Genomic DNA, 57096 nt, shown 5'->3' with positions numbered 1-57096 from the left:
GTTGTTCGTTTCCTTTTATTCCTTACTGCTCCTCGTTTGCACTGGATTCCGCGTTCTTGCTACTCAATGATATATGCATTCGAATGAAGAAAATTCAAGGATAATAGCATCGAAAAAAGGGGTAGTGGGGGGCAAGATGTCGAAATGTACGACTTGTATTGTTTAATTTTACAGGAGATGAAAGACAACAACGTCGTCTGCCAAAGTGATGGGAGCAAGGACGATAACTTCTGAGCCTGATGAGTTGTAAGTTTGTTTTTCTATAATTGGATTTTTCCATGAATCTACCCCATGAAAGGTATCCGATGGCACGAAACTTTAATAGCAGCAAGCAGCTATGACCGATGCCTGTAGACCCCGGTTCTCTTGCCACGCTAGTCGGCCATTTTACTCTCTTGTACCGGCACTCTTTCAAGTTACATTTTTCTTTCATGCATCCATTCACATATTTTTGGGGAAAGTCGGCAGGCAAGAACGTTAATAATAATAAACCACTGATGTGAAAGCAGAAATGTCAAATGAGACAAAAATTAAAAGGTCTCGTCCCGGTTAATAATTGAAAGCAGAAGTTTGCTGCAGTCTATAATAACCCATTGCACTTGGAGCCATCTTTGGGAGATAAAAAGAAGATGATCTATATGAATGGACCCAAACAATTGTGTGTGTGATTTTTTTTTTTGTCAGCAACCATACATTTGTATAACCCACTCTATCCTAATCTAGAGAGAAGGGAGCCTAAAGAGGCTATGGAAGGGACTAGTGGGTATACAGACCCAACTAGACCTTTGTATAACCTACTCTATTCTAATCTAGGGCATCCACTCTATTCTAATCTAGGGAGAGGGGAGCCTAAAGAGGCTGTGGAAGGGACTAGTAGATATACAGATCCAACCCGACCCCAGTACGTATCTTTAGGAATAATAATAGGCTTCAACTGGTGCATGATTAACCAAGTACTAATTGTCATTTAAACATGAACAAGTGTACTGCTAAACATAAATTTCCTAAAAAGGGAAAATAAATAATTGTGCCATTTCATTTTTCAAAACTAAATATATATATATATATATTAAAGAATTGTTCCTCTTCACACCCTTTTCATCCTTAACTGTCGGACCTAATATTCAAACCTGATAGTGGAGAGAAGTTCAAAATCCATTCCTTGGCCATTTGACCAACTCCAATGGTTCAAACTAAATAGTTAATCATATGTCTTTCAAAAAAAAAAAAAAGAAAAGAGGAACTAATCGAGTGGAGCATGGTATGGACCGGTCCAAACAGTCCTGCATTTATATTTGTTATGGAATAAGTATGAAATTGATGTGGCCAACAAAGTATTATCTATATCTGCATACTACAGGAAAGGAAGCAAATCGAGGGGAAAATTTTAAGGCGTGACTTTTTTATGGTGCTGGGGAGAATTTTTCAAATCAGAGATTAACTCCAAGTAGCATTTGTACATTTTTCATATTTAACTAAGTAGTTGGAAAACCAACAAAAGCTGAATATCTAACACATTCTTTTATTTGTTAATGCCACTCTCTTCGACGTTTTTCACATATGAATCTCATAAAAGTACCCATGTCATTTTCATTGGATTTAGTACAATCCCCCCCCCCCCCCCCTATAAAGCTGTAATTAAAAAAAAAAAGAAAGAACAAAACAGAAGTGTCACTAATAAATGAGGAAATACCATTAACATTTGTTCCAGCGAAATTTGTATGATTTAAAATATGTTTAAAAAAAATTGTAATAAAACAATATACAATTTTTAAAAAATGCAAAAATCGTAAGAAAACAGTTGCAGGACCATGGTTTTATGGGGGTGGGTGAGGGTCAAACCAGATTGGTCAAACAGTGCTGCCTGATGGGTCAATTTTAATGTGTTGTTCCATATTGTTGAGTCACATGTTATATGGGTTCGTACAATTTTGTATGTATAATGCAACAGTGCAATGCACCGTCTCTCCATAATTGGGCCTTTTAGTCATGTGACTTTTGAGAATATACAGTATTTGGAAATTCGTGGCCCACATGCCAACACATGGGCCACATCAACTGTGGTACTCTCCAGAATAGTCAATATCTACCTACGGTGACCCTTCAACTCTGCTATGTCCATCATGTCCCCTCCCGTAAATATTTGTGTTTGGGTAGCGTATTATTTATTTGAAATAATTATTGTCATATTTTTTATAATATGACATATATAAAATTAAAAAATAAATTAAAAATATAAAAAAAAAAATTTAAAATGTGTTTATAATATAAGTAAACTATTTCGTAGAATAAATCAATTATTCAAACACTTATTGATAAATTTAAAGTTCTCGCTTACTCCCCTCTGTACAAATCCCTTTTTGGTCCTGTTTTTCTACTCTAAAGATTAAGACAGATATCAAAAATCGCGATCTGAATCGTAAAACTTTTGGACCTGTTGGTCTATTCCAAAGATAGTTATCAAAATCGCAATCTAAATCGTAAAATCGTCAAAAACGATCTGAATCGTGCTTAAGATCGAAATTTTACTAGCAAAATTTGATTGAAGATCAAAATTGTGCTGACCAATAGGATAATGTGTTGGATCGTAGAATACCTGATTCTAATTGTCAAATTTCAAGCAATGGAAGGAAAACCGAGAAATACTTGAGATAATCTACACTATGTAGATCCTTACTATATATCATCAATGGAAATAGAAATGAGTTACTTTTGACCGTGTCAATTAAATTTTTAAATAGTCAATGGAAATAGAAACGGGTAACTTTTGACCGTATCAATTAAACATTTAAAGAGTGACATTTTATCAAATTATCCCCCCATGTTACTAAACTGCTGTTTAACAAGCAAACTAGGGCTACAAATTGGCCAAATTGCCTTAGTTATGGAGACATTAGACAAGACTCATGGCAAAAGTTTACGATTGCAAACCAAAATTAATTTCTTCGTTTATTTTTTTTTAAGAGAGCACAGCTTTCTTTTTTTTTTTTTTAAACAAAAAAAAAAAGGAGCTTTGAAAGGCACAATTTTTTAGGGTTCAAAAATCTAAAAAGATTTGTAGAGGTGTAAATTTGACCACCCGAAAAGGGCCAAAAAAAAGAAAAAAACTAGGACTTTGATGTGAAGCTGTTTATTGTTTAACGCGCCAACACCTGCACTAAGACGAGTCAATTAAACTTTCAATTCCTGTCTCCCGATCTTTCAACCGAAGCTTAAAAAATGAGTCAGTTATTTTAAGCAATAAATTTCAAGGAAATACGTACTATCAACTTTTTAATGAGGCAGAATCGATTTCAGAAGCAGCACAAAAAATGAGTATGCATGCAGATTGTAGGGTACGTACTATCATACAACAACTTACACTAACACAAAAATCATCATCCAGTACAAAAGCATTACAAAAGCCCCCGCTTCTAATCTATCTATCCACACCCCACGCCGCCTTCTTCAATTAACCTTTAAGCCTGCAAAGTACGGATCAAAACTTAGGCTCATCCATTTTCCAGCCAAAATATGAAGCAAACTAGTTGTGAATACCATATGTCACTCTACAGTTTCCAAGAATTAACAATTAAGCACAGGCTTGCCGACGCCTGGGAGGCACGACAAAGAGTAGCTCGAGATCGGGCGGCTGAAAAAACCCACTCTTCGGTGGCTGCGGCCTCTCGCCGCCACAATCATACCGCTTCTTCTTCGGCGCTGCTGGTGGCACAGACATCACTGCAATCTGATTTTCATGACGCCTAGGCGTCGAACACCCTTCATCTTCCGGCTCCATCAAAACATCCTCGCATCCCGCTTGCACTTCCACCGTATCCATCCACTTCCGAAGACACCCAGTGCAACTAGTACTAATACTAATAGTCGAGACCCGAGAGGGTAAATACACAGAAGAGGCTGGAAGTGAAGGGCTCTTTCTGGAAGGTGGTGGAAGACTGTGTGGTGGGGAAAGTAACAGCTGTGAGTCCACGTGTTGCATGGACTCGACGGATTGTCTGACGTGGAAGGACACGTGGTACGATTACGACCACCTGTCATGGAGTCGGCATTTAAATATGGCGCCATTAGATGCGCGGGAAACAAGGCGCACCGCCATACCCCTAACATTTAGCGCCGCTCAGAATTGGAAGACATGCATCTTTTGGATAAATTTCAGCAACAGAAGGCACGGAAATGGTGAATTTAGTTGAAATATCTCGTGTCATGCTTTTTGTTGCTTCACTACAGCTAAGGTCGAATGAGGTTATTTTGACCGTTGAGGGCCTCCCGCTGTCGCGGTTTCGAGTGTCATATGACTCGAATGTTTTTGAAGGGTTAGTGGTACGGTGGGCGAGTGTTGGAAATGTGGCTTCAGCAAGTCTGTGTCACGGTGGTATGCTCTGTATGTCTGTGAAGTGCTTGTCAAAAATCCTCAAAGAGTATTTATCTTGTGTCCTGTGATGAAGATTCTGCTTCTTGTGATTTTCTGGGCTCCTCCGATAATCAAAATGTGTGGTGATTGTGAAAAGGGCCATGGCTTGGTGTGCGATCTGGGCTGCAAAGTGGGACAGTTATCCATTTGCGAGGCTAGTAGCTCCTCTCTCCCGGAACCATTGACGGTGGATTGTTTTGTGACAGAGTTTACATGCTCTGTCAATTTACTTTCTTTGAATTAGTTTTCGTCAGGCTTATCAAAGAAACATTTGGAGGTGATTTTGGCCAATGATGAAGTGCCCAAAGATCCTACTTCAGAAAATTTCGACCCCAAGAACTTGTATGGAATTAACAAATGAGGTTTACATACAATACCCTCGTGAATGCTTTTTGCCAGGTAGGGAAGTTGTGTGAAGCCAGTAAGCTTTTCAAGGAAATGAAAACCATGGATGTTGCTCCTAATACTATATATATCCTACAATACATTGATTGATGGTTACAGCCAAGCGGGGAACAGTGAGACGGCGGGTCTTCTTTTTGAGGAGATGTCAGTAAATGGTATTAAGGCAGATATAATCACTTACAATGCATTGATTTTGGGACTATGTAAAGAGGGAAAGACAAGGAAAGCTGCATATCTGGTGAAAGAGCTGGATAGACAAAAATTTGATCCAAACTATTCTACCTTCTCTGCTCTTATAACTGGGCAATGTGTTAGAAAGAACCCTGACCGTGCTTTTCAACTGTACAGAAGCATGATAAGGACTGGTCGTCATCCAAATGAAGCAACTCTGGTGATGCTGATATCCACTTTCATTGAGAATGAGGGAAACGATGGAGATGCTGTGGTTTCGAGGGAGATGCTTGAGAGATCTACTTCCCCTAATCCAGGTACTTTATCAGAGCTTTGCAATGGACTTTGTCAAGATGGCAAAGAAGAAGTTCAAGTGGCAACCCGCTTGTGTAAAGAGGTAGAAGCTAGGCATCTCATGCCAGAAAGTTTTCAAAAGACTGGTAGAATCTTTAGCTCTAGACCGAAATCTTTGGACGACAAATGTGAGTCAAAAAATTGAAGCATAAAATCAATTGTGTGTTTGTGCTGTTCCTTGCTGAAGAGGAGCAAATGTCCTATCTGGCAGATATCCTACTCTTTTAGTTTGTCGACAAGGTCATGTGGTAGAGTGGTTTACTTTGCGGATCTCGCCCTAAAGTGTTTCAAATTCATCATGCCGTTTGTAAGAGGAATTTTATCTATGTATCGTCGGGACGGGGACGGGAACGGGTTTAGGCTTTGAGCACAGCTTTAAAGCACTAGTGCAAGTGCCGCAAGTCCTGCTTTGGTTTCTTGTAATCTATCTTTTGATCCCCACTGACCCAATCGCTTTGTATAATTCTCGTAACATCTTTTCTTTCCTATCACCTATAATTTATTTGTTTGTTTTGTTAGCCAGTTATAATTCCAGTATTTTGTTGATTGGGTATTCTTCTCTCTCTCTTTTTTTAGAGAATGATGGTTTCTTGCGTTGGCCCATCGATGGTCAGAACATCCCCCTTCCCCCGACCCCCGCTCGAGCTTTCTCTTGCTTGTGGATAGCATAGCACTTAGTGGTCCTCACTCCAAGAAATCTAGGATTTGAAATGGCGTCCAAAGCCAAAAAGTCAACGGCAGCTTCCAAGTACATGGGCCTACATACATCAGCAAAGCCCAAAACTGCGCAGATGGGCTGGGCCACGCAGACTACTCCTGCATTTTCGAGTAGTTATATGTCTTCTGATCTTCTTCCAGCTTGAGGCAGTAGATATATATCCAAAGACGTTCTCTGAGGATTTGGACTCTCTCCCCAATGACACAAGCAACAAAACATCTTAGTGTCTGTCCATATGAAAAGCGCCCTACTTACCTATAAACACCCGTAAACGCAACCACATATTTAATAGGGAAGGCATGTGTAACATAGCATGATTCAGGCAACCCACGTTTGCTTTCGCTGTCTCATACCTCGCTGTCCGTCTTGGCTTGTGGACTGAATTCCACCACGCAGCCATAAGACTGGAAATTTAATGGCCATCATCCGAGCTGCTAGCATGAATGCTAAAGCATTTCATTCAATGCCAGAAAGTTAAAAAACTGTTGATCTCTCACGTTTTTCTTGCGAAAAGTGAATGATAAAAAGTTTGATCCATGATCAGGTGCATGCATGAAAGTTAATGCTAATTCGAATTAGACTTGAACACTACCGGATGTATGATTGCTTGATGATCTGTCTCTGTTGTATGATTGCGATATGCTAGTACTTTATAGCAATCGAGTAGTCCTAACTCTTCTGCCGCAAAAATTGACACCTCTGCCATTTGGCAGCATGCAGATTCTGCAGTGCATGCACGCTATTGCTACCCAACAGTCCAAAAACAGTTCTTGATTTGCTGCCAGCATGTTTAAGCTATAGATCGATCAGTCGCTTGCTATTTTTCCCAAAGTGATCTTTTGAGCTCAGACTTCAGAGTTGGTTTTCGGTTTTCAATAATTTGATCCTCGAGAATATAATAATAACATTTGCCCAGAAGGGTCTATATTCAAAAGACAGGATACACATCACAATGGGAGCTGTCACTTTGTCATCATGATACCTGAAATCCAAATATCTCGCAGACAAAATCCAAATGTATAAAGTTTCACCTCCTCGATCCGAACACAACACAACTTTGTGTGCGCCCCCAAAGACATCTCCCCTTCGAGAAACAGAAGTTTACTCCAGCCCGAGCATTTGGGTCAGCCGGTCAAAGCTGCGTGAGAATTTAGTCAGCAAGCTAGCATTCACAAAAGCCTAAAAGACGAAAATGAATTGTACTTTGCCTTGCAACCATGCTTTCACTAACACCATAGCAAAGCAAGAGAATTCAATCAAGCATCATGCTTCTTGATTCCGATGAAAACCCAGTTGCATCATTCAGGCAAAACTTTCGCTTCTCGAAGCTCATGATCAGCTACAAATGCATAGGGAATCACGCCAACTGCCATCTTGACATGTGTTACTCAGATTTTTTCTTTTTTATTTGGGTTTCTCGACGACAGCTCCATTAGCAAGCCAGCTTCATCATCAATATCTTTGACCTACACGGGCTGGGTGAATACATCTCCATAAAAATTTCCAACAACAATAGGATGAATTGTATTGTCAAAGAATGTATTCTGTCAACTGCGGCACGTCTTCTAGTATACTACGAGCAATATTTATATGCACGTACATGCAGATTAGAGAAATCATCAGCGTGATCTTTTTCTCTCCCATTATGTCAATTCAATTGTCATCCTCTTATGGTCCTACGGTATAACTGTTGTGATGGATCGTGTGCCATGTGTATACTGCAACTCAACTGCTCCTCTATTCAAGGCAGACCTTTTCTACATAGGAGTAGTGCATATCTCTCTCTTAAAATTGATTGGCAAATTAGTTGGGATGGAAATAGAAGCATAATTGTGCTACTCTTGAGGAAATCAGGCACGTGGACCAATGAGAATAGCCCTAATGTCGTTCGAGTGGAAGGATCCGTCTTGCCGTCCGGAAATTTGAGGGTTGGGAATTAACATCCAAGTGTAGGGTGGCACGGCGGCAGCCACCCAAGGACCATAGTGGCGCCTATTCCTTCGACGGCCTAGTGCCATACAGTTTAGCTACTAAAATGAAGAAGCGCGCTCAATTTAGGTAGCCGTCATGGTGGAAAATATGAGTGATGGTCCTTGTTTGTGCCGTGTATTTTGACTAACGCTGTATCATATGTGTAAGAGCAGTGACAACTTAGCCTTGTTTGGATAGTGATTTTTTGTAAAATTTTTTTTAAAATATTTTTAATAAACATATTTTTCAATCAATTTTTTATTTCACATATATTAAAATATTACCGTATATATATATTTTGTTGTGTACAAAAATTCATAAAAATAGTAATCCAAACGGATCCTACACATTGACAATATATACTTGTTTGAATTTGAAATCTAAATTTTGTATATGTTCCATGCATCTAACCATGATATTATATACATTATTAGTGTACATAAGATTTACTCAAAAAATTAAGACAAAATGAATAGGTCTTTGCAATAAAAAAGAAAAACATCATAATCAGAATAGTTATGAGTTAGAGAAAGATACATACTAAATGCCATAGAATTTTATGTGCTCGTGCAATCGTGTGTTGTGAAAAGGCATGAAGCCTTAATTTAGTGGAGCAAATGTTAAGGGAACAAAATATACCTCAGCAAAGGCTTACAAGTTGCCCCCTTGTGATGTGGGGTGGGTAGCGGATTAATTTCTCTAATCTAAAAACTCATAAATTGCTCCTTGCACACAAATAGTCAAACATATGCCTCGGCATATATGTGTATAAATGGTCTAAAAAGACATTCATGTCCTCAATTACATAATACTTGGGCAATTATTCAGCCCGTCCCTATTTATAAGACTTCTTCTGATAAGTTAAGAAGATTTTCAGAGTTTCCCTCTTACTCCTGACAGTTACCCCGTTCGAGAGTATGAGTTTACTAGGTAAAGTTCTCTTTGGATTTAAGTTCTGATCTTATCCCGAAAACTAAACTCCTCGGAACTAAGATGCCTGCAACACTGGTTCCGTTCGGGAGATGAGTCCGAACAAGACTCTTTGGGCCCTGACACATGTCTGCAGAGGGTTCCTCCCTCTACAGGCAGCGTTTGAGTTTGAAACTCCATTAGCACAGAAATTGTAGAATAATTGAGTTTGAAACCAATAAATACATCTATCTTAAAAATTTATTGTTTCTATGTTAAATATGTTTTTAAAAGTAAAATGTGATTAAAATTTGCAGTGAAAATTACATTTAAGTTGACATTCATGTTTAACTTTTGGTAGATCTAACACTCTTATGGAAGGTAATTATCATGAACTTCTAATAATTTAAGGGGGGGCAATGTATGATAGGAGAGAGAATTGTAAAAATTTAGAGGGGAGGGGGAGAGGAATAAGGAACAATATTAAAAATTTCTAAACTTTCTAAACCTAAAACATAATTTTCTCAAAATTGAGGGGGTGCAATTGCAATCCCGACAAAATGCGGCTTTAAGCAAAAAATTGGGTCACAAAATTGTGTATTAATTATGCAAAGTGGAGAAGAAGAAAAAAAACTCTTCGTAAACTAAGAGTACCTTATACTGGGTACTATGCTCTTTATTTGTTCTTCAAAAAAAAAAAAAAAAAAAAAGGGTCATAGGCTTGTTAGGTTCGCGAGAAGGTTATCCACAGGTTCACTGCTCACACAACTGATTCTTTGCCGGTGCAATTTTCAAACCAAACACATGGACTAAATTTGTTTGGATTGAAATTTATTTGAAAATTTTTAAAAATAATTATTATAACGTGTTTTGTAATGTATTAAATTATGCATGTTAGATAAAAGGTCGTTATATATGTCACGTATCCAAGCACATTCAGTATTATTATTATTATAATGTTTTTTCATTTCAGATCCCAGGGAGGATGAGACACTTTTTATTTTTTTTTTGATGTGGGGCTGTAGTGTTGAAGAAAGAAAAGCTTTGCTTGATGGTCACCTAACGTCTGCGTTTAGGCAGCTGAGTGCTGTGCCATAGTATTGACCCACTGCGTAAGTTGTGCTCTACTGAGAAAGTTCCAGAGATAGCTCATACATGTGGAGATAACATTAACCCTTCGAAGTGCTTGGAGCTTAGCGGCTAAATATGGCAAAAAACCAGCATCCTATAAATTGGCCGAAGGGGCAAAGTTTCACAGAACCCAAGACCCCTCTGAAAACGATTTGTTGCGGTAGACTTCACAACTTCACAGTCTGAAATCAAATGACCATTTCAGTGACAGCAGGAGATCGCAGGCATCAGCATCCGGCCTGAACTTTTACACGTATCATACTCTCCGGGAGTCTTGCTTGCAGGGGCCAAATCCTGATGCTACATCTGGTTTACCAGAATGCACTGATCCCTGAAAAGGCAGGCTACGGGTCGAATATGCAGAGTCACGAGCTACAAGATAAGATTGGACATCGGCCTTTGCTAGTTGAGGAGGTGGACTCCTGACTCCCTGTGGCCTTGGGTCTCTTAACTGACCAGACAGGAGCCGTACCCCGATTTTTTGATTCGCGACTCTAAGTCCCAAGGCACGCATCTATCTGTACTGTTTTTCTCATGGCACCAGCACCCTAATGAGTGCCAAGCATGACCTTAAGTTCATCAATCACAGTCACCCAAAGGCAGACACGGATTTGTTTTCAGGTGTTTAGGATTGTGGAATCCCGAAGAAAGCAAATAAAGGAAGAAAGGTATGGTTGAGTGCGAATAGATTCTCCAGCTATGTGGGATCAGACGGACGCTGTCAAACTTTGTGGTATCTTCTAGTCTAGTAGTAACAACGAGTAACTCGCACGCACGTTTCGTCAATTAGTGCTATGTGAAATTAGATGCCTAAGCTGTCAAGCTGGTAGTGGTCGATGCCCCAGCATCTTAAATGGTAACAACGCTATAAGTAATTACCGCTGGGACTGTAGTTGAATCGAGTCAAACTTTTTATTTGTAGGAATCAAATCAAAGTTGTTTTACTTTGAAACAGAAAGGGGATTAACAAAAAAAAAAAAAAAAAAAATCCAAATGGTACCCTTTCAGCAGATCATAAGTGAGCTTGTTTGTTACTAACCTTACAATCATTTATCAATTTCAAGGTGAGTTTGAAATTCAGAGTTTGAACTCAAGTTCGATTTAATATTATATTTGATGTGTTTGAGCTCGATCGAAAAGCTCAAGATTATTATTTTTTTATTGTTAATGCTATATTATTAATAATATGTATTTAACTTTATAAAAAAATAATAAATATAATTTTATACACATCATAAATAACATATTATTTAAAAAATATAAAATATTTTTTAACGTTAACTAGTTGAATATTTGTAAATTTTGAACTCTTTTTAATACTTTAATTAAATTGTTATTGTTATTCAAATTTGAGCTCAAATTCGTCAAAAGTCCAACTCAAATCAAGACCGCCTTAGAGAATTGGTTGGTTTACTACCCCAAGGCAAAATATAAGAGTTGCATATTGGACGCAACTTGTCTGCTTGGAGATGAGTATTAACCAGATTATTAAAAACTTTTTTAATTATGCCCAATTAATTTGATTTTTATCCATGCCTTCTTTTTCTAAAACATTTTTTAATAGAGGAGGAATGAAATTTAAGAAACAGAAAAAGTACAGGGAGAAATGAACCCAAATATCTAATTCTTAGAATTTCGACCTTAGACCTCCTTGACCTTCTCTTTTGATAATAAAAACGCCAAAAAAGTATTGTTGCATTAATTATCCTGCTCAAGAGGCATTTTGGGAGTAAAATAACATATTTATCATCCATAACCGACCAAATTTTATGTTGTAACAAAAAAAAAAAAAAAAAAAGCCAAACTATGCTGTCTGAATTTTTCGTCTGACAGAATGTAGACAATGGATTAAAAGCTGCTTAAGAGTAGGAAATTTTGCCTGAAAGCTTAATCGTAAAAAATTAAAGTCCTATATAATTGAGCATGGTTTTCAAATGTGCGTGAGGTTCAAGCAGCTCTGCTCCCGCATGATTTGAAGAAAATACTCTCCTCTTTTCATAATAAAAATGATAAAAATTTTAGAGTGGTTCTTCTTCTTTTTAGTATCAAGAAAAAAATTCAAAGTATTAATTTCTTTCTTCTTGGAAATCTTATTAATATCAAAAAAGAGTAGAAAGATAGAGAGGGGGAGAAAGGGAGAGAGGTCAATTCTTTTTTTAAAAATTACAAATAAGAAAGAATTAAATACTTTTATTATTTTAAAATTATTTCACTTTTCTGTTTACTATCAAATTTCAATCCTCATCCCGACAACCTTAATGTAATACGATAATGTTAGACTTTTCTTTATTTTCTTTTTTTACAAAATCTAATTTTCTTTCTTCTTCTTTTCTATCTCTTTTTCTTTTCCTAGTATTAATAAGTGTGAAAAAAAGAAATTTGAGAAAGCCCTTTTATTTTTATGTTTATTGATCTCTTAAAGTGAAAAAAAGAAGAATAACCATTCCAACTTTTTATTTTTAATTATATATAAAAAGGGTAAATATATTTAAAATTTTTTGACCATACTAATTAGATTAACGATGAGATAAAATATCTAGAAAATAATGTTAGGAACTAGAGTGATTGTATCACTATAATATAAACGAATAAAGTGATAATAACAATGTTATAATGTTATAAAATAAAAGGATATTTTTGTCCAAAATTTTTTAACATGTTGAGCTGAATTACCTATGGGGGTAAAGTGATAATAACCCTTTAAAAAATAAAAAATGAATGTGTTATTATGGCAAAAGTTGGGTGAATAATTTAACCAAAACAAAAGAAAAGGAATTTTAATCCTATGGATTGTATAAATGAAAGTACGTCATTATTAGTATGGAACGTTAAGTAATTAAATGCCTGAAAAGCCCCAAATTAGGATGATCCTGACGGACCTTATTAGCTTCATTTTGAATATACGTATGTACGTGTAGACTAGAGCTGGTAATAGCCTTGCGTGTGAGTGACATTTGTATAGACAACCTTTTAGTCAACTTTTACCAAAAGATGGTTAAAAAGGGAAAAATGAGAAAAACTTGAAGACCCCTTCTCAGAAAAGGGTTGGATTAGGTGGTAAATTGAAATGAATTGTAAATAGAAGATCATATGTTCTAGTAGGTGGGTAAAATTACCTGCTAATTCGAAAATCCATATCTGATCCGATTCAATCCGAAAATTAGAATATCGGATCCGTATTATTTGATCGGATCAAAAGAAAGTCAAGTACTCGCTTAAACGTGGAAGCGAGTTAGAGTCACATAATTAAAAATTCGCAAGTACCCGACCCCTTAAGGTTCTTAACTGCAGAGTCACGAGCTATATATATTTTATTTTTATGCACATACTATAAAATAATATTTTTAGAGTTAAATAAGCAATTTCATTGAACAATTTGTATTGCAAATATGAGAGATTATAGTTTATTTACAAGATTCATTTGTAGAGTTTTATAGAAAAGAGTTTAATTAATGTGGAACGTGTATTTAAAAAAATGTGTTACTTATTTCAAACTTTTATTGATTTTGAATTTTTAAAAATTTTAAATTTTTTCTTATATTCTCTTCACACGCTTGTTGCTTGGTGGGAGACTTTTTGAAAAAAAATATTTATTAAATCTTAGATGAATGTGTAAAATATAAAATTAAATTTGTATAATTTTTTTTTTAAAAAAAATTAAATGATAAGTGGGGTGGTATGGGTACTCGTTGACCCAACTCAATCTCAGCAGATATCTTATAATCGGGTACCTGCTGATATGCGAAGCGGATAAGGGTTAAAAAATGGATAACCTGTAAGGCGTGGGTCGAATCAGCCAAATAGTGCACAGGACGGGCATTCGACCCGTACCCACCCTTGGGTTCTAGACCTCCTATTTACCAAAAAAAAAAAACTTTCCCCTCTTTCCTATGGAGTTTTGACAGAAGAGTTCCCATTTATTATGGTGATCGTTTAATTGTGAGAGAATAATATTCATGTAATTTGTAAGGATAAGCTCTGAATGTAGATCAGTTATAATATTAATAATGAACTAGTACAAATACATCTTGAATGTTTTAACCTTCCGGTAGGGTTGTAATGACAACCCAATGATCATGAATTAGCTGTAAAACCTTTCGCATTGTAGTGGGATTATGTTCACAAACTTATCTTTCCAACGCCAATGGGGACTTAGATTAAGGATTTCAAAAAAATAGAAGGACCTTGATCACAATCCAAAGAATTTGCTACAAACTTAGTAGGTCTTATTTAATAACTCTACTTAATGTTAAAAATTAATCTATCTAGAACTTTTTGAATTCAGCATGTTTGATAACAAAATGCCTTACCATTTAATGTATTAAGCACTAGTTAATTTATGTACAAACTTTTACTTGAAAAATTTTCACTGAATTTTCTAAATTAACTACACATACTATAGCTGTCATACATATAACACACTCTCAGACATGCTCTGGCACAAAATACACTAGCTATCGAGGCACACTCGATGCATATGCAACTTTTCAAAAAATATTTTTAATTGAAAGAATCACAAAAATAGTACAAGTAAATATAACTATTTTATGTAATATGTAATAAAAAGTGTATTATAGAGAAATATGTACAAGTGGAAGTAAAAAAAAAAAAAACCATTAGCAAGGGAGAATATGAAAGTTGAAGGGAGGCAATTTTTGGTTTAATAGGATTTGTTTGTTAGTTGATAATAGAGATAATAATTAATGGATAATAGAGATAAGATTTAATGGATAATAAAGATAAAGGTAAATTTGAAAAACAAACAAAGTTAACACCTACAGAGACTTTATTATTGTAAAGATATTTGTTCTCATTTTGTTCACACATACTTATGCAAAAATACACTCTCCCATACATATATGCACACTTGTACACCACCTCTAAATTATTTCGTTATTTTCCGTCTCTCTCAAACATGCGCATGCATACCTTCCTTTCTCTCTAAATGCGCAAATAAAGGCAAATTTTTAATGAATAAAAACATAACATTTATGTGATATTTAAATTCAACACTATAATTTATTTAGTTATCAAATAAATAAGAAGAATTCATGTGATATTCTATTTAACACTACTATAATTCAACTAGTTATCTTTTTCAATTCTGAGAAACTCAGATTTTTTGCAGATAAACTAAATCCCCAAACAACCTTTAAAAGCCGGCAACTTTTGAAGGCATCCAAAGAGATTAACTACCCAAACCCCAACCCTCCCCTAACCGATGTGGGATAGAACACCCCCACAGTAGCCCTGCTGCTAAGAAGTAAAGACCCTCCGCTGCTAATTCAACTAGTTATCAAATAAATATAATTTAATCAATTCAATAACTTAATACTTGCATCATTCCAAACTTCAGTCTGGTTAATGGGCCTTAGTTGCCAGGGTGGAAAGAAGACAAATCTAATACCAGTAGTGCTGTTCGAGTTAACGCGAGTTGTTGACGTCTGTCCTGAATCCTGCTCTCCTAGGCTCCACCCCGTGCCTATATATATCTCTTAGCCATCACACAGGTTCACCCTATCCACCACCAGAGAGGAAACAACAATACAGCTTAGTAGCTTACCGACCTGTCCTCGAGCGTCCACCTTAGCCTCTGGCTCTCTGCCACCTCTTACTATGCATCTCTTCTTCTCGCGGACCTTCGATACTTCCCCCTCCTCCGTCCTATCTCTTCCGTTCAATGTCGTAATCTGTTCGTTACTTCTGCTAGTACTCATATTCCGGCAATGGCGGCCTTCCAAGCTCGCCAAACGTCTCCCCCCCGGCTCAATGGGTTGGCCTTATATTGGAGAGACCCTCAAGCTCTACACTCAAAATCCCAACTCCTTTTTCTCCAGCCGACAAAAACTGTAAATGATTGTTGCATTAGCTTAAACAACGTTAATCAATCATGTATTCTTGCAAAATCTGTACTTTTTTTGTTTTTTCCCTTAAGTTTTATTTCCTGACAGAATATTACTTACGTTTTTGTTTTTTTAAGGTACGGAGATATCTTCAAGACTCACATACTAGGCTGCCCATGTGTGATGATCTCGAGCCCGGAAGCGGCAAAGGTGGTTCTTGTGACTCAGGCTCATCTTTTTAAGCCCACGTATCCGCCTAGCAAGGAAAAAATGATAGGACCAGAAGCTCTATTCTTTCATCAAGGACCCTACCATTCCATGCTCAAGAAGTTGGTTCAGGCTTCATTTTTACCTTCTGTTATCAGAGAATCTGTCCCGGAAGTCGAGGGAATTGTTCTCAAGCTCCTTCCAAGCTGGGAAAATACAACCGTCAACACTTTGCAAGAGATGAAGAAGGTAGTATTAACTAGCTAACAGTTCTGAACCGAACCACCACAAGTAGTAAGTGGTATCTATTTTTTTTTTTTTTTTCCTTCTAAAAAAAAAAAAATTTGGTTATGATTTTGGGTTTCTAGTATGCTTTCGACGTGGCGGTATATGCGGCATTTGGGGACATGAGCAGGGAGGTGGAAGTCAAAGGAATTAAACGGTTGTACCAAATGCTGGAGAAAGGCTACAATTCAATGCCTCTGGATTTTCCGGGGACGCCTTTTCACCAATCAATGAAGGTATAGTAGCATTTAGTGTATCTGGAATCCAAGTAATAAGAAATTTGCATTAAACGTGTTAACCGGACTTACGCGTACAACGTACAACTTACTACTTACGTTACGTGTGAAGCATTCCATCCTGTCTTCACATGAAACTCAACGTAAAATGAGACATGTAGAAAGATATATCTGTGATCACAAATTCCTTGTAACCTGATTGAACCTTTCTTTAATTTCTTCCTTCATTAGTTTGTTTAGAAAGATGTACCATGTATGCAGGCAAGTGTCAAGTATTGAATATAGGGTTGAAAGTAAGAGCGAGCTAGGATATGCTTAATTATAGATCGATGTAATATAGGCTTTTTAATTTGTTTTTTCTTTTCAACGAGTATTGAATATATAACATTTGCATTGATGGGTCAATGTCAGAAATTTTGCTACATTTTAATTACGAATATCGCTAGGTTCTTGTCTACAAGTACACGCGGCAGTACAGGAATAAGGCACATATAATTATTAAAACCGTGAAGTTTTTTTTTTTTTTTTTATAAGAAGAAGAAGAAGAAGGAGAAGGAGAAGAAGCGAGGAGTAGTGCAATAATATATTAATATTAATTCACAAAATATTAATTAATTGTTGATGAATGGCACAGGCAAGAAAGGTCTTGACTGAGACACTGAAAACATTAATCTGGAGGAGGAGGAGATCAGAGAGCGGAAAGCATGGCGGAGGATTGTTGGAGACGTTGCTGAGAGCCAAAGACCACAAATTTAATCGACTCACCGATTCTCAAATTGCTGACAATATCATAGGAGTCATATTCGCTGCTCACGATACCACTGCCAGTGTCCTTACGTGGGTGCTGAAGTACTTGCATGATCATCCTCATCTTCTCCAAGCTGTCACGGTGACTACGTACTTGTAGAAAAATTTGGCTCTTTTTGCATTATTATTCTATATTTTTTGATCATCTTCAATTTTGACCTTGCACTGCGTGATATATCATCATCAAGTTTCTTTTTCGTTCCAAAAAAAAAAAAAAGAAAAAGAAAATTGATCAAAGTTTCCAAATACGGGTATATACATAAATTCTAAATTTATTTATTTGACAGCGGGAACAAGAAGAAATTAGACGAATTCGAACTGCAAGCAAACGAGGGCTAATGTGGGAGGATACTAGGCGCATGCCCCTGACTAGTAGGGTACATTTCACAAACCAATTGACTATTTGTTTCGTAGAGTGATTCATATATATCCCACAGGGAAATAATTGAAAACGGATCGTTACTAAGAAGAGAAGAGATGCATTTCAGGTTATCCAAGAAACACTAAGAAGTGCAAGCATTCTGTCATTTACATTCAGAGAAGCAGTCCAGGACGTGGAATTTCAAGGTTATCTCATCCCAAAAGGATGGAAGGTTCTTCCGCTATTCAGAACCATTCATCACTCTCCGGATTTCTACCCTCAACCTGAAAAGTTTGATCCTTCCAGATTTGAGGTAGGTGCATTATATTCCCCACAAAATTAAACCCTCAACTGCTAATTATTTTCCTGGTCGATCGGTAGAATACGTTTATCGACAACTAATTATATTGCAAGTACATATGAATATGCGTGTGTTGTCCGTTTCCCTAAAAACTAATTCCCATCTGACTCTGCTGCACAAGCTCCAGATGCAGAATGAGAATGAGAATGAGAATGCAGCTCATTTGCTCTCATCTGTCCTATTCTTCCCATTAATTGTAAGAAATATAAGGTTGTCAATCTTCGGATTATCCTGGCACTGTCCTTTTCAAGTTTTTTTTTTTTTTATGTGGATCATCTTCTAACTTTGACAATTGGATCAAAAATCTTTCAAGTATCAAATCACGTGACCTCGTTTTTGTATGGTAGCAATGCATGCTTTTACAGCCTCGTAATCTTTTTCAATGAAATGTGCATCTCTCTGCACTGTTTACGTAGAAAGATAACAACCTCTTGGATTTAAAATTTGAAGAAAACACCCCAAAAGAAAAAAAAAAAAAAAAAAAAAGGGCACAAAGGTGCAAGTAAAGAGATAATTGATAAAATTGAGGGTGTTTAATTGCAGGTTCCTCCAAGACCCAACACTTACATGCCATTTGGTAACGGGGTGCATTCGTGTCCAGGAAGTGAGCTAGCTAAGCTTGAAATGCTTATCCTCCTCCACCACCTCACTACCACTTACAGGTCTTTGATCTTTCTTTTCTTTTCTTTTCTTGTGCCTCCCTCTCCTCCTCTTGCTCTCTCTCTCTCTCTCTCACACACACACACACACAAAACACACACACATTCTATATCTACACACATAGTACTACACGGAATCGTGCAATTGCATGTGCACGTGTATGTTTGCACTGCATAAGTTAGAACTTGTAGAGTGTGGGTAGGTTTAGGCTGGACCTGTCGACCTAATGCTCCTTCAGCATTGGAAGTGGTCCTTCAAAATCCTCAATGGAGACAAAATCCTTTTGGTACCATACCAATACCACCATTTTGATTTTTGTCCCCGAGACCAAGAGGCCATAAAGATTTGTTGGAATATTATGAAATTCTCTGTGATTTTTCCCAAAATCGTCAGCCTCCGGTTATCTGCTGCATCTGAGATCAAGAAATGCAACTCTCGCTCCAGATGGCATGCATGCATCGTCTCATGTATTCACATCCACGTAGATTCATTCATTCATTCTTTTGACTGAGACTCGGACTCAGACTTGTGAGGCTGTGAATCTGAGGTACTCGGTGTGAGAGTAAAAAATAACCAGGAGCACCAGATTATCCTCATTGATTCATCATCGAATACCTTCGCCACAAAAAAAAGAAAAAGATTTGCAAACAAACATCTTAGCTTGTCGCAGAAAAATTGATTAGGTGGCCCCTTGTTGTTTTAGCACCATACCGTACGTGGCATGACCGATTGGAAGATAAATGAGGAACTTTATTTTGGTAGTCCACCTACCTACAACCATGCAAGATGATATGTTTAGCACATTTTTGTTGGTTACAAGAATTTGTCCCACTTGTTTTTGGGATGGGATTGTTGTGGATTCACTAGTAGAATAAAGATGAACAGAAATATTTGCACATGGAACCATTTTTTTATTATTGTAGCTAATTCAACTCTTTCTCTTCGGGATAGGCAATGCAAGACATGCTAATTGCGCCCCCCCCCCCCCCCCTTTTTTTTTTTGGGGTAGAATTCCTATGGCGCATATTTTTTGACTAGTTTATGACGTTACCAATTTGAAATTGCCTTTCACGCTATGGTCCATAGGCACTTTATTTTCTCGATCTCTGGCAGAAATCTAGCTCGCTGTCATATCTACTGTGGTTCTGCGTCCTTGATTGCCAAACTTTGGCTGCATTCTCTTTCTCTCTGCTACTAAATCTTTCTACCATTATCGTTCTACACATGCTCATCATTTACTCTGCCGTTCCGCCCATCTTGACCTAACGTCAAGAGTAACAGTTGTAAGAACATCCATGGTGCATACTCGTTCGACATGATCACTGCAGCTTGATCATCAGACACCCTACTGTGCCTGTACTGTAGCAGAACCACAACTTTCTCGTGCACATCTTTATTCATTTGAAAATCACTAATGCCTTGTTTGAAAATTAACGCGTTTTTCGTAAACATATTTTTCAATCATTTTTTTTTATCTAACATATATCAAAAAATTTAAAAATGGTAGTAATTTTATAGGCGCACGCGTTATCATGGAATTTCGTGTAAATTCTTTACTATTACAATTCCCTCGAGTCCATTTAAGCATGTATATAAACCTGCTATTTATATATATATTTTTTTGATGTTCAGATGGAAGGTAGTTGGTGAAGAGGAGGAAGGGATACAATACGGCCCATTTCCTGTACCAAAACGAGGTTTGCCGGTAAGGGTTCATCGAAGGAAGGTGACATGACAATCCACTCGGCAATTATTCGATACTACAAAAATCTGTAACTAGTTTGACAGCAAGGCCAAAACCCAAAGAACAAGTGGGGACGAAAGTGTGATTCCCATCGAGTTCCTTTTTGGGTTTTTTTTCCTGTAAGATTTGTGCGTGCAAAAGATGCTCTGCCATTCGCCCCGACTGCACTTGGGTGTCCGCATCGACAGATGTGGGGGGAACGGTGGGGTTAGCTACTTAGCCGTTAATTGTACGGTCGAATGCAGTTGTAGTTTGTCGGAAGCTGTAATTTAATTTGGCTTGGGGGAAGCATGCGCGCATATGAACGCAACATAGAGTGAATAATAATAAGGACGTGAATGCTAATCAAAAAATCAAGCCGGGTAATTGTCCTTTCCCGCCTGCCTTCTGTGCTGGAGAATGAAGTTTGTGGAGCGTCATGTTGCTGATGATCATTGAATGTGTGTGGCGTCAAGCTGTCGCCTTTGTCAGATTCCTTCTGTTTCGTCAATGGCCTCTAAAAATTCAATTGATATACTTCTCCCCTGTAAAATTTTACGAGTTCAATGCTCCTGTTGTCCGGTCTTGAGATAAACATACAAACAGGCTCAGAAGTGTGGGCTGTGCCCGTTAGGGTGCCACGTTGGGGTATGGTGGTTCACAGACTCTGGTCTCTAATGGAGTTAAAAACTGGCTGGTGGCATGTGTTTATGCGAAAACCAGCTGGTGATGGAGACCAAAGGCATCATTTTGAACGCGTGACTGAGCAACCACGTCCACTAAGTTCCTGATGCTCAAAGCTACAAATATCCAATGGGGGGAACCATCATTCGCAGAAATCTCGAGGGGTATTTGAGTACCAGATGGAATGATGTGATTCCTCGACTTACTGACGCAACCTAAACAAGATAGTTGTTGACTAATATATATATTATGGAAAGCTCTCCGGCCACAAGCACTAAAATGCCTCGTCAAAAAGGATAATCACTACTGCTTCTCTCTAATGCTAACCATTTCTCTCACCCGAGTCAGCTCACTCTTATGGACTTCAAACTGCACTGATCTCCAGATTTCTTTCCTCTAACATGCACAATCAGAGCAAGACAAGCAACATATAGACAGCCAAATATCAAGCCTAGTAAAGACACGGTCCTTTTCCCCACTGTTTGCATTCAGTCCACTCGTTGGGATGCAGTCCACGGATGACAAGAAACGCATCAGTTCATATATTTCTTTGGTGATAAAGGAAACCTGTCCTATTAGGGCACATAACAGATTTCAAATTGAAATTTTCAGGGAATCTTTTTCATGGAGCTTTCATATTGACAATTTCACAGTAAAGCCTTATCCAAATCCTGTCAAATGAAGTTTTTAGATTTTAGCCATGGACCCTACAATTTACGTGCTCCGAATAAGTTCATAAATTCGACAGACTAATCAATGTGGATTGGCCTTGAGGAAAGCAAAGTCTAATGTCAAACCAACAATTTAAATCAAGACACGAGTTTATGTTCTAATGATCTAGCATACTCTTTTAAGTTTGCTTTTTGAGTGCAACGAGGTTGACACTCTTTGGGTTTGCAAAAGAACAATGAATTTCCAATGGGAAACAAATGCTGATTCGGCAACTCTATCTCTTCTATGCTAACGCCAACAGAATTAACCTAATAATAAATGAAAAGAAATGTCACATCAACAATGGACCAACAATGGAATGCAAGAAATCCAATTGGTGTGTTGCTTTACCAGCCAGTTTCAACACCAGAGATGCTTCTATAGCTATTTCTATGGATTCAAAAAGAATATAACCTCACCCGAAGTAAGAAATAAATGTGAAGTGTGAGAGGCGAATTACTAAACATTCAAGAATGCTAATCAAAAGATTGACTCTGACACTCAAATTAGGTGACGATAAGTGTGCATCATGATGTCTTACAGTCCTCTTTCACTGAGACAATTATGCCCTGTTTTTCAGGTAAACCACAACCTCCACAAGCAAGTCATGATTTGTCGGGGACATAATGATTAATCTGGCTGGACCAAACATTTAAGTAACACAGAGCCTTACGAAAAGATTGGCAGTCCAAACTGCCCTACCTACCCTTGCCACAAACGTAGTGGAGGTAAGGGGAGCTAGAGAAGGAAAGAGAAATGCACGAATTACTTTCAAGCTTCATCTCCAAAGTCTTCCTTAGAGATATATGTTAGCACTTCTCATACCTACCAAAAGTCACATTAGCAAATACACGTGTTCTTCACATACCTATAGCCATTTGATAATTTGGGAAAACAAGAGGATTGAAAGGAGGAAATATATAACAAAGAGGCTGCTCTGCAAGAAAATGACCATTAAATATTGTTGATTTTGCACTTCCCAGAAACAATTACATAAATATTTGGAACATGTGCAACAGCCAAAAGCTATTTGTCCAGGTTTCAATCAAGAGAAAATATTAGTATGAAAAAATAATTAAATCACCTACAGAAGGTAAGATTATTTTCCTCTACCTGATGCCAAAAACAACACCCCCCCCCCAAGCATCTTTACTAAGAAGAAGAATAGGAAAGCTCTAAGCGTACTCAAATGGTGAATGTTGATCTCTAAAATCAGTTCAGGCTATCCTTACAGCTGGTTTTACAGGGTGACAATGAGACAGGTTATATGTTGGATGAAGAGGTACAATGAACATTTCACACTTCTAAATGTTTATGATCCTATTTACCATTCGCATAAGTTTTACAATTTACTTGTAATCTAATAGATGGAAATGGATATTAGAGCATCTCATGCATCAACCAAGACCCTAACATAAAATTTGTTCCCTTTCAGAAGACAAAGTGAACATGTCTGGATCACACTAAATTAAAAGTAAACACCACAAACCCAAGTTACAAAAACAGCATGTCAAGCTAGTTAGGCATTCATTGCAGGCACAACTTTTTGCAGCTAAAAATGATATACTTTGAGCTATTCATATAGGTTTCTATGAAAAAAATTGACATGAAATTGGTACTAGGCCAAGCTATCCGCATGCAGCACCCTCGCCTATGAAAAGCACTGTTAAAAAAAGAAGCAGTTCTAGCTCTGGATCAAAACAAATGATGACAGTGCAGTGTAATACAATTCTAATTCGTTTTTCCCATGCCAATCTAACCGGGTAGGAAATCAGCCATATTTTGAACAGAAAAATGAAATAAAACATCAGGATATTAGCTTTTGGGGAGCAATAAGACAACTAGAATATTGTCCAAAAGGAGACTGACATCATATAAAGAATAACACATTTTAATCGGTGTATACTCACAAAACACATCTCTTTGAAGTTTGAACAGTCAAATCAACATAGATGAGATGAAGGTGTTTCAAGAATAAATATGTTTGGAAACCTTTTTGTGCTTATGATGGTTGAACACTCATAATCATACAAACACTACCAAAGCAATAAAAGATCAAACCAGACATGCAAGATTTTTCTGAATGTCCATTCTTGACCTGATAAACCATGGGCAATCTCTTAACAGAGTATACTGGACCATCATAAGATGAATAGTTGACCAATCATGCAGCATGTGAAATTGAGAAGTACAAAAGCATGAGAAGATTCAAGACAACGAACGTGGTAAATACATCTTGGCATGATAATTAACACAAGCTGCTCTTTCCTATGAGTATTAAAATATACACTAGTTAACGATCCTCAAACCTTTACATCAAATCGTACAGCCAGGTCCAAGTGGATATGACCTTTTCACAGAAGACAAAACCCACAGGCTCACTGAGGAAAAGAAGTACCAACTAAACGGAAACACTACTCGTCAAGATGCAATGCTAGGAATAACATGAGAATGAAATCCTCATTCCCTGAGTAATTGCTGTATTGCTCATGACTTTCACTCCATTAAACATTAGAGTTACAACTATCAAAATAAAAATGGTGGCTTTGTACAAAAAGCAATAGTTTCAAGGTCAAATATGAAGTTTCAACCTTATGGTCCTTTATAATGTCTATTCTATAGATACTAAGTTTGACGAGGTGAGCAAAAGGAAGCACATTGAACCTTCTTTCCTTATTCAGGCCATACCTATTAGTGTGACAGAGAAAATTGCTCAGGAAATTTTTGCACGTGAAACTTGAGGAAGGACTTAAGGTTTGAACAGACTAAAAAATACATAACAATAAACTCAACCATAAGGTCATCAGCCCAAGTTTCTACAGGACTTGCATTTCTATGAGTAAGTCTGCCAAACAAACATCCAACATAAGATTGACATACATGATTGCATAAAAGCTTATTAATACCTTCAACCAGCTAGAAACCAACTCATTTTACAGGCTAATAAGCTTTTCAAATGATACTTGGACTCACAAAGATTAGAAAAAAGATCAAGAATCCATGAACTCATAGTATTATCACTTTTCTTCCAAGAAATTAATATTACAACATAAACTAGTAGACAAAGGGGATAAATTTGTACCTAACTTTATTCGCGTATCCAGTGTACATCTGTCCAAAGGTTTTCACCATCATGAGTTCCTCTAGTTTTGCCTTTTGCCCGTAATAGAATATGCAGACTGCAACTATAAACAATGCGCTCAAGGGTGCTCGCATTGCGGCAAAGTAAGTGACGAACAAAAGCATCGTGGACGCATAAATTGGATGGCGGACAAACCGATATGGCCCAAACAGCACAACAGAAGTCGGCACAACTACCTTCTCTGAATACTTTGCCAAATACAACGTGGAGTGGTACTGCATAAACAATGTCAACATTATCAAAATCCAAATGCCCAAATTACTCCAGCCACCAGGAACAAGATGTAATTCTGGCCCCTCAAATGCTGCAAACCAATGGCCAACCATCACTCCAACACAGAACAAGAGTTTTTGCCACCTGGGCAGGGTAATATCCCACGCGGGATCATGCTCTCTGGGATAATAATCACCATACAACCGCTTTCGGACGCTCACATTGAAGAAAAAGAAGTAGTGGTAAACAAAGAAAAACACAATAGGCCATCCTTCGAGAAAACCATTGAAATGTGCTGGGGGTACTAAAGTGAGCCAAGTAAATGCTGCAGTAACAATTGAAAGCTGCTGAAAAGCATTGGCATTGCCGTGTAAATGCCTGTTAAAGCAGTAAAGACCGTAAATTGCAAGACTAATAGCTACCATCCAAGGCCAAAACAACCAAGTCCAGCTAAAATACATCCAGAAGAAAGGGCTGAATAGCACATTGATAGTCCACCTTGAGGCTGCAACTGCAATGGAGAAAGCCAAAGACCATTTGCATACCTCAAATGGGGTTAAATTTAAAAGGGTCGATTTTAGTGACTCGAAAGAAACGTTTTTGAGGGCTATGATGACTGGGTTCGGAGAGCCTGGGCTTGTTTTTACATCAGAATATGAAGAGCATTGAATAACGAATCGACTGGTAACACCGTTGGGGGAGAGATTGAAAACGGTGCTGCAGCTAGAGGAAGTGTTTAGAGGGATATTCCATTGGGTTTTGAAACTTTTCTGGGCACCAGAGTTCTTCAAAGCCAATTTGCAATCAATATGTTTGTTGGAAGGTCTGAGAGAAGAAATGAACTTCTTGTTGGCAAGCGTCAAGCTAAAAGGCGTTACCTTGGTGCAGATCAAAGAAGACGTGTTTTCCATTGTCTAAAGTGTAATCGCAGGGTTAAAAGTTGTTGGCCGAGGCAATCAAATTAGGAGACCATCACGGAACGAGTTTTCCGCAGCCACTGAGAGGCCCAGCGTCCGCTGGGTTCTTGCACTTGGATCATACATGTATATATATATATATATATATACACGATAGACTTTTTATATTTTTAATTTTTTTATCCAACATATATAATATTACAAAAAAATATTACGATAGTTATTTCAAATAATATTTTAAATCATATCCTATCTAAACACATTCAATTGTTTTAAAAGTTTAGAGAGGGAAAAGAAAAATCCTATCCAACATTTGCTTTTTAGATAATGAATTTGACATTTTAAGATTATAAAGAGTTGTACGTTTCATTCTTTGATAATTGCATGTAAAAGTAGTACATTGTAAAGGGATATATATTTTTTCCAGAAAAGTAGTACATTTTATTTGCGATCAAAATGGCATATTTTTCTAATAATAATGTTGCAGACTAGACTTTTACTGAGAAAGCGATACATTTCACAATAAAGGTCTTGTGCTCTTGTACTCTTTTTCGAATTATTTTCTTCATTATTTGGAACACTGGGGATTCCAATGAGACACAATAGTGACTCATTCATATTTAGTTTCAACGCAATTTACTTCTTGCGAACTGTGCTATTTCCCTCCAAAATTATGGGTAAATTACGCCAACTTCTCCTATAGTTTTTAGGAGAAATGGGAAATTTCTTTCTTGATTTAAAAATTATAAAGACCTCCCTTGTCAGTGATTACCATCTAGCTTGTTTTGAAATTATAATTTTACCGCTTACCTTTGTTGCTCATGTTTTTTTTTTTTTTTTGTCAATTATCACTTATCTATCTTACTTCTGTTTCTACTCTAACATATTTTAAAGGGGGAAGGCTCAACTAGATCTATTAGAGAATTGACAGGAACTGAATTACCATCAAATTAGACGGATGCATTACGCACTTGTATAGATTTAAGTCACTTAAAGTGACAATCCACGTGTAATGGCAAATGGTGGGAGGTAAAATTTAAACTATTGACCTCCCACCTCTCAAAACCTTAAAGGCTGTGGTTATGTTCTTCATATTAAATTAAAGAAAGTTGTTAAAACAAATAGTTTTAAGTTGTCTTCTGAAAGGAAGAAAAAGTAAAAAGAAATAGAGTCTAATTCATGAAATTGGAAGACTTCCTTGTTTTGTGATTTTATTGTAGATTTTTTTATTCTCACCCATCAAAATAAACAACACATGTATCTATTCTTACAATAAAAAGGATTAAAACAAAGCAAGATATTTTTAACCTCGCATTCATCAAATATCTTAATCCTGTGAAATTTTAACTCATTGTATGTGAATGTTAAATAATAGAGAATTAAGACATTAACTCAGTTTCCAAGTCAATGTAGAAAAAATATTGAGAATTTACTTTTGAAAACACAGGCACTTAATCTCAAATTTTTTTTAAAAGGTGCTGGATGGCCAACTTTTATGGCTACACATGCGATCAAAGGTCATCAATTTTCGGAAAAAAAAAAAAAAACTAGTCATGCCCTCTTTTCGTTCTTTAAAATATTTATTTGTGTCACTGTAAGTGCACTTTGAGGACATTAAAGTTAATTTATTACCAAAGTAATTAACTTTCGTCCCTTAATTAGAGCAGAGGAAGTTTTTTTATATTACTATCTAACAAACCAGAGGAAGGTCCCTGATATTCTTCCTTGCTCTTATAAAAATTACAGGGGATTGTTAGTGTAATTTATCCTTAAATTATTGTTCTTTAAATTGAAGGATGAGTAAACATGCATTACACTGACCAAAGAATGGACCTACAAAACCTCTCCAATAAACCCATACTAGAAATTTGCCCATGGCTTAGCACGGTTTCTTTTTATTTATTGTGAATTTATACAAATATAAATAATTTAAATACAAAAATTAACAAATATCCTACATATTCATCCACTAACTTTAAAAAATTAATCTATTCTAAATGTTCAATTATTTACTAATTTTAAAATTTTGTTTATATACTTTCACTAGTATACTTCAAATAATGTACCATATATCAATAATTTGGTAGATATTCTTTTTTTTTACAAATGTTATTTTTGACAACTTAAATTTTTATAATAACCATAAATCTATAACTATATATTCATATTTAATTAAATAGAAAAAATCCAGCAATTCATTTTTCTTCATTAATAAATATTTTGTTCCCAACAATATTGGTAAATCCATCAATGTAATAGTTAATTCTGATTTTTTCCACCAAGTTAATTCAAAAATTAAGAGAAGAAATTATGAACGTTTTGAATAATAATCAACGGTATGGTAGTGAAAGGAAGTAATTTGGGTATGTAAGATTTTAATAATTGTAATTAAGAAAGTAATTTGGAATATGTGAGATTTCTATAATTGTGATTTGAAAAAGATTTTAATATAGTTCTATATGTAATAATTTGATAGAAAGCAAAATCATTAAGATATGATTAGTTGTTTTTTAAAATTATTTTAAATTTAAAGATAATTTTGAAACATATAATATAATCTAAATAGGATTCAATATGGGTAAAACTTAAATTATTCATAACCCGTTAATTTTTTTCAATTAGACATGCCACGTAGGGATGAGAAACAACTCTGATTAAAATAATTACTTTCATATGGCTACATATATATATATATATATATATATATATATATGTATAATGATATTTCATATTTACCGCAATTGCAAAATTTCCCTCATTCTACCTCATAAGGTCAAAGCCTCCAAAAATCAAAATTTCGTCTTGTTCCTTCGGCTAAGCCAAACCCACGACATAACAGAAGCTACCAAAGATTTTCGTCTTGCTTCCCAAGTTTCGAGTTTGCGCCCAAATCAGCCGTGAGCCGCCCACCACCAGCTTAGCGACCAGGCACCGGCTAGCCACTGTCTATTTTTCTTTTTATCCAACAGAAACAAATAAACCCAATAAAAGACAAAAATTATCGAGGCATCTCATATTCACAGCAACTGAACAAAGCCCCAATTTTAGATTAAAATCCACGTTCTGTAGCCTTACCATCTGCCTAGAATACAAATACTCCATCAATGTTCCTTTGTATGGATTCTTGCTGTCATCTGTATGATCTCCTGCCTCCAGCTCCTTTTCACCTCTAAACCCCGTACTAAACCACCCCATTTGTTTTTTTATAATTTTTTTTTCAATTTTCATTTGTATCTGCTTTAGTACCTTCAGAGACATTGATTATCAATTGTCCAAGAAGAAGATAGAGAATCCCATTAATTATTTTCACAAATCAAGATGATATTTTCCAAACTCAGCCGTTCATTATCTCGCTCCTCTGCTTCTAGGGTAAGCTTCTCTCTTACTTTCCTCTGCCTCTATTTACACAGATTTTCTTAAAGTTGCTAACTTTTTTGCTTTTTCTTTTTTTCTTTTCGTGGGATATCATTTGGGATGCAGAATGTGATAAATGGTCGGTTTAGAGGAAGGTCAGCGATTTGGGATAATGGGAATTTTGGAGGATTTGATGTAAAAAAGCTTAATAATAGTGAGTTTGGTGGAAAGTTAGGGCTTTTGAGGGAATATTTAGCTTCTGTTGGGGGAAAAAGCGGACAATTTCCTAAAGCTTCATATTTTTTGGATTTCAATTATGTTATTGCCAACCCTAGATTACGTAGATTTTTCTCCAGTGAAGCTCCCAAGAAAAAGAGTAAGTTTTTTTTTTTTCATTTTTTCGTCATTTAAAAGATTGTGTTTTTATGTTTTTGTAGGTTGAAAATACCTGACATTTAATGACTATTTTGGGTGTATTTTTGGCAGAGTATGAGAATTTTTATCCAAAAGACAAGAAAGAAACTCCCAAAGAAAATGGGCAGAAATCAGAGTCTAAAGGTTTGTTTTTATCGTTTAATGTTTTATTGATTAAAACACGATGAAACAATTGCTGGAAATATGGTTAATAACTCGGTAAACAAGTTCTTGTGTAGTTCTCAGCTGTTGCTAGTGAAATGGGAAACTAAGTAGCTTCAAAACAGACACATTATGCTTAAAAAGTGAAAGAAACATTTTGAAAGCTTTGTAATTTGTACTTGTGTTGATCTTTGCACCATTGACAATCTTATTGCGACTTTTAGACTCATCCATTTAGGTCTTAAACTGAAATGAATGACTGATGGGAAACATTAAACTGATGGTATTTATTGAGATTCAGTTGGAAAAATATTGTTTACTTTATATAAGGCAATTGTTGTTGTGCCTTTGCTATTCAGATTTATATGTAGCAAGATTTTTTGATGTCTCTGCTTATTCATTTGTGAAAGACCATATTGAGCTTTTGATTCAATGATAAAAGCTAGGAAGTGGAGGCCTTTTTTGGAGGGTGGGGGAGGGGAAGAGGGTTACTGGAGTGGGTTTTGCTCATGAATGATCAAATGTAACTAGTGAGAGTTTAGGTTTGAGTATTATTAACATATCGCCATACCGTGAAGATTTTTTCTCGTTTGTTTCCCAGAGTATTAAGAATTGATCTTAAAATGGTTTTACGCACTTTGTAGGGTGGATGACCTTCATGTTTCTAATAGTAGCTTTCTTATATATGTTCTTGCAGAGGGTGGAAATGCAGATGGTAACAACAATTTTCAGGATACTATTATGAAGCTGGCACAAAACTTAATTACACCATTATTAGTGGTTGCAATAATACTGTCATCATTGTCAATCAGCCCTCGCGAACAGAAACAAGTAAGCATATGCTGGAAATACTTGTTTAGTTTTACAAGTAGAAAATGTATACTATACCTGTTGTAGAATTGCAAATTAAAACCAGTTCACTTTTATCTTGTAATGTTGGTCTTTCATGAAGTTGGAAATATAAGATTTTGGGCAGTGATGTTATTTTAAATACCTTTTGAGAGTAAGTGCATTCTTGTTCTCACATGGTGAAAATTTTTTTTTTTTTGGGGTGTTAAAATTAGGTTCCAGTGGTTGTGCTCTGCTATTTTGCTATCATATACCATTCCTTTTTGCATTCATATTTGTATTGAAATGTCTAGTTTTCCTGTTTTGTGGCAAAAAAAATGGATTCTTAAACTAATAAGATTTCTAGACTCATTGGAGACCGAATAAGAGGATCTTTGCATGGTATCATAAACACATTTTAGAAGGACATCTATGATCAATCTTGACAGATCAATTTGTGAAATGGAGAGCTTGCTTCTGATCATACTGTCTGCGGCACAATCCTTAGTTTTCCTTGAGCTGTATAGATGCTGCCCTTTTTGAAACCAAATGAACCAAAGAGAAAAGAAAAAGGACAAGTGTGTTTGATACTTCAGTTCTTGCTAGGTGAGTGCTAAAGCACAATCACAAAGAATGTAGAAACCAAATGAACGAAAGAGAAAAGAAAAAGGATATGTGTGTTTGATGTTTCAGTTTTTGCTAGATAAGTACTTGGTTACCTTCATTCATCCTACTAGCAAGTAAATGAAGAAAATTGTGATTACCACTTATGGACACTTGCAATAAGTACTTGGTTACCTTCATTCATCCTACTAGGCAAGTAAACGAAGAAAATTGTGATTACCACTTATGGACAATTGCACTACTACAATCTACTGCAAGTCTTTCACTTTTAGCTTGTATTTTGCTTCCATGCTTAATTTAGAGTTAATTATCTTCTAGATTGTAGAATATGGTTGCTACTATGTTTATCTGAGGAGTGAAAGGTTGCACTTAAATGAACTTTGAATATATAACTTAGTGGTGGGACAGGAAGAAAAATTGTGTGATAATTTAAACTCTGGACTTTGTTACCAAAAAATTGGCTGTAGTATTGCCACGAAGTAGTTTGATTCAGTTTGGAACTAAAATCGCACAGGACTGTTCTTATCAAGTTCTAAAGTTCAAAAGCTAACCACATAAAAGAATTTGATAACTAAATCTACCTAGATTGCTGCTCATCAGTTAGCTTGGTTTGCTTCATTATTTTCTGCAGGTTTTTATTCAGCCATAAATATGAGACTTCTTTATCCAAAATACTTTGACACCTAGTTTATGGCATAAATCTGACATTGACATAAATGGTGGTGCATTGAAAACGTGCTGAACCCTTGTGTGCTTGTGCATGAGTATTGCTTCTACAGGTTCCAGTTGTCTATTCATTCTGTTTATTGTTTTTGGGGTGTGGAGATGCGATAACTTTCCCTCAATTAACTCTGATTTTACTTTTGGCAGATTAGCTTTCAGGAGTTCAAAAATAAGCTTCTTGAACCAGGTTTGGTGGATCACATTGTGGTTTCAAATAAATCAGTTGCAAGAGTATATGTGAGAAGCAAACCACGGAATCTGAGTCATGAAGATGCTGAAGAAGGTGCACCGTTTGGAAGCAGCAACCCTTCTGGAGAGAACACCAGTCGCTATAAGTATTATTTCAATATTGGAAGTGTTGAATCTTTTGAGGAGAAGCTGGAGGAAGCCCAGGAAGCACTGGGAATAGATCCTCATGACTATGTACCAGTTACATATGCATCTGAAATGGTTTGGTACCAGGAATTAATGAGGTTTGCACCAACACTGTTGCTTCTGGGTTCCCTGATGTACATGGGGAGGAGAATGCAAGGTGGTCTAGGTGTGGGAGGTTCTGGTGGAAAAGGTGCACGTGGAATATTCAATATAGGGAAAGCTCAAATTACGAAAGTTGATAAGAATGCTAAAAACAAGGTCGGTCCTTTTTTTGCTAATTAACTTTTTGAATTCTGTAATTGTGTTGATGGCTTTGAGTTCGTTCCAGGCCATCTAGTAGCTGTTTGGCATGGAATTTGGGGAAGTACATTGAATGTTTCTTTCTTTCCTTCCATCTTGCAACTTATGCAGGTTTATTTCAAAGATGTTGCTGGCTGTGATGAAGCAAAGCAGGAGATAATGGAGTTTGTGCACTTCCTTAAAAACCCAAAGAAATATGAGCAGCTGGGGGCAAAAATTCCTAAAGGTGCTCTGTTGGTTGGTCCTCCAGGCACTGGTAAAACTCTTTTGGCAAAAGCAACTGCAGGTGAATCTGGAGTGCCATTTTTATCCATGTCTGGCTCAGATTTCATGGAAATGTTTGTTGGTGTTGGGCCTTCAAGGGTTAGAAATTTATTCCAAGAGGCAAGGCAGTGTGCACCTAGTATAATTTTTATTGATGAAATTGATGCCATTGGTCGGGCAAGGGGACGTGGCGGTTTTTCTGGAGGTAATGATGAGCGTGAAAGTACTCTTAACCAGTTGCTTGTTGAAATGGATGGATTTGGAACCACATCTGGGGTGGTGGTTCTTGCTGGTACCAATAGACCTGATATTCTAGACAAAGCCTTGTTAAGGCCTGGTCGATTTGATCGACAAATTAGCATAGATAACCCTGACATCAAAGGTCGTGAACAGATATTTCAAATCTACTTGAAAAAGATCAAACTTGATCAGGAGCCATCCTATTATTCACAGAGACTTGCTGCCCTTACTCCTGGATTTGCTGGTGCGGATATTGCAAATGTTTGTAATGAAGCTGCTTTGATTGCTGCAAGGACCGAGGAAACACAGGTGAAAATGGAACATTTTGATGCAGCCATAGATAGAATAATTGGTGGTCTGGAGAAGAAAAACAAGGTAAATCAGAATTTCATTTGCTGGCAAGCATATGCTTACTATTTAGGGTCCAGGGCTGGTTGGTCATGTATATAAGGATGTCTAGTTATTTGAAGTTTAACTATCAGAGAACAGTAATATCTGTGCTTTTCAAACAGGTCATCAGCAAACTTGAACGCCGTACTGTAGCTTACCATGAATCTGGTCATGCTGTTGTTGGCTGGTTTCTAGAACATGCAGAACCCTTGTTGAAGGTAACAATTGTTCCTCGTGGTACTGCAGCACTTGGCTTTGCTCAGTATGTCCCCAATGAGAACCTTCTTATGACAAAGGAACAACTTTTTGACATGACATGCATGACTCTTGGTGGTCGTGCTGCAGAACAGGTAACTACAAAGCTGCTGAACAGTTCATGTCTTTTTCTGTAGAACAGCCGATGTAGGTATTTTAGTTATGAAAAACTTCTATTAGAGTTGACGTTAACAAATCACTGGACATTTCTTGTGGGAATTGTTCAAAAGTTCAGCGGTGCAATAAAAACATGTTACGTTATTTTTTGGTTTCATATTTGTTATGAGACACACCATTGTGGACTGATATTTAAATTGATTATTTGAAAAGAGTCCTTGGCTTATGAGTACGAGGGACATTTTCATGTGAGAGAGAGAGAGAGAGAGAGAGAGAGAGAGAGAGAGAAATTGTTACTTTGTGGATAATAACAAGTTTGCTTATAATAATTTGATTTTACTTTGTTGTTGATTCAGGTTCTGTTGGGTAAAATATCAACCGGAGCCCAGAATGACCTGGAAAAAGTGACAAAAATGACATATGCCCAAGTTGCTGTCTATGGTTTTAGCGAGAAGGTGGGTCTTCTTTCTTTTCCTCAGAGGGATGAATTTGAGATGACCAGACCTTATGGTAGCAAGACCGCAGCAATTATAGATGCTGAAGTACGTGAATGGGTTGGCAAGGCTTATAACCGAACTGTTGAACTGATTGAGGAACACAAGGAGCGTGTAGCTAAAATTGCTGAACTGTTGCTGGAGAAAGAGGTTCTTCATCAGGATGACTTGGTCCAAGTACTTGGTAAACGACCTTTTGAATCAGCTGAGGTAACAAATTATGACAGATACAAGCAAGGGTTTGAAGAGGAAGTTCAGAAGACTAAGCAGGCTATTGATGATAGAACTACAAATGATGATGGGCCATCACCTCTTGAACCAGAGGTTGTTCCTGCTTAAGATCCAGGACACAAGCTAGTTTCTGTACAGAATGTCATGACTTCCTTTTCTGGGTTAGGCTGTTCTTGATGCTGGCATTTGATGGCCAGATGCTCTCTGACCTCTTTTCTTCTCCAAGCAACGACATCGATAAAAAGGTTTCACATTTAGGTACTGCTGGTTGCTCACATTGCGCTGCCCACCCTCGCCAAGTAACACAATTGCGGTGGTGTCTCGAGGATGGCATTGGAGGCAGTGGGACCATCAAGATTCCAATCTTCTACTAGCGCATCTGGGTATTGTTATATCATAGTTGTTGAAGTTTGGTTTAAAAGAAAATACTGGAAAAGATGAAAGAAACAATTTGATGTACATGGACTTGAGCAATTCTGATTTACGTTCACTCTGCAACTTGAGCATGTTCTTGAGAAGTTGGTCATTTTGGTTAGTTTCACAATTACCATTTTCTTTTTCTGGAATAGAAAAATCACCTTAACACGGTAGAGAAAAGAATTTGACAGGAAGCCCCTACTTGTTTACTCAGGTGGCCTGTCCCGTTGTTCGGAAACCTGAATAGAGACAACCTCCTCCTCCTCCTCCCTTCCTTTCCCGGGTTTCGTATATTTTTCTTTTTCTTCTCCTTTCACCCTAAGCGTCTTGATTGATTGCATAAATTATCTCATTCTCCTCCGTTTTTGTTTCTGTCTCTTCTATTAAAACAATTTCGCTTTCCGATGAACAAATTGAGAGGCTTTAATCAGGAAAAGCGGAGTCTGAGTTTTATACCTTCTTTAAGCTTCTAAAGCGTTCAAGAATTTCTTTATTTTACTTGATCGGAATGGATTTCTAAACAAGGTACTAAACTTTTTCTCAATGATTCAAGAATGTAGAGACATTCATTGTGCTCATGACTCTTCCAATACTCATTGCTACGGAGACAAGTTATGCCCTTGAAATATATACTGGTGTTTTACCAAAGACCAACCACGTATATTAATTTGCTAATATAATCTGCAATGCTTCAAAATGTGAAAGCATCCGGTTTTTTTTTTTTTGTTTTTTGGGTGGGATGGTTCGGGGAACTAGGAAGGAAGTATCCTATTCCTGTCATTGTATTCTAGATCTTCTAGTTTAGTTATATTCTTACAAAATGCTGGGAAAGCTTGGACACTAATCAAACGGGATGAGTTTGAATAGAATAGGATCATGTGGAACTGGCGTAGGGTAGAAATTTGGTTAGGATGAGTTTGTTTTCCTTTCTTTTATTTCTTTTTCTTCTCTCTTTCATCCTTCCCAATAGAAATTCTATTTCACCGAAAATTTTTGTTTTGAATTTGTTATTGCATATTTCTGGATGAAAGTTTAAAAGGCATCAAAAACTAATTTTGATTTTTTGTATAATGCTATGTGTTACAAATTTCAATTGATGATTATTAATCAGGTCACAATTTCATCTTAAAATATTTTCTTGGGAATAAAATGAGAAACAATAAAGGAAAGAGGAAAATCCAAAATTAAAAGAATTGAAAGGCTAAAAAAATTGTATTTTAGGAAAGTGATTTGAATATTTTTTTAATCATTTAAGGAGAAGATAGATCTCTGCAATTCCTCTTTTTTAATTTCAATCATTAAGGTGAAAATTTTTGTAGGAAAGAAGAAGAATTAAATAAAAAAGAAAGAGAAAAAGAAATAAAAAAAAGGAAAACAAGGTAAATGAAAAGTCAAAATAATGCAAGGGCAATTTTGTCCTAAAAGGGATTAAGTGAGTAAAATTAAAGGTTAGGGGGTAAACTGAAAAAAAGGGTATTCTTTAAGGGGATAAAATGTGATTAACCCTTAAAGTAAAGCATAAAGCCGTGGAGACTGAGGAATGGTCTTTCTTCGCATGCCTGTGTTGACGGCATTGGTCGGGACTTTCTGTTACGCGGTGTTGAGTTTTCAACTTGTCAAGAGATGACTGGACCAGCCCATTCAACTAACTTAACTTCAACTAATTTAGTATTAGTAAAATGTGTGTGCATTTTCCAGTCCTGGAAACCCTTCAATGAACGACTTTTCCTATAGCTTTCAAACTTTTATATTTATTTAAGGGTTAATTCCAGAAACTTCCTCTGAGATTTATCCTAATTTCACCTAACACTCCTAAAGTTTTAGAAATCTCACATAGCTCCCCTTAAATAATAATTTGTGTCATATTGTCACCTCTTATGTGTAAAAGCAATACTATTAAAAAGGGTTAATTACAGTTTGCCTCCCTGAACTTGAATCATTATAACACTTTATCCACCTTAATTCTAAATATATGCACTTTGCCCCTTTCATTGATTAGTCAAACGTTAATGATGAATTCTCCATCAAAAATTTTAACAAAATGATATTAATGCCCTTACACAATAGTTTTAGAATAATACTATGCTTTTAATTGGAATATAAAACATCTTATTAGAAAAAAACACAATGTCACATGATTTAAAAAATTAAAAAATAAAAGATGGTATAATACCAAAAAATTGAAAAATTGTATTGCAGAGAAAAAAGAATTTAAAAATTCTTAAAACATTTGCACAAGTTTTCCATCGCTTATCTTTTTTTTTTAAAAAAAATTGTAAACGGATTGATTTTAATAATTTTCATTTAGCTTGCAGCTTTTACAAGATTTTCATGAGTCAATAAAATGTTATTCATTAATTTTATGCCGCATTCATCATTGCTTTGTATTTTGTTTGAGTTCTACATTTAAAAAAACTAAAAAAAATCTCAAATATGTTTTTTAATACATTTTTACTTTTTAATCACGTTTTTATCTCATATAAAACACATAAAAATGTGTTGCAATAACAAATATAAGGAAATAATTTTTATTCCAAACTCACTAATTAATTTTATTTCATTTAAAATAAGTACTACCATCAGCATTAAAATAAATACATTGAGTTATTTAGGCTTTTTTTTGTGAATTATCTAATTCATTTTAGTACTAAAAGCTCAAAATGCATAGAATAATTGTGTTTAGATGCATTTAGCAACTATTAAATAAATAGGTATTTATTATGTTACAATTATTATGTGTGCTTAAGAATTAGTCAGGGATATTTTGGTCATGAAAAATATAATATCATTTTAATCCCATCAAAAAGTTGACAACAAGGTATAAAGTATATATATTTGAAATTTAGGGGGCAAAGTATTACAAGGACCTATGTTCAAGGGGGCAAAGTGTAATTAATCCTATTTAAAAAATGCATTGGAGGAGAGAGATTATATTATCTTATAATTTGATTTATGAATTTTGAAGTATGAAAGTAGACAAATAAGATGGAATACTAAACTTGTAATATGAGAAGGTGTAAATGCAATAAGTAACTAGATAATACTGTTGTGTGTAAGTATAATTTCTAAAGTTACATCAACATTATAAAAAAGGCAAATATTTCAAGAGATTGGTTGCAACAAGGAAGAAATTAAAAGTAAAAATTTTATAGCAAAGAGACAAAAAATTTGTTATGAAGAGGGAAATTATGATGAAAATTTTAGGAGATCAATTGTGGCAAAGACGAATATTAAAAGTAAAGATTTTTACAACAAAATGGGAGAAAAATATCTTAGATGGCATTCTTGTTATTTGTTTTTAGATATTTTAGCATGTAGGATTTTTTTTCTTTTTCCAACCTTTTGCTACTTAAAAAAGTAGGAAAACATTCGAGTTAACTTTGTCATTTCAATGCCTCTAATTGGTTTATCTAGTCACATCATATTGAAAGGGGAGGTAAGTGAAATTTTTGAAACTTTGAGAGCTTCAGGTGATATTAGGATGAACCTTGAGGAGGTTTATGAGATTAACCCTATTTGAATTGCAAAGAAAACGTTCCAACTGCTTTTTAGTTTTTATGGCTTCGACGCGGACTATTTAAGAGCAGTCCTCTCTTCAATTTCCGCCCTTGTTCTGCGCCCGTTCCATTCTTTGGCATTAACTAATCTTTCATCTTTCTTTCGATTCTTCTACTTCTTGATAATTTTTTCTCTTGCAGCGGGCAGTTTCTTAACTTATTGTCTCGCTTGAATCTGGTAATGTTCTTAGCCTTCATTGCTTCAATGGGTCACTCTTTCATTGAATCTGTTACCGCTGATGCTTTCATTAACGTGGCATAAATTGTAAAGATTGCAACTTTTTGTGTTGTTGATCAAAAATATTGTGCTCTTTGAGGCTTTAGTTCATCTTGGATTTATGCTTTAAGAATATAGTATGAGTTATGTGTAAGTCGAAACTGTTGCTCTAGATTTTGTGCAGGTACATTAGTAATATTAGTATGGTTACTTTTTAAGTGCTATGGTTAGAAGCATTGGTACGGGTGTTGATAAATGTAATTATTCGAGCAAGGAGTTGTCTTTTCTAGGAACTGATTCATGGGTGTAATGCCGGTGCTCTGTTTTGGTTTACTGTCTTTTCTTCAAACTTCTGGTATTATGCCATGAATGATTAGTCCGGTTACAAAGCATGATTTTTTTCTCACCAACACACTTGCGTGAGTGATAGATTTAGTCTTTCTAAGGATCTGTCATTAAGACATGTTTTGTTCAATTTTTGGTACTTGCGCGGGTGATAGTTTTGGCCTTTCTAAGGATCTTTCATTGAGAGATATTTTGTTCATTTGTTGGTGAGATTAAAGTGTCTAATGGAGTTTATTTGCAGTTCAGACTTTTGATCCTTGGTTTTCACTTGTTGTCTCAGTAGTAGTCCAATTCCAATATTGTGCCAGACACATGGTTTATGTTTTGGGTTATGTCCTGTGACTATTGTTACTTGAAAGTTTCATTTGCTGAATTGTGGCTTTTCTCCTGCTAAATAGAAGTCCATCATCTTCTCCCTCGTCCGTGGGAGGGGATTCAGACCTTTCGAAACTGATGCAGAGATTGGGGTAGCCATACAATTGCTTGTTATGTGTATTGTTTTGTGCAACTGTCATGATTTTCTTGATCTATTTTATGCACAAGGAGAATGTTCTGGTGCTTCAACTTAACCTTATAAGATTGTTTTCTGCTTTGAATTAATTAGATTGTTGAAAATTTTTGGGTTTGAAATGGAAAAGGATAGCTACCAGCAAGTATCAGGGCAAAAATATGAATGCGTTCTTTTTGGTAAGTCTTCTTCTGTATATGTAATCCTGTAGTAAATATTTAAAATGCTGTTATAAGGAATCTTAAAACTTGCTTGCACTTGAATTTTCAGATGTTGATGATACCCTTTATGCTCTAAGCTCTGGGATATCTGCAGAAACAACAAAAAACATTGCTGGTAACACATCATTAGTCATTGCTATATATCTTATGCATAGTTAACAAGTATAGTCCTCGCCTGCCAAATTCATCTTAAACTCTATTTAGTGATTTGACTCTTCTGTGGATGTCTTTCTCAAGAGTATATGGTCACAAAGCTTGGCATAGATCAGACCAATGTTACTGAAATGGCATTGCAACTATACAAGGATTACGGAACAACAATGGCTGGTTTGAGGGTATGATTTTCACCTTAGAATAGGATCAAAATAGTCTCAAATGTACTATGTGCTGATATGGCTAATGTTTCTGGTTTGATATGTTTTGTCCCTGTCCAGGCCATTGGTTACGACTTTGACTATGATGACTATCATAGGTACAAATACACCTCCTATTTATCCTTATATTAGGTTGTGAATCAGAAGCATTTCATCTCACATGATCTTGGCTTACAGTTTTGTACATGGACGACTACCTTATGAGATGTTAAAGCCTGATCCGGTCTTAAGGAACCTTCTGCACAGCTTGCCGATTCGCAAAGTGGTAAGTTTCTCCTGCAAACTTAAATCATGCAGCATTTCTAAGCGTCAGTGCCCTCTCTCCTCTGACAATGCTTCATTGATGATTGCAAAATAGATATTCTCAAATGGAAATGAAGCCCATGTTGCTCAGGTAGTTAGTAGACTTGGATTAGAGGACTGCTTTGACGGAGTCATTTGTTTTGAGACTTTAAATCCTACTTACAATAGCAGTGAACCCAATAATGATGATGGTGAGTTTTAGATATTAAACTGACATCCTTAAGAGTCATAAATTGGAATTATGTCAACAGTCCCTTGTACTGTCTATGCAGTTTCAGAACTCCCAAAGACTCCAGTTATCTGCAAACCATTTGAGGAGGCCTTTGAGAAGGCTTTTAAGATAGCTGGGATAAACCCTGAGAAGACTGTAAGACCATAAGCCTCTTCAAATCTGATTATTGTAGTTCGTATTGATGCTAAATATGATCTATACTTTGGTTTATGAGTTTCTCATTAGATTGTTTGATTTTGTATCTTCTTTCGTCTGTAGTTGTTCTTTGATGATTCTATTCGTAATCTTAAGACTGCAAAGAGCACAGGGCTCCATACCATTTGGGTAAGTAAGAGAGAAATTTTGAATTATACAAGGAGCACTTCATATGATTGTCAACTTGACGGATTGTGCTGTTTAAATTTCTCTGGTATGAAAATAGGTCGGATCCTCTCACCGAACAACTGGAGTAGATCATGCACTTGAAAGCATCCACAATATGAGAGAGGCATTGCCTGAGCTATGGGAAGCAATTGGAGCAGCAGATGTTTGCTCCACTGAAAAAGCTGCAATTGAAACTCCAGTTAGAGCTTAAATCTCTAATTCTTGAGGGTATCAAGATCCATAGTTTCCCCTCTGACTTGGATCTCACCGTCCCTGTTATTACTTTTATCAGTGGATGTGGATCTTGTAATGTGATGAAAGAGTCTGTTTCAAGTCTAGTCATGTACTTTGTATTCCTTTTCTGCAATACTGCTGTTTCTTGAATACTCTGCCAATGATAATTGCCTAATGTGTCCTGCTAATGCTTGGTTAATCCTTCCTGATGCTTGCTCTAAAACCTTGGCTAGAACTAATCATGATCGATGCAAACAAGATCACTGCTTTTGACCTCCCCAACATGATCTCAGATTATTGATTCTTTGTTGACACATCTTTGGGTCGAGCAGCTATGATGCGTAAATGTGAACCAGGAATTTTCTGTCATCGTCACAAGTACAATGCTTTTTGACTTGATAATTTGCGCCTTCCAGCATTATACTTCACAGATTGACCAAATTCTTCTAATCTATACATTTCTGCATGCTATTATTTTCCACTCGGATTAGTATATGGTAAAGGTGATCCGAGATGCTAAGATACTTGAACACAGTAAGTCTAAAGCCAAGTCTCAACTTTTATGCCTTACAAATTGGGCATCAAAGTAAAGCGTGATTCCTTTACTGAAACACAAGCAAGCCCTCACATGCATATAATCTAGTAATCTGCTTCTTCACATAAATCTCAGTCAAACGCCAATAATTGTTTTAATAAATCAAAGAAAACTGTACATTTGGAATGAGAGATGGGTTAGGTGATTTAGAAGGGAGAAGTGTAAGTGAAAGATTTCGTGTTCGAATTTACCTACTTACACTTGAAAAGGGGAAAAAAAAAAATCACGTTCTTAATCCTGATATAAAATAAAAATGGGATGCTTGAAGGGGCTGATTTATGTTTGAAGGTAGCAGAATGGAACTAGTTTATAAAGTAGAGGAGCTTTAGCGTAATTTAACCAAAATCTTATACCCGTACTTGTGCTTCAACACGCTCCTTTTATCTTCCTCTGATTATGCGGTAACTCCACAATCAAACCCAGCCCCAGCTTGCAGACGGGGAGCATTATTCTTCTACCAGTTCGGTTCCATCACTCTCGTCTCTAATGGGCTTCAATCTGATGCTTTTCACGAAGACGGGATACGCATAAGAGAAGCTCATCCAGCGATTGATTTTGTCAATTGAATTCATCAACCCTTTGTAACATTTACGGGGCAGCTTCTGCATTAATTCCTTGGAGCTCCTAATAAGGGATTTGATAAAAATTGCTGTGGCAATAGCGCCGGCCCGAAGCTATAATCAAGTTTCCTATCTCAGTTCCCCACCGGCCACCCCGCGAGCCCTGCTTCGCATCCGTAAGAAGATAGTATTGTGCTTCGGATTTTACTATTGCTGTAGTAACAACCAGATGTTGACTTTTGCCTTTTGGAATATTGAAACTTAGATTATCCCTTATTTGATGAGGCTGTTTTTTTGTTTCTTCTTTTTCTCCTTAGTTTCTCAATTTGCTTTTTGATTGATGTCCTAGCAAAAGCTGGGCTCATTAGAATCTTTGCTAAATTTTAGTGGATGCTGTGCAGTATGATTCTAGCTGTCCATCCAAAAAATAATAATAATTATAGAAGCAATAAAAGAAGTCGTATCCAAGCATTAGTGTCAAGAATACTGAAGTTGGTTAAAGTTACGGACTTGGTAATGCAAAGTGTTTCTGATCTTCACAACTGTTGCCACATGTTTAACTTGCAAACGCAGTGCAAAGATGTCCATACAGTTAGCTTAGAGGAAACAGTGATATGCTGGCAACTTAATCCAACTGACACAAAAGAGATTCGCATAAACATCCGCATTGTAAAGAATTATCAGATATTTGATAGTACTTTTAATGTAGTTTCAAATGCAGGTTAGAGTTTGTGTAGCTGGGCAACACATATGGCAGAGCGTGGTCAACCCTTTCGACAGGCAAGGGGGGGAGTAACAAGAAGAAATTTGCCCTCTTCCCGTTCTTCCTTTTTCACTAAATCAGCCACCCGTTATCAACCTCCTCAAAACCGCAACCTCAACATCAGAAGAAATGCACAACATATGGATAGTTCGTTTAACAGTCCTAATGGGAATGACAGGGATAATTCTGACAACAGGAGTTGGATTAAGGATGCTGCTGATGTTATTGATGAAGAAAATAATCTTCCCAGCTTAGTTGGAACTTGCCCTTTTATGTGCCCAGGTTGGTTGGTTAACTACTTTGTTAATATTACTTTTCTTTTGTTTCTCCCTTCCCTTCTTCCCCTTGTAGTTCTTGAATCAAATTGCGCTAAATGTCAGTTTTGTTATTTTTTTTCCTTTTTTGTGTTTTTTTTGTTTTTGTTGTGTTGGGGGGGGGGGGGGGGGGGGGTTGGGGGTGGGATATAAGTAGTTGAGGAGAGGTTACAACGTGAGAGGCTACGAGATTTAGCCACATTTGAGAGGCTTGATGGGAATCCAGGGAAATCATCATCAAATCTTGCTGTTAAAAAGGTAATCATTCTGCAACTTTCTACCAACGCTGTTGTTACTGCTTTAGTCTTGCAATACCTATTGTTATTCCACTTAGGGTCCTGAAACTAAGATCTCAAAGCAAGATGAAGAAACTAATAGAAAGATAATAGTCTTGGAAACATGCATTTAAAATGTCTTGAGATTTCAAGCAAGGACATCAATTGCATTTTATATTGGTAGCTCAAGCATCTCAGCCTTTTCTTTACTTTTCAATTTAAGTGGTATTTGTCAAAAAACAATAATGGTTCTTGAAAGGGTCTCATCTCATTAGGTTAATTTGTGTTTTGGATTTGATTCACTTGGCTGTCATTTGAATATCTCAATGTTTGACTGGGCTGACATTTGAAGATTTCGACATTCCATTCTCAACAGAAACTTCTTCAATTTTATCTTTTATTAGTTTTGCAGAACAATTTCAACTAGCGAGTTACAAGTTTCTGATGTGCGGCCTCTCTCAGTGTTGGAAGGAACTCTGAATCACCTCTTCAACTTATTTCATTCAAGTGAACATCCTTTTGAGGTCGTTCATGACTTCATCTTTGATAGAACAAGATCCATAAGGCAAGATCTAAGTATGCAGAATATCTCCAATAATAGAGCAATCACAATGTATGAGAGAATGGTATGCTTATTGATTGATACTTACAAGTTTACTTTGCTGATTGGTGTCATTGTGATAGCATGAATTTCTAATGTTATTTGTCATACAGGTTAAATTTCATATTATATCCCATCAGAAGCTGCATAGATCTAGCAGCAGTCCAAATGTTTCTTCTCTGCTTTACCTCAACTTGGAGCAGCTAACAAAGTCGTTGATGACACTGTTTAATCTTTACGAAGCCAATCGGATATCACATTCTATTTATGACAATGAGCCTGAATTCTGTTCATTTTATGTTCTTCTCCAAATTCATCCTGACAGCAAAGTAATTGCTTTATCTCTTAAAATTGCTGCTGTTAAGGTGGTTTATGTTAATTTCTCTTGACCTGGTATTGAATATAAAGATTTTTTTTTTATACCCAGCAGGGTGAGCCCTTGTCCTTGTGGTTCTGCAATCTCCCCTCTGCAATTATGAAATCAAAGCAGATGTGCTTTGCCAGGAATCTTTTGAGGTAAGGTAGAGTTGATAGACTTTTCTGCTTTTACTATTAGATACATATGGAAGGTGGTGAAAGAATATTGGGCAGAGTAAAGTAAAAACAAGGGTAAGAGTGAGGTGATTAGCAAGTAGGTGACCAGTTGGACCTTATTTAATTTTCTACCCTCATGTAGATACTTTCGCTTGGGCAATTACAAGAGGTTTATGTTAATGATGAAGAGCGAAGCATCCTATCTCCAGTGCTGTATTGTTGAGCCTTACATCAATGAGGTTGATCTGGATTTTTTTTGTCTTAAAAATAAGTAGATATCTCTCTCTTTCTAACATTTTATTCTATTTGGATTTCACCTTCTTTGCTTTTTGGAAGCCAGTGGGGACTCTGGATCATTTCATTGCACAAAATTATCTATGTTAAATAGCGCAGGACTTTGTATTGAGAGAATTTCACACAACTTCAGTCTTTCTTCTTGTTTGATCATATAAAGTTGTTAAAAAGAAGTGATTACAGAAACATCAGATTTGTATTTTTTGCTTTCTTTGTATGGGGAGGTTTTCTTGTACGGTGCAGAAAAGCTGTTGAGGTAGGGTAATCATCTAGTTTCTGTATACATAATTGAAAATGCAGCTTGCTCATGGTCCAATGCATACAAGTTCACTTGAATCTTTGAAGTGGTCTTGGTTGGTGGTTTATTATTGGTGCTTTGTAATTTTCCCTCTTTTCCTTCTTCTTTTTTCCCTAAACACAAATAGTTTGTCCCTACTAAAGGTTCGGGCACTAGCAGTGAGCTGTTTAAATCAGGCTGGATACAAGCTGCAGCCTTTTCCGCTGGCAGACCTATCAAATCTCCTTTTGTTACAGGTGAATATTGTTGTTACACATGCAGCTTATTGCAGAATTTGTTTCAGAATGTTTTATTATCCTGTATGTCTCAACTAGGAATCGGACGTTGAGTCTTTCTGCAATGAATGTGGTCTTGAGACCTCTTCTGATGAGGTAGGAAAACGGATCTTGGCACCTAAGCAATCAAGTTTTTTCCATCCAAGGAAAGGATTTCAGAAGTATTATCCTATACACTCTGACGGATTACAGAGGTACGTAGTTCTGCACATGGTTTGCCTTCCACTTGGAAAAAGAATATAGGAAGAAGGAAGAAAAGAAAGAGAAAAAAAATAGAGCAATATAGGTGTAAACAAATGAAGTGGCTTTTGAAGTTTGCTTCCAATTGAAAGAACTAAGCTGGGGGGAGTTAATGACCACAAAAAATCATGATGCTTCTGCAGCTCATATGAGAATATTAAACTCATTGCCCCCTCCCTTTTCCTCCCCTTCTTTCTGATTTGTTATAATTTGTGTCAAAAGAACCCCAATTCTCTGTCACTCTAATTTCGTTCTTTAACATCAAGCAGAAAGTGAATAGCTTTTTCTTCCTCAGTTTAAATCAAAGTTCTGAGTAAGCCGTGAACTTTTCAGGGTATCTATCAACTTATTGGATCTTTGATAAGTGCGCATGTTGTCATAGTCTGGTTCGATGGCCTCTGGCAAAAGTTTAGCCTCTAGAGCCAATGGCTTTTGTTGTTCCCTGGGCGGAAAGAAGATAACTTTTCAACACACCTTGAACTTTTTACACGAAATATTGTGGTTGAGTTGGCGATGCTGTTGCCTTCTGCTTGAGAGCTGAGAATAGATGTCCTGTAAATGATGTTTACCAATTTGGATTATAGCCTAATATAGACATGGGAAGATAGCTGCCCAGAGCTAATTTTTGAAGTTCATGTTAACGACAGCCGGCCGATCCTGAGTCCTTGGTTGACAAGTAGAAAACTGGCCTGCAGGGTTGCTTCTCTTTCTTGAGCTGTATTGCTCAAGTAAAGAAGAAGAATTTGATGACCAACTTGATTTGGTGAACTCCATTCTCTGTTGGCATAATCCTTGGTTCACAGTACGAGGTGAACTTGTGAAAGGCATCCCGTGGTTCTCCTTCAGCATTCAATCGGGAACTCCGATTAGTAGATGTTGCATTGCTCCGAGGTTAACTAGTGAACATTGGTTGTGTTAACAAGTGTCCTAAAAACACCGATTAGAAAAACCCAACATTATTACTTTCACTTATATTTCTTGTTAAACAATAAATGGGATTAAAATTCAGAACTTCAACCTTTTGAAGTCTCAACTTAAGTTTTTAGACTAAAGCTGTCTTAGCCACATGATTGAAAAGCTCTGTTAAATAACTTTTTGGGCACATGAATGAAAAGTTTTATCGAATGTGTTTAGATAGCAAATTATTTATACAAAATTATCTGTTTGCATTATAAACATATATTTCAATCATTTTTTGATCTCACATATATTACACCAGAAAAATTATCACAAACAGCCTCCTGTACAAATATGCTCAAACAATTGCAAAAAGGAAGCATTTGTTGCTTAAAGCCTGAACTGAAGGTCACAGATGAGAAGCCTATACATATACGTGTCCGGCATCCTCGAAGGCCATTACTCCAACCTTGCGAAATTGGAGATCTAAATAAATAATTAAATAAAATAGCAATAATAATAAATATATAAAGCATAAAAAAGACATTCCAATTTTTTTTCATCACTTTCAACTGATAGAAGACAGGGTTACAAATTACAAATAAACGCTTCTTTCTTTGGGGAATACAAATAATGGAATCAAGACTCCCGGACTCTCTGCCGAATTTAGCAATGAAAAAAGAATCTGGATTTTGCTGTTACGAATCTGACTCACATAAACTGAAAAAGAAAAAAGAGAGAGAAAATACAGCTAATGCTGGTGACCAGAAGCATGTTAAGATAAGATAAAGAGGGTTTCTCTGAGAATTCCAAGTGTTCCACTTGTAGATATGATTCCATCTTCAGCATTTGTCTGAAGATTACATGCAGGATCTAGCATCGGGGAAGATCAGCTGGAGGCGGCTCTACGGTCTGCAATTCTCCTATTCCGTTTTCAACCAGGAATGACATAGCCAATCCCCAAGTCAAATGGGCATCTATGTGACAGTGAAATAGCCAAACACCTGTTTTTTTTTTTTTTAATTCAAATTGAAGATACTTCTCTCAGTCAAATACGTAATGAGAAATTGATCCTTTTGTGCAAAACATGTTTAAGAAAGAAGATACTACCTGGATTATCAGCCACAAAACGAATCACTGCCCATCCACCCACTGGGACATCAATTGTATTCCTGGCAGGGGGATCAACTAAGTTAAATCTTGCAGGATCCGTCCGAGGATTGAAGTTTCCAAAGCCCTGTCCCACGACAAAAAAATGGTACCCATGAAGATGAATAGGGTGGTCCTCCGTCGAGAATATGCCAGTATCTTGTAACACAATTTGTACGGTAGAACCATATTTCAGCTTGTACAGCTTTGTACCAAACCGAGGTTGCCACAGTGAGCGCGGTACATTGCCTGTGTAATTGAATTGCAATGGTGGAACCGGAGGGAAGTCGGTGGTGAAGATTCCAGGTATGTTGTTATAATAGGCTTGGAGTAAGGAAGTCCTCCTAGGGAGCACGAACGATACATTGTTCATGCTGGCTGCGAATCTTGTATTGTTTGGTCCTTGGCATCTAGGTCCAGGATTGCAGTTTACAAAGCCTAATCCCACAGTGAAAAATAGGCTGTGATCAATCTTTGTGGGAACTTTAGCAGCCTCGGAAGGGATGCTCCTTAATCCGTTTTCAAACGCAGTCGCAGTGGCCGTATCGTTGAAGGCTGGGAGTCGAGGCAACAGAGGTCTTGAGGTGGAGGACGATCCTCCTCTCGCTGTGTTGTATTCAAGAACAGCAGTGGTGGTGGTGTTGTCAAACGGGGCACCTCGTGCTGATGCATAAGCACGCGCAGCCATGTAGTACCTTGCTTGCCGTTGATTGGCGGTAAGAAGGACATCCGTCGTCTGCCCTGGCCCTAGCATGATGACTCTGGTTGCAAAAGGCTTGTGGTAAATTGCATCGGCTCCGACAACCGTTAGCTGGTGGTTGGCAACGGTGAAGAAGAGTTGTTGATTGAGTGCAGCATTGATGACTCTGAGAAGAACTCTATCCCCAGAGTTCACCGAGACTTTGAAAATACCTGTATCATATAATTTGAGGTTAAGGCATTTATTTATTCAAGTGCTCAGCTTTCTTTTCTACAAAAGGTGGATTCTAGGTACGAAGAAGTAGCAACCTTTACTGGAGCATCTATATAGGTCACCCGGTTGACCATTGATGGTATAAGCATCAGAAACGTTTGGAGCAGCCCCAGTGAAAAGAGCTTGTCTTAAAACACTGATGATGTCTCTGTCCCACCATTCTCCTGTTGAATTTTACCATTTTACGTTAATTAAACTTGGTGAAAACAACACAGGCTATCAACCTTACAGAGGGAACTGAAAGAATTACCAAGAATAATAGGGACTTCATGCCTGGGCTTGGGAAAAGGAAATGGGGATCCCAGTTTAGGAAGGATCACAAGGGCTCCATAGACAGTAGCTCTGAGCCATTTGCTGTGAGCGTGCCACCACAACGTGCCCTCTTGATCTTCAATGGTGAATCGGTATGTGTAAGTTGCTCCTGGCTGGATCGGGCACTGGGTAACATATTCTGGACCATCTGCCCAGGGCGTTCGCATTTGGCGAATCCCATGCCTAATGAAGAATACAGCAGATATAAAATACAAGTATTGTTAATTGTTATACTCCTACTAGTATTTGTTTTCCAGTTTCTGTATCAAAGTAGTACAACGTTATCGAGGATTTTGGTATTAGTATTTTACAGTGGTTTTATTCAGAAGAAAATTACCAGTGGAGAGTGACATTGTAACGAGCCTTATTTAGGGCTTTGATAACGAGAGTATCTCCATTTCGTACGGTCAGAGTTGGTCCTGGGAATTTCTTATTTACTGTAATTATGTTATGAGTTCTGCACAGCCTCTTCACTGGCTTTGCTTCAACCTGTTTCACCAATGCATGAATTATGATAGGAAAAAAAAAATTTTTTTTTCTTCTCTTTAAAAAACAGAAGACGAAAGGCTTGGAGGAGAAAAGTGAAAACTAGAAACTAAAATGTAGAAGGCAAAGACGTACAACAAAGTCATGGTAGTGAGTTTCTGCATTTGCAAATGAAATTGCAAAGCCAAGTAAGGCTAGAATGATTAGGAATAGGGCATTGGACCATGGCTTCATCACACCACTACTTTGACCCTGCATTGCTGCTGTAATGACCTTTCTTGGCTTAACGAGAAAGGAAGTTGTGAAAACTTTGTAATGTTGCTTGGTTAGACTGAATGACGAGGGAGCCATTTATAGTACATCGAAGAGGGAAACGAAATGAAAGCGAAAACTTGATGGACAATATTTTTTTAAGGGCGAGAAGGAAAAAGGTGTTGGGTTCATTGGGTAGATTAGGTTGGGAGTCAGCAGAGCCCTGAAAGATAATACTATCAGGCAACTTAGTCCAACCACAAGAAGGATTGGGTGCACCCACTAGGCTAGAATTTTGGAATGTTGGACTGTTAAACTACTTCTGATTCGGCTCTTGATCAACTCCCTGTCTCCATAAAAAGACAGTACTTATTAGTTATCAACGGCCTCGTGCGGCTTCACGTTATGCTCTACGGAGAAAATAAGGAGGGTTTGGCTCTCAAAAATGCACCTATTTCCCTCTGGTGGCCTTATTTGACTAATTGTCTCAGTAGGTACCGACTCTTGATTTTGTAACGTTTCCGCAGAAGTCAGAACTCGAGTTCGAGACATAAAATGGTGTAAAAATAGCAATGTCCGTCTCTTGAAATATTACGAACTAGTATGATTTCTTGAATTAGGAACAAGACATTACTGTATTATGCATACGTTGTATAAATCAACATACATCAGCGGTCAGCCATCCCACTATTTACTTAATCATCAACAGTTGTTTGGATTGCTCTAGAATTAAAATAACCATTGGATTAGTGCATGTCGTCGAGGGATTGAGTTACGTTCAGGGATTTGGTCTTTCCTCGCACGAGTTTCCCCTATGAATAGAAAACTCTGGTTTTGTTCAGATATAACTTTCATACTCTTGAATTAGGTGAATTACAATCACTGTGAAATAGACAAATGTCCGGATTTCCTCCTGTATCATTGCCTTCTCCTCCATATTTTCTGCTGTCCACCATAACCTTTCTGACCTCACATAATAGCAACTCCCTGGACCAAGTGCAGAGTCAATGTGCAGTATAAGCTGAACAAATGGAAAGGACTCTTAACACTATACAGCTTCAGCAAAATACAAGTAGAGCTCGAAGCCGGCCAGCTGCCCAGGGTAACAGAGCATATCCCGTCTTAGTAGTACTAATTGGTAGACAGCTCATTGTGCTTAGTTCTGGGTTCAGTATAGATTGGTCAACACGATTGAATTTTGTCAGGGTTAGTTATAAACTACTTAATCTCTCAGTTTCAATCGTAGAAAGGAAGTCAGAAAAGTGAAGAAATTAAGAAAATAGCAAACATGACCCCTTAATGAAGGCAGATATCTTTGATCAATCTGATGTAAACTACAAGCATAGCAGCGGTCAAGTTATCGTCAGTTCTTGTTTTGCACAGCATTCTCCGGCAAATCTGCCTGGATTGTGGAGGATAGATATTTGACAGATAATTTCGCACCAACATTTGTCAAACACTGATTCCTAATGCTAAATACCTTTTGATACTGAGGAAGACATCTTCCGACCGCTTCAAATAACCAAATGGTGCCTCTTGTTAACTCATGATCAAACAAACCAGAAATACGATGTTATTGACTCTCGGTTCTACGTAGTTTCATTTCCGTTGCTTGGCAAAGATCCTTCCAGGCCGCAAATCAATAGGGGTAAGGATTACGAAAGAAAATTCTTAATTTGATGGCATGCGCAACACTGATGAATGTATAACCAATTTTGTAGATCCTTCTGTGCCTGATGTTCCCGAGCCTATCCTATCCCCTGAATATCAAGTAGTTGAACATTTATTTCAACACACAAGATGACTGTAACATGAATTCTTTCAGCTGCCTGTGTTTTGGCAGTCCACACTTGCACGGTAGGGAGAAGGGAAGAGAAGATGAGGTGAAGAAGTTCAATAAAGGAAGATTATGTGCTCCACAACTTGAATTATCGTACTTTCTAACCTTTGGGATTTTATGGAGCTGCAATAGTAGTAGAGAGTCGTGGTTTATGTACAAGTCAATTGAATTTACAGCTTATCCAAAATATCAAGAACCTCTACTTGCATCGAGAGAGGATTTTCAGAATCCAAGGAATGCCTCACTCCAGAAAATAACTAAAATAAGTAGAGATTCATAAAACAAGGAGCAAATGGAGGAACTAGATTTAGTCTTTCAGTGAATACTTCTTCCCTGTGAATGCTTGGAATTTTGCTTCAGCCTTCGGAACAGAATCTTCATTGTTCTCCTTTGAGGCAGCCTATAGTAATACCAATGTCAAGCCAATATAATCAGATGAAATATTCAATTACATGCAAGGCAGACTTCCTGTATTCAGTTAGATTGAAAGAAATACTTTTTCATACATCATAGAATAAAGAAAAGTACATAAGTTAGACAGATGAAATTTACTTTTTGTTTTCCACTTGAAGAATTTTCCACATTTGAACCAAAAACAAGTTTCCCCGAAAACCGGCGTGAGGTAGAAGCAGATGAAGTTAGAACATTTGTCCCCCCAGTATCCTCTTTATGCTGCTGTTTGGGCACAGGAGAGAAAGTTGATGGAGGTGACTGCAATGCAGGTCTTCCATCCAAGCGTCTTGATGAACCACTAAATGGGTTGAACTTCGGTATTTTCTTGGCTGGCTCTTCATCCACTAACGGATGCATTTTTCAACATTTGTCAGAAAACATAACTTCCAATATCATGGGCAAAAGTAAATTCTATGCTCAGAAAATTAACTCAATCAGACATAGACCTTCTGGCGGCACCTTGTTAGACAGGGAAGGCTTTTCTGGCTTTTCCGGTTCTTTAAAATCCAAAGGAGGGGCAAAATCAACTTCACAGTCAGTTTCAATAATGCTAATAGCTGCGGAGGGCTTTGTTTCTACTATGTCGATGTAAAACTTCTTATTGTTATACGCAACCATGATGGTATCACCAGTTGTTAAACAAGAGTAGTTCCTTAATGTTGTCTCCAAGCTTCAAACAAAAGACAGACTTTAATCAATCCCATATCAACTTTAAAAAATGACAGGCCAAACTGAGCAGGAAAGGAGTAAGGCTAACATTGCTTTTGGATTGGATACACCTAAGAAGTCTGTGGTGTGAGGCTGCAACTTCACATATGTTCCCTTAGACAAACTGGCATTCTTGATGTGCACAATGTCCCCCTCTTGCAGAAGCATGTTTTCCATCATCTACAATTATAGGTAGCCAAAATAATATTCAGAAGGAAAAAAAGAAAGTCAGCTTAAACCTGAAGAAGTTCAATACATCAAAGCTAATACCCAATAAGGTATGTATACAAGGCCTTCATCTGCAACAAATTCTAGCACCCCACAGTGAGAAACTCTACCAGCAGAGGGGTTACTCAGTTCAAATAACATAGGATATTCAATCTGTAGGTAAGCTGCAGTAAGAACGAAAAGGCAACGAACGATTTTTCAGTCATTGATGGAGGAATTTTGACCAAAAGCAAATTAAAGAAATAACTGGCAAAAGAATGCACAGGAGAGAAGACGTATTAGGAAAGAGTAATTTGACATACCAAGACGATCAAGAGCTGAAGGAGGCATTATAACTGAAGGGATGGTAAACTTGTATATCAGTGTCAGGGAAATAAAATTCAAAAACACAAAATGAAAATTTACAGTTCTAGACATTTTTTAGGGACACGAACATACTTTTATCACCCTTTTCCAGATGGGACTGCAAAAGATCAAAGTAAAAGAAGTAAACCACACAACCCAACATTTAGAGCTGCAGAAAAGACTAAAACACTCAGGATAAGGAAAGAAATCAAGTGCTCCATGCCTAATGAAGCAGCTTCATTAATCAATCGTGGCCTCTAAGGCATCACACAACCAATACTACTACTAAACTTGTGGAAACTGGAAACTTTCCTTCGGCCAAAAAACTCATAATTCTCATTTGTACAAGTACTTTAATGAGGAAAATAGCAGAGATAACATTGGACCTTTTCAATGAAAGAAACTGGGTAACAACGGTAATGCTGTTGAAAGGCTGAACTGTCACCATGATTATGATCAGAATTCTGCAGCCATGAGAACAAACATCAATTGCAACTACTGAACAGCTAAGCAATCAAAACCGTCAATTTGTGCAGTAAAATATGTACATCCACAATATTAGCATCATGCTAATCCAACTCGATGATGTTTCAGTTCAACCAAACAGTGAACTGTTGTCAAAGAAAACATCAGTACAGACAGCTAAAAGTCAATAGACATCACGAGCACCTTCCCCAATGGGCATTAAGGTTTTGATTGACCACGATAAAGAGAAACTTCCTGCTATACTACCAATTGAAAATCACAATTTCGTGAATTAAATATCCTTCCTTCTAAGTCTCTCCCATTCACAAGTGACGAATGCATAATCATTGCAGCTCAATTGATCAATGCCAGATAATGACTTCTCAGAAGTGAATAAAGATACTAGATTACCGATCCAATGAGAACCCATTGTTTGACTATAGAATAAACACATACAAACAACATGGGTTCACGCATACCATGATTAGAGGTTGATGATTATCCAGCCAGCGGTGGATATTGATAATCTGTTAAGAAAAAAATCAGATTAAACAATAAACAGAAAAAAGCAGTGCAGCAACTGATACACAAGAAATCAAGAACAATTCAATGTCAGTCCAACCTTTTATAAAAGAAAAACAAAGAAAAAAAACGAGGAGACAAAAAAAAAAAAAAAAAGAGTTCTCGAAATAGAAGAAAGTTCAGAGTTCAATAGAGATGAGGTACGTATACAAAAATATCGTCATTTTTTTTTTTAATTCCTCACAATGAAAAGTTCCAATCTTTAGTGAGGAAAGGAACAGACCGTCGATTCAGTTTTCAGTTCAATACAATGTCAAAGTTCCCTATATATTGCATGTGGGCTTGATTCTATTGACGCTTAGTAAAAAGAATTGTGAGATAAGACTGCGACGTTTCGACCTCTTCCTCTTGGGGTTTTCAGCTGATACTGATAAGGGATCACCGCTTCGAAGTAAACGAACAGCCTTCACCATTAAAATTTGGGTTAAATGCAGAAAACACCCACGAACTTACATGGAAGTTGCACAATATACCCCAAAATATGTTTATAGCATAGTTATTAAACCCAACCCGAGAAGGAACCCGGCGAAAGAGGTGGGTCAACGGGTTACTGGTTTAACTGGTGAGTGAGTAGTTGAACCGGTGGGTCACTACATATATTTAAATATTATATTTCATAATTATTTATATAAGATATATGATATAAATTGTAATAAATAATGCCATAACAAAAGCTCATTTAATTTAATTTGTTATAAAATAATTAATTCATATAAGAATCAATCAAATATAAAGTTATTTATTAATATACCAAACTTCAAGTGTAAAATTTTATCTATATTTAGTGTAATTATCTAGCTTATTTATGAATTTTAAGTGTAAAAAATTATTAAAAATAATATTTGTCTTTAAATGAATTATGTAATATGTTATTTTTGAAATCCATTTTATAACTTATAGAGTTTGGAGGGTAATAAATTTTTATTAAAAGATTCCAAATAAATTTGTTTTAGAGAAAAAAAGATAGAATTGAAAAAATATTTATATATCATAATAAAGCTGCTATATCAACATATTTGGAAGTAGTTTGGTGGTAAACAGGTGGTAGTGTTGGGGCAGAGGTCTGAAGTTCGAGTCCCAACAACAGCAATTAATTTTTCCACAAAATCCGGTTAGTGACAAACCCGGCCAAAACCGGCCGGGTTTCCAGTTTAATCCGGTTCGATCGCGGGTCGTTGACTAAGTCAACGGTCTCTTTGCACAAACGATCTGATTCCAAATCCGGCCCGGTCCAATGACCGGTCCACCGGTTTGACCGGTTCGACTGCCGAACCGGGTTGGATTTAATAACTATGGTTTATAGGCACTTTGTACCCTGAGAAAATAACCGTTCACACATTTCATGGTGAAACAAAATGCGTGACTTTCACTTTGCTGACAGAATTGCCCTCTTTCCAGCGAACATAAATGAGAATTTCCCCCCTTGCATTTCTCCTTTTTCACAGATGCACAATTATTCTTCTACAAGGAGTTGTTCACCTACCATCACTTCAATGCATTGAAAATGCAAAAGACTTCCTAGATTTTAGAAAGAAGCCCAGAAAGAAGATTATCCAGCAAAGAAAACCACACCCAGTCTCGATCTGAGAAAGACAATATAGTACAATTTTGTCTGTAGTTCAGGCCAAAAATATCACCAAGAAGTACCCCAACTGCATCTTTCAGCATGGAGTTGTTTTTTCCCGTACTCTCCCTTGGGACCAAAGTAGTTCGATGCTAGTAAGAAATCTGGCCTTGAGAAGATCATGTTGTTTAAGGCATCATCATTTCCACAGAACTGTGTTGGGACCATTTCTTCTGCTTCTTGTTTAACCTTGCCTCCTCTATAATTACACAAGAGTCGCAGTCAAACCAAGGCAGCCAGAAGTGTTAATCTGGAGATCAACTCAATTATC

The 57096-nt window shown here is 36.8% G+C and overlaps 7 protein-coding genes across 26 annotated transcripts; 4 read left to right on the top strand and 3 right to left on the bottom strand.

The window, feature by feature from the left end:
* The first annotated feature begins 15575 nt into the window (after window positions 1-15575).
* LOC113729282 (abscisic acid 8'-hydroxylase 2-like) lies at window positions 15576-20862 on the top strand. Its single transcript, XM_027253599.2, has 8 exons — window positions 15576-15919; window positions 16051-16369; window positions 16489-16641; window positions 17276-17530; window positions 17736-17825; window positions 17937-18122; window positions 18714-18832; window positions 20463-20862. The coding sequence occupies exons 1-8, from the start codon at window positions 15687-15689 to the stop codon at window positions 20563-20565; spliced, it is 1458 nt and encodes a 485-aa protein (XP_027109400.2). The 5' UTR covers window positions 15576-15686; the 3' UTR covers window positions 20566-20862.
* Window positions 20863-24751: 3889 nt separating this feature from the next.
* LOC113729272 (uncharacterized) lies at window positions 24752-26334 on the bottom strand. The gene has a single exon (XM_072078241.1). The coding sequence runs from the start codon at window positions 26212-26214 to the stop codon at window positions 25003-25005; it is 1212 nt and encodes a 403-aa protein (XP_071934342.1). The 5' UTR covers window positions 26215-26334; the 3' UTR covers window positions 24752-25002.
* A 2905-nt stretch (window positions 26335-29239) lies between these two features.
* On the top strand, window positions 29240-35489 carry LOC113729263 (ATP-dependent zinc metalloprotease FTSH 10, mitochondrial-like). Its single transcript, XM_027253584.2, has 8 exons — window positions 29240-29589; window positions 29701-29950; window positions 30061-30132; window positions 30848-30981; window positions 32473-32958; window positions 33112-33879; window positions 34017-34244; window positions 34623-35489. Exons 1-8 carry the CDS (start codon window positions 29539-29541, stop codon window positions 35097-35099), a joined length of 2466 nt encoding a protein of 821 aa, XP_027109385.2. The 5' UTR covers window positions 29240-29538; the 3' UTR covers window positions 35100-35489.
* A 3476-nt stretch (window positions 35490-38965) lies between these two features.
* LOC113729255 (uncharacterized protein C24B11.05-like) lies at window positions 38966-41950 on the top strand. Its single transcript, XM_072078216.1, has 10 exons — window positions 38966-39143; window positions 40132-40214; window positions 40306-40371; window positions 40494-40591; window positions 40691-40728; window positions 40808-40895; window positions 40989-41124; window positions 41206-41300; window positions 41424-41489; window positions 41587-41950. The coding sequence occupies exons 2-10, from the start codon at window positions 40157-40159 to the stop codon at window positions 41737-41739; spliced, it is 798 nt and encodes a 265-aa protein (XP_071934317.1). The 5' UTR covers window positions 38966-39143; window positions 40132-40156; the 3' UTR covers window positions 41740-41950.
* An 818-nt stretch (window positions 41951-42768) lies between these two features.
* LOC113729246 (SAC3 family protein C-like) lies at window positions 42769-47141 on the top strand. 2 transcript variants are annotated; one of them, XM_072078205.1, is made up of 10 exons: window positions 42769-43093; window positions 43639-43962; window positions 44152-44252; window positions 44674-44895; window positions 44984-45199; window positions 45301-45386; window positions 45547-45643; window positions 46140-46232; window positions 46311-46465; window positions 46845-47141. In XM_072078205.1, the coding sequence occupies exons 2-10, from the start codon at window positions 43668-43670 to the stop codon at window positions 46870-46872; spliced, it is 1293 nt and encodes a 430-aa protein (XP_071934306.1). In that variant the 5' UTR covers window positions 42769-43093; window positions 43639-43667; the 3' UTR covers window positions 46873-47141. The 2 variants fall into 2 exon arrangements, with proteins under 2 accessions (XP_071934306.1, XP_071934299.1); XM_072078198.1 differs by having other exon boundaries at window positions 42956-43093; window positions 45298-45386; window positions 46845-47005.
* An 802-nt stretch (window positions 47142-47943) lies between these two features.
* LOC113729239 (laccase-3-like) lies at window positions 47944-50631 on the bottom strand. The gene is made up of 6 exons (XM_027253562.2): window positions 50464-50631; window positions 50180-50331; window positions 49781-50025; window positions 49566-49694; window positions 48519-49469; window positions 47944-48412 (listed from the first exon to the last, which is right to left on the bottom strand). Exons 1-6 carry the CDS (start codon window positions 50584-50586, stop codon window positions 48282-48284), a joined length of 1731 nt encoding a protein of 576 aa, XP_027109363.2. The 5' UTR covers window positions 50587-50631; the 3' UTR covers window positions 47944-48281.
* Window positions 50632-52477: 1846 nt separating this feature from the next.
* LOC113729214 (uncharacterized) lies at window positions 52478-55630 on the bottom strand. Of its 19 annotated transcripts, none has more exons than XM_072078138.1 (10): window positions 55541-55630; window positions 55099-55146; window positions 54541-54618; window positions 54248-54272; window positions 54112-54144; window positions 53852-53973; window positions 53631-53761; window positions 53320-53543; window positions 52973-53217; window positions 52478-52820 (listed from the first exon to the last, which is right to left on the bottom strand). In XM_072078138.1, the coding sequence occupies exons 2-10, from the start codon at window positions 55099-55101 to the stop codon at window positions 52728-52730; spliced, it is 954 nt and encodes a 317-aa protein (XP_071934239.1). In that variant the 5' UTR covers window positions 55102-55146; window positions 55541-55630; the 3' UTR covers window positions 52478-52727. The 19 variants fall into 19 exon arrangements, with proteins under 19 accessions (XP_071934239.1, XP_027109342.2, XP_027109349.2 ...); XM_027253541.2 differs by having other exon boundaries at window positions 55425-55589; XM_027253548.2 differs by lacking the exon at window positions 55541-55630 and adding an exon at window positions 55386-55489.
* Window positions 55631-57096: the final 1466 nt, after the last annotated feature.

Source organism: Coffea arabica, chromosome 1c (assembly GCF_036785885.1).
Source record: "Coffea arabica cultivar ET-39 chromosome 1c, Coffea Arabica ET-39 HiFi, whole genome shotgun sequence".
Classification (NCBI taxonomy): Eukaryota; Viridiplantae; Streptophyta; class Magnoliopsida; order Gentianales; family Rubiaceae; genus Coffea; species Coffea arabica.
The sequence above is the reverse complement of the archived record's forward strand: the minus strand, read 5'-3'. Positions and strand labels throughout refer to the sequence as shown.

Excerpts from the sequence above, each read along its gene's own strand:
- LOC113729246 (XM_072078198.1), top strand. The coding sequence starts at position 43,668 with ATGGCAGAGCGTGGTCAACCCTTTCGACAGGCAAGGGGGGGAGTAACA. Across the intron at positions 44,896-44,983 it reads TCACAATGTATGAGAGAATG|GTTAAATTTCATATTATATC; the intron begins GTATGCTTATTG and ends TTTGTCATACAG. Across the intron at positions 45,644-46,139 it reads TTGAGCCTTACATCAATGAG|GTTCGGGCACTAGCAGTGAG; the intron begins GTTGATCTGGAT and ends TCCCTACTAAAG.
- LOC113729255 (XM_072078216.1), top strand. The coding sequence starts at position 40,157 with ATGGAAAAGGATAGCTACCAGCAAGTATCAGGGCAAAAATATGAATGC. Across the intron at positions 40,215-40,305 it reads ATATGAATGCGTTCTTTTTG|ATGTTGATGATACCCTTTAT; the intron begins GTAAGTCTTCTT and ends TTGAATTTTCAG. Across the intron at positions 40,372-40,493 it reads AACAACAAAAAACATTGCTG|AGTATATGGTCACAAAGCTT; the intron begins GTAACACATCAT and ends GTCTTTCTCAAG.
- LOC113729282 (XM_027253599.2), top strand. The coding sequence starts at position 15,687 with ATGCATCTCTTCTTCTCGCGGACCTTCGATACTTCCCCCTCCTCCGTC. Across the intron at positions 15,920-16,050 it reads TTCTCCAGCCGACAAAAACT|GTACGGAGATATCTTCAAGA; the intron begins GTAAATGATTGT and ends TGTTTTTTTAAG. Across the intron at positions 16,642-17,275 it reads CTTTTCACCAATCAATGAAG|GCAAGAAAGGTCTTGACTGA; the intron begins GTATAGTAGCAT and ends TGAATGGCACAG.
- LOC113729272 (XM_072078241.1), bottom strand. The coding sequence starts at position 26,214 with ATGGAAAACACGTCTTCTTTGATCTGCACCAAGGTAACGCCTTTTAGC.
- LOC113729239 (XM_027253562.2), bottom strand. The coding sequence starts at position 50,586 with ATGCAGGGTCAAAGTAGTGGTGTGATGAAGCCATGGTCCAATGCCCTA. Across the intron at positions 50,332-50,463 it reads CTCACTACCATGACTTTGTT|GTTGAAGCAAAGCCAGTGAA; the intron begins GTACGTCTTTGC and ends TTGGTGAAACAG. Across the intron at positions 50,026-50,179 it reads TACAATGTCACTCTCCACTG|GCATGGGATTCGCCAAATGC; the intron begins GTAATTTTCTTC and ends ATTCTTCATTAG.
- LOC113729263 (XM_027253584.2), top strand. The coding sequence starts at position 29,539 with ATGATATTTTCCAAACTCAGCCGTTCATTATCTCGCTCCTCTGCTTCT. Across the intron at positions 30,133-30,847 it reads GCAGAAATCAGAGTCTAAAG|AGGGTGGAAATGCAGATGGT; the intron begins GTTTGTTTTTAT and ends ATGTTCTTGCAG. Across the intron at positions 34,245-34,622 it reads GTGGTCGTGCTGCAGAACAG|GTTCTGTTGGGTAAAATATC; the intron begins GTAACTACAAAG and ends TTGTTGATTCAG.
- LOC113729214 (XM_072078138.1), bottom strand. Across the intron at positions 54,145-54,247 it reads TCTGGAAAAGGGTGATAAAA|TTATAATGCCTCCTTCAGCT; the intron begins GTATGTTCGTGT and ends CCATCCCTTCAG. Across the intron at positions 53,974-54,111 it reads TTCAGCTCTTGATCGTCTTG|CTTACCTACAGATTGAATAT; the intron begins GTATGTCAAATT and ends TTCTTACTGCAG.